Source organism: Lucilia sericata, unplaced genomic scaffold (genome assembly GCF_015586225.1).
Source record: "Lucilia sericata isolate MDLA Ls3-8-SP2 unplaced genomic scaffold, ASM1558622v1 Contig000017F_arrow, whole genome shotgun sequence".
Lineage (NCBI taxonomy): Eukaryota > Metazoa > Arthropoda > Insecta > Diptera > Calliphoridae > Lucilia > Lucilia sericata.
Window position 1 is genome coordinate 262501 of NW_023994056.1, and position 57132 is coordinate 319632.

Genomic DNA, 57132 nt, shown 5'->3' on the forward strand with positions numbered 1-57132 from the left:
AGTGTATACTAAGTTATTTAAAATATAATTTTAATAAAATATTTAATTAAAATTTTAATTTTTCTTTACAGATGTCAAAACCTATAAAAAACAAAGTCGGTATGCAATAAACCAATAAAGGATTCAAAGGACTTAAAGTTTTTGTTCTTACTTATCAACTTATCAACGAATTTTGTACCATCTACATAATCTTGTAACAAACAGAAAAGAAGTTCATTAAAAATTAATAAAAAAAACTTTAACCTCCATTTCGTTTTTTGATATCAATACAATTTCGGGCCTTCATTATATATAATTAAATTTCATTAAATTTATACATATTTAAAATAAGAATTTTTATTATTTTGTAGGATTTTATTTAATTAATTATGTAATAATGTTATGGTTAATATTAAATTTCAAATGTATTAGTATTATATATAAATAATAAATAAAATAAAAATAATCAAATGATTTTATTTAATATTAAAACCAACCGTGAGTTTTCTTCAAAAATAGGCTTTAAAGGTAAGTTTTAAGTCTAGGTTATGTTTTAACAGATTTCTAAGTTACATAAGTTACCAGGAAGGTCACTTATCAGCCAATTTCGCTCTCGAGTTTCTGAGATAAAAGCTAATTTAAAAAAATGTTTATTAAATTATAGGTCTTAGGTCCATTCGGAGTGCATTTGAGGCCACTTTTTAGTATCATTTGGCCATTTCGGCAATTTTGATGAATGTTGGACCTAGTACCAATACTATATCAAAATTTCAAATTTATTTTTTTGTTAGCTATAAACAAGCAATATGTACTATATTTCCGGGATCTTGACGCCAAAATCAACTGAAATTATATACTAAAGACTAGAATCTATGCTGAATCCGAAAATGCATTCAGAATTGAGCTAGGTCCAATATTTGATCAAAGTTTCTGATTAAAAATTAGATCGCAAACTACTGGCCGAATTGGGCTGGAAAGTTGACAATGTAGTAAAATCGCACGCTGAATCCGAATATGGACTCAAAATGGACCTGGGACCAATATTTCATCAAAATTCCCGAAATTTTTTATTTCAAGCAATATGTACTATATTTCCGGGATCTTGAGGCGGAGATCTACTGAAATTTTATACTAAAGACTAGAATCTATGCTGAATCCGAAAATAACTTCAGACTTGAGCTAGGTCCAATATTTCATCAAAATTTCTGATTAAAAATTTGGTAGCAATTACACCCCGAAATTTCAATTTGATCGACAATTTTCTAAATTTTCTGTACATTTTGTGGTACTTGTCTGGGCTCGTGTAAATATTTACTAGCCAAGACAAGAACCGCCTAAAGTTGCAAAAATTGTGATGTGAAATGAAATTTCGGGGGATAATTGGTTCAAATTTTGTGTTCAGAACTTTTGATGAAATATTGGACCTAGCTCAATTCTGAATGCATTTTCGGATTCATCATAGATTTTAGTTTTAATAATAAAATTTCTGTCACTCTCAGTCTCAAGATCCCGGAAATATAGTACATATTGCTTGAAATAGAAAAATTTCGGGAATTTTGATGAAATATTGGTCCCAGGTCCATTTTGAGTCCATTTTCGGATTCAGCGTGCGATTTTACTACATTGTCAACTTTCCAGCCCAATTCGGCCAGTAGTTTGCGAGTTTAAAGCAAACAAAAAAATAAATTTGAAATTTTGATATAGGACCTGATATAGGACCTGGGACCAATATTTCATCAAAATTCCCGAAATTTGTTTATTTCAAGCAATATGTACTATATTTCCGGGATCTTGAGGCGGAGATCTACTGAAATTTTATACTAAAGACTAGAATCTATGCTGAATCCGAAAATAACTTCAGACTTGAGCTAGGTCCAATATTTCATCAAAATTTCTGATTAAAAATTTGGTAGCAATTACACCCCGAAATTTCAATTTGATCGACAATTTTTCTAAATTTTCTGTACATTTTGTGGTTCTTGTCTGGGCTCGTGTAAATATTTACTAGCCAAGACAAGAACCGCCTAAAGTTTGCAAAAATTGTGATGTGAAATGAAATTTCGGGGGATAATTGGTTCAAATTTTGTGTTCAGAACTTTTGATGAAATATTGGACCTAGCTCAATTCTGAATGCATTTTCGGATTCATCATAGATTTTAGTTTTAATAATAAAATTTCTGTCACTCTCAGTCTCAAGATCCCGGAAATATAGTACATATTGCTTGAAATAGAAAAATTTCGGGAATTTTGATGAAATATTGGTCCCAGGTCCATTTTGAGTCCATTTTCGGATTCAGCGTGCGATTTTACTACATTGTCAACTTTCCAGCCCAATTCGGCCAGTGGTTTGCGAGTTTAAAGCAAACAAAAAAATAAATTTGAAATTTTGATATAGTATTGGTCCTAGGTCCAACATTCATCAAAATTGGCGAAATTTTTTTCATTTTGTTTCAAACTCGCAAACTACTGGCCGAATTGGGCTGGAAAGTTGACAATGTAGTAAAATCGCACGCTGAATCCGAATATGGACTCAAAATGGACCTGGGACCAATATTTCATCAAAATTCCCGAAATTTTCTTATTTCAAGCAATATGTACTGTATTTCCGGGATCTTGAGGCGGAGATCTACTGAAATTTTATACTAAAGACTAGAATCTATGCTGAATCCGAAAATAACTTCTGACTTGAGCTAGGTCCAATATTTCATCAAAATTTCTGATTAAAAATTTTGGTAGCAATTACACCCCGAAATTTCAATTTGACCGACTATTTTTCAAAATTTTCTGTACATTTTGTGGTTCTTGTCTGGGCTCGTGTAAATATTTACTAGCCAAGACAAGAACCGCCTAAAGTTGCAAAAATTGTGATGTGAAATGAAATTTCGGGGGATAATTGGTTCAAATTTTGTTTTCAGAACTTTTGATGAAATATTGGACCTAGCTCAATTCTGAATGCATTTTCGGATTCATCATAGATTTTAGTTTTAATAATAAAATTTCTGTCACTCTCAGTCTCAAGATCTCGGAAATATAGTACATATTGCTTGAAATAGAAAAATTTCGGGAATTTTGATGAAATATTGGTCCCAGGTCCATTTTGAGTCCATTTTCGGATTCAGCGTGCGATTTTACTACATTGTCAACTTTCCAGCCCAATTCGGCCAGTAGTTTGCGAGTTTAAAGCAAACAAAAAAATAAATTTGAAATTTTGATATAGTATTGGTCCTAGGTCCAACATTCATCAAAATTGGCGAAATTTTTTTCATTTTGTTTCAAACTCGCAAACTACTGGCCGAATTGGGCTGGAAAGTTGACAATGTAGTAAAATCGCACGCTGAATCCGAATATGGACTCAAAATGGACCTGGGACCAATATTTCATCAAAATTCCCGAAATTTGTTTATTTCAAGCAATATGTACTATATTTCCGGGATCTTGAGGCGGAGATCTACTGAAATTTTATACTATAGACTAGAATCTATGCTGAATCCGAAAATAACTTCAGACTTGAGCTAAGTCCAATATTTCATCAAAATTTCTGATTAAAAATTCGGTAGCAATTACACCCCGACATTTCAATTTGACCGACAATTTTTCTAAATTTTCTGTACATTTTGTGGTTCTTGTCTGGGCTCGTGTAAATATTTACTAGCCAAGACAAGAACCGCCTAAAGTTGCAAAAATTGTGATGTGAAATGAAATTTCGGGGGATAATTGGTTCAAATTTTGTTTTCAGAACTTTTGATGAAATATTGGGCCTAGCTCAATTCTGAATGCATTTTCGGATTCATCATAGATTTTAGTTTTAATAATAAAATTTCTGTCACTCTCAGTCTCAAGATCCCGGAAATATAGTACATATTGTTTGAAATAGAAAAATTTCGGGAATTTTGATGAAATATTGGTCCCAGGTCCATTTTGAGTCCATTTTCGGATTCAGCGTGCGATTTTACTACATTATCAACTTTCCATCCCAATTCGGCCAGTAGTTTGCGAGTTTAAAGCAAACAAAAAAATAAATTTGAAATTTTGATATAGTATTGATCCTAGGTCCAACATTCATCAAAATTGGCGAAATTTTTTTAATTTTGTTTCAAACTCGCAAACTACTGGCCGAATTGGGCTGGAAAGTTGACAATGTAGTAAAATCGCACGCTGAATCCGAATATGGACTCAAAATGGACCTGGGACCAATATTTCATCAAAATTCCCGAAATTTTTTTGTTTCAAGCAATACGTACTGTATTTCCGGGATCTTGAGGCGGAGATCTACTGAAATTTTATACTAAAGACTAGAATCTATGCTGAATCCGAAAATAACTTCAGACTTGAGCTAGGTCCAATATTTCATAAAATTTCTGATTAAAAATTTGGTAGCAATTACACCCCGAAATTTCAATTTGACCGACAATTTTTCAAAATTTTCTGTACATTTTGTGGTTCTTGTCTGGGCTCGTGTAAATATTTACTAGCCAAGACAAGAACCGCCTAAAGTTGCAAAAATTGTGATGTGAAATGAAATTTCGGGGGATAATTGGTTCAAATTTTGTTTTCAGAACTTTTGATGAAATATTGGACCTAGCTCAATTCTGAATGCATTTTCGGATTCATCATAGATTTTAGTTTTTATAATAAAATTTCTGTCACTCTCAGTCTCAAGATCTCGGAAATATAGTACATATTGCTTGAAATAGAAAAATTTCGGGAATTTTGATGAAATATTGGTCCCAGGTCCATTTTGAGTCCATTTTCGGATTCAGCGTGCGATTTTACTACATTGTCAACTTTCCAGCCCAATTCGGCCAGTAGTTTGCGAGTTTAAAGCAAACAAAAAAATAAATTTGAAATTTTGATATAGTATTGGTCCTAGGTCCAACATTCATCAAAATTGGCGAAATTTTTTTAATTTTGTTTCAAACTCGCAAACTACTGGCCGAATTGGGCTGGAAAGTTGACAATGTAGTAAAATCGCACGCTGAATCCGAATATGGACTCAAAATGGACCTGGGACCAATATTTCATAAAAATTCCCGAAATTTTTTTATTTCAAGCAATATGTACTATATTTCCGGGATCTTGAGGCGGAGATCTACTGAAATTTTATACTATAGACTAGAATCTATGCTGAATCCGAAAATAACTTCAGACTTGAGCTAGGTCCAATATTTCATCAAAATTTCTGATTAAAAATTTGGTAACAATTACACCCCGAAATTTCAATTTGACCGACAATTTTTCAAAATTTTCTGTACATTTTGTGGTTCTTGTCTGGGCTCGTGTAAATATTTACTAGCCAAGACAAGAACCGCCTAAAGTTGCAAAAATTGTGATGTGAAATGAAATTTCGGGGGATAATTGGTTCAAATTTAGTTTTCAGAACTTCTGATGAAATATTGGACCTAGCTCAATTCTGAATGCATTTTCGGATTCATCATAAATTTTAGTTTTAATAATAAAATTTCTGTCACTCTCAGTCTAAAGATCCCGGAAATATAGTACATATTGCTTGAAATAGAAAAATTTCGGGAATTTTGATGAAATATTGGTCCCAGGTCCATTTTGAGTCCATTTTCGGATTCAGCGTGCGATTTTACTACATTGTCAACTTTCCAGCCCAATTCGGCCAGTAGTTTGCGAGTTTAAAGCAAACAAAAAAATAAATTTGAAATTTTGATATAGTATTGGTCCTAGGTCCAACATTCATCAAAATTGGCGAAATTTTTTTCATTTTGTTTCAAACTCGCAAACTACTGGCCGAATTGGGCTGGAAAGTTGACAACGTAGTAAAATCGCACGCTGAATCCGAATATGGACTCAAAATGGACCTGGGACCAATATTTCATCAAAATTCCCGAAATTTTCTTATTTCAAGCAATATGTACTGTATTTCCGGGATCTTGAGGCGGAGATCTACTGAAATTTTATACTAAAGACTAGAATCTATGCTGAATCCGAAAATAACTTCTGACTTGAGCTAGGTCCAATATTTCATCAAAATTTCTGATTAAAAATTTGGTAGCAATTACACCCCGAAATTTCAATTTGACCGACTATTTTTCAAAATTTTCTGTACATTTTGTGGTTCTTGTCTGGGCTCGTGTAAATATTTACTAGCCAAAACAAGAACCGCCTAAAGTTGCAAAAATTGTGATGTGAAATGAAATTTCGGGGGATAATTGGTTCAAATTTTGTTTTCAGAACTTTTGATGAAATATTGGACCTAGCTCAATTCTGAATGCATTTTCGGATTCATCATAGATTTTAGTTTTAATAATAAAATTTCTGTCACTCTCAGTCTCAAGATCCCGGAAATATAGTACATATTGCTTGAAATAGAAAAATTTCGGGAATTTTGATGAAATATTGGTCCCAGGTCGTGCGATTTTACTACATTGTCAACTTTCCAGCCCAATTCGGCCAGTAGTTTGCGAGTTTAAAGCAAACAAAAAATAAATTTGAAATTTTGATATAGTATTGGTCCTAGGTCCAACATTCATCAAAATTGGCGAAATTTTTTTCATTTTGTTTCAAACTCGCAAACTACTGGCCGAATTGGGCTGGAAAGTTGACAATGTAGTAAAATCGCACGCTGAATCCGAATATGGACTCAAAATGGACCTGGGACCAATATTTCATAAAAATTCCCGAAATTTTCTTATTTCAAGCAATATGTACTGTATTTCCGGGATCTTAAGGCGGAGATCTACTGAAATTTTATACTAAAGACTAGAATCTATGCTGAATCCGAAAATAACTTCTGACTTGAGCTAGGTCCAATATTTCATCAAAATTTCTGATTAAAAATTTGGTAGCAATTACACCCCGAAATTTCAATTTGACCGACAATTTTTCAAAATTTTCTGTACATTTTGTGGTTCTTGTCTGGGCTCGTGTAAATATTTACTAGCCAAGACAAGAACCGCCTAAAGTTGCAAAAATTGTGATGTGAAATGAAATTTCGGGGGATAATTGGTTCAAATTTTGTTTTCAGAACATTTGATGAAATATTGGACCTAGCTCAATTCTGAATGCATTTTCGGATTCATCATAGATTTTAGTTTTAATAATAAAATTTCTGTCACTCTCAGTCTCAAGATCCCGGAAATATAGTACATATTGCTTGAAATAGAAAAATTTCGGGAATTTTGATGAAATATTGGTCACAGGTCCATTTTGAGTCCATTTTCGGATTCAGCGTGCGATTTTACTACATTGTCAACTTTCCAGCCCAATTCGGCCAGTAGTTTGCGAGTTTAAAGCAAACAAAAAAATAAATTTGAAATTTTGATATAGTATTGGTCCTAGGTCCAACATTCATCAAAATTGGCGAAATTTTTTTCATTTTGTTTCAAACTCGCAAACTACTGGCCGAATTGGGCTGGAAAGTTGACAATGTAGTAAAATCGCACGCTGAATCCGAATATGGACTCAAAATGGACCTGGGACCAATATTTCATCAAAATTCCCGAAATTTTTTTATTTCAAGCAATATGTACTATATTTCCGGGATCTTGAGGCGGAGATCTACTGAAATTTTATACTATAGACTAGAATCTATGCTGAATCCGAAATAACTTCAGACTTGAGCTAGGTCCAATATTTCATCAAAATTTCTGATTAAAAATTCGGTAGCAATTACACCCCGAAATTTCAATTTGACCGACAATTTTTCAAAATTTTCTGTACATTTTGTGGTTCTTGTCTGGGCTCGTGTAAATATTTACTAGCCAAGACAAGAACCGCCTAAAGTTGCAAAAATTGTGATGTGAAATGAAATTTCGGGGGATAATTGGTTCAAATTTTGTTTTCAGAACTTTTGATGAAATATTGGACCTAGCTCAATTCTGAATGCATTTTCGGATTCATCATAGATTTTAGTTTTAATAATAAAATTTCTGTCACTCTCAGTCTCAAGATCCCGGAAATATAGTACATATTGCTTGAAATAGAAAAATTTCGGGAATTTTGATGAAATATTGGTCCCAGGTCCATTTTGAGTCCATTTTCGGATTCAGCGTGCGATTTTACTCCATTGTCAACTTTCCAGCCCAATTCGGCCAGTAGTTTGCGAGTTTAAAGCAAACAAAAAAATAAATTTGAAATTTTGATATAGTATTGGTCCTAGGTCCAACATTCATCAAAATTGGCGAAATTTTTTTAATTTTGTTTCAAACTCGCAAACTACTGGCCGAATTGGGCTGGAAAGTTGACAATGTAGTAAAATCGCACGCTGAATCCGAATATGGACTCAAAATGGACCTGGGACCAATATTTCATCAAAATTCCCGAAATTTTTTTATTTCAAGCAATATGTACTATATTTCCGGGATCTTGAGGCGGAGATCTACTGAAATTTTATACTAAAGACTAGAATCTATGCTGAATCCGAAAATAACTTCAGACTTGAGCTAGGTCCAATATTTCATCAAAATTTCTGATTAAAAATTTGGTAGCAATTACACCCCGAAATTTCAATTTGACCGACAATTTTTCGAAATTTTCTGTACATTTTGTGGTTCTTGTCTGGGCTCGTGTAAATATTTACTAGCCAAGACAAGAACCGCCTAAAGTTGCAAAAATTGTGATGAGAAATGAAATTTCGGGGGATAATTGGTTCAAATTTTGTTTTCAGAACTTTTGATGAAATATTGGACCTAGCTCAATTCTGAATGCATTTTCGGATTCATCATAGATTTTAGTTTTAATAATAAAATTTCTGTCACTCTCAGTCTCAAGATCCCGGAAATATAGTACATATTGCTTGAAATAGAAAAATTTCGGGAATTTTGATGAAATATTGGTCCCAGGTCCATTTTCGGATTCAGCGTGCGATTTTACTACATTGTCAACTTTCCAGCCCAATTCGGCCAGTAGTTTGCGAGTTTAAAGCAAACAAAAAAATAAATTTGAAATTTTGATATAGTATTGGTCCTAGGTCCAACATTCATCAAAATTGGCGAAATTTTTTTCATTTTGTTTCAAACTCGCAAACTACTGGCCGAATTGGGCTGGAAAGTTGACAATGTAGTAAAATCGCACGCTGAATCCGAATATGGACTCAAAATGGACCTGGGACCAATATTTCATCAAAATTCCCGAAATTTTTTTATTTCAAGCAATATGTACTACATTTCCGGGATCTTGAGGCGGAGATCTACTGAAATTTTATACTATAGACTAGAATCTATGCTGAGTCCGAAAATAACTTCAGACTTGAGCTAGGTCCAATATTTCATCAAAATTTCTGATTAAAAATTTGGTAGCAATTACACCCCGAAATTTCAATTTGACCGACAATTTTTCGAAATTTTCTGTACATTTTGTGGTTCTTGTCTGGGCTCGTGTAAATATTTACTAGCCAAGACAAGAACCCGCCTAAAGTTGCAAAAATTGTGATGTGAAATGAAATTTCGGGGGATAATTGGTTCAAATTTTGTTTTCAGAACTTTTGATGAAATATTGGACCTAGCTCAATTCTGAATGCATTTTCGGATTCATCATAGATTTTAGTTTTAATAATAAAATTTCTGTCACTCTCAGTCTCAAGATCCCGGAAATATAGTACATATTGCTTGAAATAGAAAAATTTCGGGAATTTTGATAAAATATTGGTCCCAGGTCCATTTTGAGTCCATTTTCGGATTCAGCGTGCGATTTTACTACATTGTCAACTTTCCAGCCCAATTCGGCCAGTAGTTTGCGAGTTTAAAGCAAACAAAAAAATAAATTTGAAATTTTGATATAGTATTGGTCCTAGGTCCAACATTCATCAAAATTGGCGAAATTTTTTTAATTTTGTTTCAAACTCGCAAACTACTGGCCGAATTGGGCTGGAAAGTTGACAATGTAGTAAAATCGCACGCTGAATCCGAATATGGACTCAAAATGGACCTGGGACCAATATTTCATCAAAATTCCCGTAATTTTTTTATTTCAAGCAATATGTACTATATTTCCGGGATCTTGAGGCGGAGATCTACTGAAATTTTATACTAAAGACTAGAATCTATGCTGAATCCGAAAATAACTTCAGACTTGAGCTAGGTCCAATATTTCATCAAAATTTCTGATTAAAAATTTGGTAGCAATTACACCCCGAAATTTCAATTTGACCGACAATTTTTCGAAATTTTCTGTTCATTTTGTGGTTCTTGTCTGGGCTCGTGTAAATATTTACTAGCCAAGACAAGAACCGCCTAAAGTTGCAAAAATTGTGATGAGAAATGAAATTTCGGGGGATAATTGGTTCAAATTTTGTTTTCAGAACTTTTGATGAAATATTGGACCTAGCTCAATTCTGAATGCATTTTCGGATTCATCATAGATTTTAGTTTTAATAATAAAATTTCTGTCACTCTCAGTCTCAAGATCCCGGAAATATAGTACATATTGCTTGAAATAGAAAAATTTCGGGAATTTTGATGAAATATTGGTCCCAGGTCCATTTTGAGTCCATTTTCGGATTCAGCGTGCGATTTTACTACATTGTCAACTTTCCAGCCCAATTCGGCCAGTAGTTTGCGAGTTTAAAGCAAACAAAAAAATAAATTTGAAATTTTGATATAGTATTGGTCCTAGGTCCAACATTCATCAAAATTGGCGAAATTTTTTTCATTTTGTTTCAAACTCGCAAACTACTGGCCGAATTGGGCTGGAAAGTTGACAATGTAGTAAAATCGCACGCTGAATCCGAATATGGACTCAAAATGGACCTGGGACCAATATTTCATCAAAATTCCCGAAATTTTTTTATTTCAAGCAATATGTACTATATTTCCGGGATCTTGAGGCGGAGATATACTGAAATTTTATACTAAAGACTAGAATCTATGCTGAATCCAAAAATAACTTCAGACTTGAGCTAGGTCCAATATTTCATAAAAATTTCTGATTAAAAATTTGGTAGCAATTACACCCCGAAATTTCAATTTGACCGACAATTTTTCTAAATTTTCTGTACATTTTGTGGTTCTTGTCTGGGCTCGTGTAAATATTTACTAGCCAAGACAAGAACCGCCTAAAGTTGCAAAAATTGTGATGTGAAATGAAATTTCGGGGGTTCAAATTTTGTTTTCAGAACTTTTGATGAAATGTTGGACCTAGCTCAATTCTGAATGCATTTTCGGATTCATCATAGATTTTAGTTTTAATAATAAAATTTCTGTCACTCTCAGTCTCAAGATCCCGGAAATATAGTACATATTGCTTGAAATAGAAAAATTTTGGGAATTTTGATGAAATATTGGTCCCAGGTCCATTTTGAGTCCATTTTCGGATTCAGCGTACGATTTTACTACATTGTCAACTTTCCAGCCCAATTCGGCCAGTAGTTTGCGAGTTTAAAGCAAACAAAAAAATAAATTTGAAATTTTGATATAGTATTGGTCCTAGGTCCAACATTCATCAAAATTGGCGAAATTTTTTTAATTTTGTTTCAAACTCGCAAACTACTGGCCAAATTGGGCTGGAAAGTTGACAAGGTAGTAAAATCGCACGCTGAATCCGAATATGGACTCAACATGGACCTGGGACCAATATTTCATCAAAATTCCCGAAATTTTTTTATTTCAAGCAATATGTACTATATTTCCGGGATCTTGAGGCGGAGATCTACTGAAATTTTATACTATAGACTAGAATCTATGCTGAATCCGAAAATAACTTCAGACTTGAGCTAGGTCCAATATTTCATCAAAATTTCTGATTAAAAATTTGGTAGCAATTACACCCCGAAATTTCAATTTGACCGACAATTTTTCGAAATTTTCTGTACATTTTGTGGTTCTTGTCTGGGCTCGTGTAAATATTTACTAGCCAAGACAAGAACCGCCTAAAGTTGCAAAAATTGTGATGAGAAATGAAATTTCGGGGGATAATTGGTTCAAATTTTGTTTTCAGAACTTTTGATGAAATATTGGACCTAGCTCAATTCTGAATGCATTTTCGGATTCATCATAGATTTTAGTTTTAATAATAAAATTTCTGTCACTCTCAGTCTCAAGATCCCGGAAATATAGTACATATTGCTTGAAATAGAAAAATTTCGGGAATTTTGATGAAATATTGGTCCCAGGTCCATTTTGAGTCCATTTTCGGATTCAGCGTGCGATTTTACTACATTGTCAACTTTCCAGCCCAATTCGGCCAGTAGTTTGCGAGTTTAAAGCAAACAAAAAAATAAATTTGAAATTTTGATATAGTATTGGTCCTAGGTCCAACATTCATCAAAATTGGCGAAATTTTTTTAATTTTGTTTCAAACTCGCAAACTACTGGCCGAATTGGGCTGGAAAGTTGACAATGTAGTAAAATCGCACGCTGAATCCGAATATGGACTCAAAATGGACCTGGGACCAATATTTCATCAAAATTCCCGAAATTTTTTTATTTCAAGCAATATGTACTATATTTCCGGGATCTTGAGGCGGAGATCTACTGAAATTTTATACTATAGACTAGAATCTATGCTGAATCCGAAAATAACTTCAGACTTGAGCTAGGTCCAATATTTCATCAACATTTCTGATTAAAAATTTGGTAGCAATTACACCCCGAAATTTCAATTTGACCGACAATTTTTCGAAATTTTCTGTACATTTTGTGGTTTTTGTCTGGGCTCGTGTAAATATTTACTAGCCAAGACAAGAACCGCCTAAAGTTGCAAAAATTGTGATGTGAAATGAAATTTCGGGGGATAATTGGTTCAAATTTTGTTTTCAGAACTTTTGATGAAATATTGGACCTAGCTCAATTCTGAATGCATTTTCGGATTCATCATAGATTTTAGTTTTAATAATAAAATTTCTGTCACTCTCAGTCTCAAGATCCCGGAAATATAGTACATATTGCTTGAAATAGAAAAATTTCGGGAATTTTGATGAAATATTGGTCCCAGGTCCATTTTGTTTTCAGAACTTTTGATGAAATATTGGACCTAGCTCAATTCTGAATGCATTTTCGGATTCATCATAGATTTTAGTTTTAATAATAAAATTTCTGTCACTCTCAGTCTCAAGATCCCGGAAATATAGTACATATTGCTTGAAATAGAAAAATTTCGGGAATTTTGATGAAATATTGGTCCCAGGTCCATTTTGAGTCCATTTTCGGATTCAGCGTGCGATTTTACTACGTTGTCAACTTTCCAGCCTAATTCGGCCAGTAGTTTGCGAGTTTAAAGCAAACAAAAAAATAAATTTGAAATTTTGATATAGTATTGGTCCTAGGTCCAACATTCATCAAAATTGGCGAAATTTTTTTCATTTTGTTTCAAACTCGCAAACTACTGGCCGAATTGGGCTGGAAAGTTGACAATATAGTAAAATCGCACGCTGAATCCGAATATGGACTCAAAATGGACCTGGGACCAATATTTCATCAAAATTCCCGAAATTTTTTTATTTCAAGCAATATGTACTATATTTCCGGGATCTTGAGGCGGAGATCTACTGAAATTTTATACTATAGACTAGAATCTATGCTGAATCCGAAAATAACTTCAGACTTGAGCTAGGTCCAATATTTCATCAAAATTTCTGATTAAAAATTTGGTAGCAATTACACCCCGAAATTTCAATTTGACCGACAATTTTTCTAAATTTTCTGTACATTTTGTGGTTCTTGTCTGGGCTCGTGTAAATATTTACTAGCCAAGACAAGAACCGCCTAAAGTTGCAAAAATTGTGATGAGAAATGAAATTTCGGGGGATAATTGGTTCAAATTTTGTTTTCAGAACTTTTGATGAAATATTGGACCTAGCTCAATTCTGAATGCATTTTCGGATTCATCATAGATTTTAGTTTTAATAATAAAATTTCTGTCACTCTCAGTCTCAAGATCCCGGAAATATAGTACATATTGCTTGAAATAGAAAAATTTCGGGAATTTTGATGAAATATTGGTCCCAGGTCCATTTTGAGTCCATTTTCGGATTCAGCGTGCGATTTTACTACATTGTCAACTTTCCAGCCCAATTCGGCCAGTAGTTTGCGAGTTTAAAGCAAACAAAAAAATAAATTTGAAATTTTGATATAGTATTGGTCCTAGGTCCAACATTCATCAAAATTGGCGAAATTTTTTTCATTTTGTTTCAAACTCGCAAACTACTGGCCGAATTGGGCTGGAAAGTTGACAATGTAGTAAAATCGCACGCTGAATCCGAATATGGACTCAAAATGGACCTGGGACCAATATTTCATCAAAATTCCCGAAATTTTTTTATTTCAAGCAATATGTACTATATTTCCGGGATCTTGAGGCGGAGATCTACTGAAATTTTATACTATAGACTAGAATCTATGCTGAATCCGAAAATAACTTCAGACTTGAGCTAGGTCCAATATTTCATCAAAATTTCTGATTAAAAATTTGGTAGCAATTACACCCCGAAATTTCAATTTGACCGACAATTTTTCGAAATTTTCTGTACATTTTGTGGTTCTTGTCTGGGCTCGTGTAAATATTTACTAGCCAAGACAAGAACCGCCTAAAGTTGCAAAAATTGTGATGTGAAATGAAATTTCGGGGGATAATTGGTTCAAATTTTGTTTTCAGAACTTTTGATGAAATATTGGACCTAGCTCAATTCTGAATGCATTTTCGGATTCATCATAGATTTTAGTTTTAATAATAAAATTTCTGTCACTCTCAGTCTCAAGATCCCGGAAATATAGTACATATTGCTTGAAATAGAAAAATTTCGGGAATTTTGATGAAATATTGGTCCCAGGTCCATTTTGAGTCCATTTTCGGATTCAGCGTGCGATTTTACTACATTGTCAACTTTCCAGCCCAATTCGGCCAGTAGTTTGCGAGTTTAAAGCAAACAAAAAAATAAATTTGAAATTTTGATATAGTATTGGTCCTAGGTCCAACATTCATCAAAATTGGCGAAATTTTTTTAATTTTGTTTCAAACTCGCAAACTACTGGCCGAATTGGGCTGGAAAGTTGACAATGTAGTAAAATCGCACGCTGAATCCGAATATGGACTCAAAATGGACCTGGGACCAATATTTCATCAAAATTCCCGAAATTTTTTTATTTCAAGCAATATGTACTATATTTCCGGGATCTTGAGGCGGAGATCTACTGAAATTTTATACTAAAGACTAGAATCTATGCTGAATCCGAAAATAACTTCAGACTTGAGCTAGGTCCAATATTTCATAAAAATTTCTGATTAAAAATTTGGTAGCAATTACACCCCGAAATTTCAATTTGACCGACAATTTTTCTAAATTTTCTGTACATTTTGTGGTTCTTGTCTGGGCTCGTGTAAATATTTACTAGCCAAGACAAGAACCGCCTAAAGTTGCAAAAATTGTGATGTGAAATGAAATTTCGGGGGATAATTGGTTCAAATTTTGTTTTCAGAACTTTTGATGAAATATTGGACCTAGCTCAATTCTGAATGCATTTTCGGATTCATCATAGATTTTAGTTTTAATAATAAAATTTCTGTCACTCTCAGTCTCAAGATCCCGGAAATATAGTACATATTGCTTGAAATAGAAAAATTTCGGGAATTTTGATGAAATATTGGTCCCAGGTCCATTTTGAGTCCATTTTCGGATTCAGCGTGCGATTTTACTACATTGTCAACTTTCCAGCCCAATTCGGCCAGTGGTTTGCGAGTTTAAAGCAAACAAAAAAATAAATTTGATATTTTGATATAGTATTGGTCCTAGGTCCAACATTCATCAAAATTGCCGAAATTTTTTTAATTTTGTTTCAAACTCGCAAACTACTGAGATTTAAAAACCTGTTAAAACATAACCTAACCTTAAAACTTACCTCAAAGGACCATTTTTTTAAGAATTAAACTCTTTTGTTTTAATATTTAATAAAATTATTCAATAATTTTTATTTTATTTAATATTAACAATAACATTATTTTATATAGTATTATTATTTCAGATATATGTATAAATTTAATGAAACTAAATATTGATTCTTTATTCCGAGAAAGTTGTGGGTGGGAGTAGCTATATGCGTCCGTCTGATCGTCCGTCCATGTAAACCTTGTAATCAAACTACAGGTCGCAATTTTGAAGATAACTTTATGAACACGTTGGCACATGATCTTCTATTGTACCAGAGACGAAGCCTATTGAAAATCGGTCCATTATTTCAGCTAGCTGCCATACAACTAAACCCCCGAATAGGGCTCTTAAAGCTCGTATCTCGACAAAAAACTGCAAAACCAAGTTCTATACTTGCCTTGATGATCCTGATGATGGCTTAAAAATGTATATCTGAGGCAAAGTACAATTCAACTTAAATGCTTTATTATGAAAACTAAATCACATTTTATTATTATAACTGGTGTAGAGTATTGTATGGTCGGCCTCTCCCGACTATAATTTCTTACTTGTTTTTTGTTTCTTAATTTAGACCAGTAAATTGCATGTTTATGCTCTTAGTTAGTAATGTTTTATATTTTAAAATGCTTTAAGCAAAAGAATACATTAAATATTTATCAAAAAAGATGTTTTAAGTCATGGGTAAAGGTATGTACTGTAAGTAGTTTTTGGGAAATGTTTATAACTAGAAGTAAAGAGTTTTTAAGGGGTATTAGGGAAAAACTAAATACTTTTGCCCTATAAACATAGCAATTTTGATATTTAAGGTTGTTAGTAATATTAAAGGATGAATTTGTAATACATTTGTAACAGTTTATTTTATTTGATAATTAAGTAATATATTTGTTTTTAATAAAAGCTACTAATTTAGATTTAAGTACAAATTTTACTTGTTGCTTTAAATGAAGTTTAAATTTGAGACCACCAAATTAAATTAACCTCAAACTATTTGTGGATAATTATCATAAATTATACAGTCACATATTGTAAAACATAATGGGTTTTCTTTACAATTAACAATTCATCTCCTTGTAACTCCCGATACCCGTTTCCTTTTCGTTGTAGTAATATACATATGGGCAGTTTCATATCAAGGCAACGGATTATTTGTCAATAGTGAGCTTACCACGTTTGTTAACATTTAGACAACGGATGTGTATAAGATTTAGATTTCGACAACGATTTGTTGTGCAATGTTGTCAACATTATATAGTGTTGTCGTACGTATGTATATACTTTGACAACGGATGGTATTGAAAAATAATAAACAGTTTGGTGTCAATTTGTCACCAGGCGTGTATATTTCTTTTTCCCCTCTGTGTATAGGCGAAACTGAAGGGGTTGTGTACTAACCTTGGTGCAAATTTCATCAAAATGAGAAGCCATCGATTCTTGGGTTACTTGACATGACATGACCCATATATAGTGAACCGCCTAAACATAACTGTTAAACTCATGCCAAAAACCGCGAGAAAAGTAATTATCATAAACTTAAACTTAATGTAAATAACAAAAGCGCAAAATAAATATAATATAACATACTCTAAGACAGCATAAAACAAATGCAAACACTAAAGCATACATTTGAGCTACAGTACAAATAAAAAACTAAAAGTCTACTTTAGGGATGGGAAGGGATAAAAAAACTTTTTATTAGGGGAGAGCTGCATGTTGTTTTTTATTATAAAAAACCTAAACTATTTATTGTAAAACCACAACTGTTTATAATTATTTATGTTGCCAAGGTAATAAATCCTTAATTTAAAATATTTTTTTTCTGTTGACAGTTGTTTTGGTTTTATAGAAAAAATTGTAACTATACAATTAGTTAAAATTATAAACATTTTAAGCTGCTTATACTCACCTTTTGTAAGTTGCTTAGAAAAAAATATTTCGATTTAATAATATATGTTTTATAATTTTTTAGATTTATTGTATGAACATTTATGAGATCATAATAATGATATATAAAATACATATTTTATTTATTTATATTTTAAGTTTTTCTTTTTGTTTTTTTTTTTTAATTAAATGTTATTTTATAAATTTTTTTTGCTTTGCGAATTTTTATACAATAAAGGAATTTACAGTTTTACTAAAAACATACTCAAATTAAAAACTAAAGCCTACAAAAAGGCTTGTTTAAACAACTCCTTAAATATGGCTTTAGTTATGATAATTAAGTAATAGTTTTGGAAATTTTAGTTTAAATGTTTTTTTTCTTTTTTTTTTTTTTTTTTTGTTTAATATAATTTTTAAAATTAGCATAATACAAATTATTTAAAAAAATAAGTGAAAGAAAAAAACAAATTTTTATTTTAAAACTAATATGCATAAATTTGCTATTTATATATAAACAATTATTTATTAAAAAAAAAAATTATAAATTAAACTAAATTATTTTAAGCAAATAGAAAAATATTTATCAAATTTAAATTGGCAGCAAATAATGGAAAAATATGTGTATTTTTTTTTTAATTTAAGCTATATACAACTTAAGATAATTATTTAAAATAATATTATGTAAAAAAAAAAATATAAAAAAATGAAAAACATATTGTAAATGACTTTGCTATGTTTGTGAAAAAAAATTTTGATTTATTTTTTTTATATATTTTTAATACTACTATGCAACTGTAATTTTTTTTGTTTGTAATTAAAAGCTTAAAAAACATTTTATTTATAAATATTTTTTATAAATAAAATTTCGTTTTTAAGCGAACAAAATTCATACCGAGATCATTGTGAAAACTACCAAGCAGAAAATATGAACTTTATTTTATGTTTTTAAATTAACAAACTTTTCTCTTAAAAAGTTTTAAATTGTTTGTTTGTTAAATATAAAGTTCATAATTTTCGAAATTTACAATTTTATGTTTATGTTAAAAATAATGGAAATGTTTTTTTTAATAGAAAAGAAAAATATTATTTAAAAAAAAAATGAAATGGTAAATTTAAAGTAGAATAAAGAAATTGTACTATTTGTAAGTGGAAATAAGAGTTTTAGTAAATTTACTAAAAAAAATATTGAAGATGAGAAAATATTATTAAAATATTAATAAAACGAATTTAAACTAAACAGCCTAAAACTAGGCTAAACAGAGAGTTGTTATTGTATGCATGGTCCTTCTAACCAGCAGTTAGTTTGTTTAGTTTAATAACTTTTTAATAATATTTTCTTTTTGTTTTTTTTTTATAAGAAAAGTAAAGTTTAAAAAATTTGTTTATTTTTCTTTTGTATATATTTAAACTCTTAACAACTAAATATTTGAACTATTTACAATTTCAAAAAACTTTGTTTAAAGCTTAATAGTTAAAAAGAAAATAAAAATATTTAAAAAAAACTAAACTTAGTTGAGATACTTTTTTTATGAAATAAGAAAAAAATCTACAAAATTACAACTAAACAAAACTGTCTAATGACAAGAAATTGTGCATAAAACTATAATTAACATTTATTTTATATATTTTATTATATTATAATTAAGAGCTTATTTTTTGAAATTTAAAACTACTAACGCTTGGCGTTTTTTTTTATTAATATTATTTTAAGAATATTTCATTTATTTTTTTTTATATGGTTTTAAAACTAAAAATATTTATTTTTTTCTTTTTAATAAAAAAAAACAAACAAATTTGTTCATGAGATCATTTTGTATTTGGGAATTGTTTATTTTATATATTTTTTTTTTATTTAAAATTATTATTTTATTTTTTTCTTAATTTTTTTTCCAATTTAAGCAAATGTTTTAATAGAATTTAACAAAAAATTTTATTTAAAAAAAAAAAAAAACTAAAACTGTAGCAAAAATTAAAACAAAACTTTGGTTAAGGAGATCTTTTTAAAATTATTTATAAAATTTTCTATATTTTATTAAACAAATGACTTTGAGCTGTTTTAAATGAGATCTATTATTTTACGGCTTAAAACATTTGCTTAAACTTAAAAAAAAAAAACACAAAAAAATGAGACCAATTTGAAAACTTTATTTATGTTTCAAACTTAACTATTTTTTATTTAAATTTATTATTTTAAATTTTATTTTTTTCTCTGCTTCAACAAATAAAAAATAAACAATTGTAACTATAAAAATTAATTAACATAAAATAAAATCATAAAAAATTATTAAAAAAAAAATTAAAAACAAAATCACAAAACTGGCTTTAAAAAAAAAAAATCATAAAAAAATTATTTAATAAAATTAAAACTACTAAGAAAATATGTTTAATTATATTAAAATTTAAAAAAAAAATGTAATTAAAATTACATAAGAAGACATGGGATTTTTTAAAACTTTATAAAAATTTCTCCATAAAGTTTTAATAAGTATTAAAAATATTAAGTATTAAGCTAAAAAAAATTGGTTTTAATAATATAACAAAAAAAATATATAGTATAAGAATTAAAAAAATTTCAGCACCTTAAACCAAAGTAAAAAAATTAAAACAAAAAATTAGGCAGTTATATACAAATTGTTGGAAAATTATTACAAAAAAAAAACCTTCACCTTGTATAAAATTTTAAGGCAATAAAGTGAAATGTAGCAAATGAAATCTCTAAATTGAAATTTATATTTAAAAGTTATTAAAAACCTCATAGTTTTACTATTTTTATGTATAGAAAGGTTAAAGTTTAATTTTTGAAATCTTAAGTGGAAATGAGTATTTAAATTTTTATAAACAAACAACAAAAATTTAAGAAAAAACATGTTTAGTATAGGCGGGCATGGTCGACTATATGATAATCTATACCTTGAGTATATTTTAAAAATTATTTAATTTTCATAAAGAAATGTATTTAAGAAAATTATTGATGAAAAACAAAATTTCTAAAAGAGGCTTTATATGGGAGTTAGGATATGAGCCGATCCTCAACAAAATTGGGAGGAGGTATGTGTTTTTATACCCTACACCACTATAGTGGGGAGAGCATTATGCGTTTGTGCTGGCGTTTGTAACACCCAAAAATATTGGTCCTACACCTTAAATTATGCCAATCGGCTCAGAATCACTTTCTGAGTCGATTTAGCTATGTCCGTCCGTCCGTCTGTGTGTCCATGTAAACCTTGTGCGTAAACCTTGTTTAAAGATAATTGGATGAAATTTGATACACACTCTTCTTTTGACCCAAGGCCGAAGCCCATTGAAAATTGTTAAAATCGGTCCATTATTTCGTATAGCCCCCATACAACCGTACCCCCCTAATAGGGCTTTTCAGCTCATAAATATGTTAAATGTTCTTGTATCACTACAAAAATCGGCAAAAGTTAGTATTAAATAATTCTTAATGATACTGCTGATTATCGTAATGATCGGCCCTCATTTGACCCTATGCCCCATACAAAGTCCCCTTCAGTAAATGACTGGATGGTCAAAATTCACTTATAAACACTAATAACACAATGATATTCTGCATAAATAATAATATAGATACAAATTTCTCTACCAGAATTTATAAGGATAGGACCATAGAGAGAGATAGTAGTAAATTTGTCGTAGTTATGAGTTAAAAACCCCATATCGGAAGGTCAGGTTGTATGGGTGTAAGGTGAAATAATGGAACGATTTCAACCATTTTCAATAGGCAACGTCCTTGTGCCGAAAAACACGTATGGGCCAAATTTTATCAAAATATATTGAAAATTGTAGCTTGTGCAAAAGGTTTACATGGACAGACAGCCGGACAGGCGGACGGACATGTCTTAATCGCGTCAAAAAGTTATTATGAGTCGATCGGTATACCTTAGGGTGGGTGTAGGACTAATATTTTTATTTATTACAATCAGCAGCACAAACCTTCCCACTATAGTGATGTAAGGTATAAAAAATTCATTGAGGTGACCTATGACCTCATATTTTATTAGATTTACTTTTTGAACTCTATAAATAGTCAGGAAGTTGTATATGAATATTTAGTATTTCAATTTATTAAAATTCTAAGGAAAATTTAAATTCAATTTTTGTATTATTTTGCTACCAATTCACAGAGGGAAAAGGAAATATACACGCCTGGTACCAAATTGACACCAAAGAGTTTATAATGTTTCAATAACATCAGTTGTCAAAGTATATACCAATACGTACGACAACACTATGTAATGTTACAACAATTCGTTGTCGAAATCTAAATGTTATACACATCCGTTGTCTAAATGTTAACAAACGTAGTAAGCTTACTATTAGCAACGGATTGTTTGTCAATAGTGAGCTTACCACGTTTGTTAATATTTGGGAAACGGATGTGTATAAAATTCAGATTTCGACAACGAATTGTTGCAATGTTGTCAACATTACATAGTGTTATCGTACGTATGTATATACTTTGACAACGGATGGTATTGAAAAATTATAAACAGTTTGGTGTCAATTTGGTACCAGGCGTGTATATTTCTTTTTCCCTCTGTGTGGAAACAAAAAGATTTCAATTAATGGTGAGGGAAAAAATTATCAAAAATGATAAGGAAAGTTCGAATTTCAAACATTTTCGAAATAGAATCATGTTTTTTTATATGAAAAGTAAAGGCAATTATTTGAAATGAATGAACAAATATTTTTTACAATTTAAAATATTTAAAAAAATTTACAAGATTAAGATAATTTTATAAAGTTCAATAAAATTTGAAACAAGATATGAATTCAATAAAAATAGTAAAGAAAATTATATTTTTTTTAAATAATTTAAAATCATAAAAATTAAATGAAAACTGTACTTTCAATAATTTGTAAATATTTAACAAAAATAATATTCGAACTTCTTTGAAAATGGAAGACGACTAGGATCAAACCAGCTAGTCATAAAACTAGGCTTCCAAAGACTACGAATTTTATCCCTTTTTAAAATCATAAAATTTCCTTTTAACTTAAAATTTAAAAAAAAAAAATATAAAAAAGTGTTATAGTTAAAGTTCATAAAGTTTTTGTCGTTATTGCTATTTAAATACTTGTGGTGAAATTAATGAATGTTACGTTTTTATAATATGTATTTGAAAGTTGGAAAAATACTGTATAAAAAGGCAGTTTTTGTTTAAGTGATATTTCTTTTTTTTTTTTAATTTTAAGCAAATTATAACAAAAATATTTAAGCTCTTGTTTGTTTTTTTTTTTTAATTTTTATAAATTTATCAAAAAATTTGTATATTTATACCAAAAATATGTTTATTCTTAAAATAGTTTTTCATTTTTTTTTTTATTTTTGTTAAAAGTTAAGTTTTAGACCAAAAAAAATCAGTACCTTTATTAATTTGTATTTTGTAGATATTATATACATGTACAATGTACATATTGCATGTATATAAAGAATATATAAAATATTTTTTTAATAAAAAATTATTTTGTTTATATTTATAATATTTTTGTGGTTTGCTGCCAGTCTAAATTGTTTTGTGTTATTTTTTTATTTGAATTTTCTTAAAGAAGTTTTTCTTTTTTTTTTGTTTATGTTTTAAGTAAATAACTAATTTGACTGTAGAAAAACTTCTTCTTGTTGTTGTTTTTATTGTTGCTTACCCCCTTCTTTTTTCGATATTTTTTGTTGTAAAAATCCTTTTTTGTGTTTCCTTTTACCTCTGAGTTGGTTGTAAATGCGCCCACCGTGTGTTTGTTTTTTGTTTCCTTTGTGATCCTTTTTTGTGCGGCTTTGTTTGACTCAAACAATGAACTAGTTATTTTTTGAAAATAAATTCGTTGTTTCGTTTTGTTGCGTTTGTGAAGAAGTTTTTGTTCTGTTTAAAAAAAATTAATAATTCCATATTTATTTTTTTCAATTTATTGAGCCGGCTCATCGGGCTACTAGAAATCCACAACCCATGGCAAAAACGAAGACCGTAACAACTGCAGGCCAGGTAAAGCTTTGTTCCTAGAAAGAAAGGAAAGTATAAAATGGTTTAAAAAAAGGATGCTTTAAAATATATAAAATATATGTCAATATACCAATAGGTGAAAATTTACACTCATTTGAACAAACCCCTGTATGACCAAAATGACCAACTTTGACGTTCTCAGTTCTGGATAGATAGCACTGAAAATGTCTGTCTATCCAAACCACAACAAAACCCTGTATGACCAAAATGACTAACTTTGACCCTCTCTAAGTCCGGCAGTCCTAGATCGATAGCACTGAAAATTTCTGCCTATCCAATAGAAAGACATCGAAAGTTGGGTCACTTGATACGAAATTGCCCTACAAAACTGAGTCGATTTAGCTATGTCCGTCCGTCTGTCTGTCTGTCTGTCTGTCCATGTAAACCTTTTAATCAAACTTCGCAATTTTGAAGATCATGATCTTCTATTGTCCCAGGGACGAAGCTTCCTAAACAATTTTAACAAGTGACAATATTAATTTGCTACTTTTACTAACTTTTCTTGCCAGCTTCCAAAAAAAAAAAAAAAAATAACACATGTGTTACATAAATCATTCAAAACACATAAAAATTATGCAAAAATATTCCAAAAACAAATATCTACAAATATAACAAATATCTACATAAATTCTAATATATAATCTAAAGAAACTATAATAATTGTAACAATTTCTATACATTTGCCAAACATTAATATTTAAATATGAAGTCAAGTGTAACTAAAACAAAATTTTTATTATTATTTTCATCTACATAAAACTAAAACTACATGTCACATATCATAATTTATAGCAAAAAAAAATACAAGTGTTTTTTGTAATATCAAGCGTAAAAACTAAATCTAGTTTATTAAATATAATTATTTAACTATTGTTATAGATTTTTAGCACATTAACCAAAAAAACAATAAGGGAAAAGCCCCTATCTTAATAAAAACTTTTTGTATAGTCCACCACATAAAAATAATTTATAACATTGTCCTCAAAACACTACAAACATCCCCCAATTTGAGGTCATTATTTGTGGTCAATGTTATGAACTCATTGTTCATGTATTTTAAGAGCAGGATGTTTGTTCTTGTTTTTGTTTTATCTCAACAGAAACTTTAATTGTTATAGTATTACCACTAAACTGGGTCACCACCTTGCCTGCCACAAGGGCTACAAAATTACAACAATTTATCTGTGGTTTCTATGACGGGGTTGTAGTAGTGATTAAATGTTGCCAGAGATGTTAAAAATAATGTTAACGCTTGGTGCGTGTTTACTATACTCTGGGGTATAATATCGCTCAGATATTTATATACATTTCATACTTTAGTCTATTTAGAGATTATATTTCAATGTTATTTATTTGTTTTACTATAATTATAGTTATTATTGTTTATTAAAAATAATCAAAGAGACTTTAATAACTAAAATAATGAGTTCAATAATGTTAGAAATTTGGCACCAAAAGGTGACTTTTTAAGTGTTAAGAAAGAGTATAAAAAGTACCCATAATATGTATATATGTATGTATTTGCTTTCAATTATTATTTTAAAACAAATTTAAAAATAGCACTTAAAGGACAAATCTTGTCTCATTTAATAATATCCATTATTCCCCTTTTTATACTCCAGCTTAAAAACAATTAACTTGTCATTTTAAGCAGTTTACATTTTGTCGTTGTCTCGTTTAAAGTTTTAAAATTAATTTAATTACAATTCCATTTTTAATTAATTTAATCGCGCCATTTACAAAAAAAAAAAGAAAAAAATAATAAAAATAATTTTCATACAAAATTGCGTTGTAAATTAATTGTTTAATGTGAATAAAACCTAAACAAAAAAAAAAACACACTCTCAACTATTGCAACAACTATTGTAACAACCTTTAAAACAACAGTGTCTTGGTTTCTTCTGCTTTATGTTTCTAGAATAGTTAATCCTTTGTTCTCCAAAAGCTCAACTCGTTCCACAGCACGAGTTAAAGATACAAAATAAATAAAATAACAACAACAGCAAAATTAAACTCATATAATAAAATATTGAAGTATAAAGCTAAAAAAAAATAAAAAAAAAAAACAAATTTACTTTTTACTATAGAGCTGTAAGAGTGACACATGTGTAAAAGTTAACGTAGAACAACTAAAAAAATAAGGCTTGTAAAAAAATTTAAAAAAAATAGTAAAAAAATATATAAAAAAAAAAAATTTTCAAAATTATATTTGCTAAGGAAAAAATTTAACGAAGCGTATGTTGTATATAAAGTACATGACAGGGCGCGGTTTTTATAGTTAAACTAAGCAGACTACTTTACACTACAACTTTATAATCTTTCGACTGTAACCATAAACTAGACGAGTTAAAGTAAACAACGACTTCTAAAAACTTTACTCTTATTTAAACTCAAAACTGTAAAGATAATTTCAATTCAATTAAAAAAAGTTTTGAAAGAAAAAAGGAATAAGTTTAATTTATACAACTTTCAAAAAAAATAGCTTACGAAATCTTTTAAGCTTAAAATTTAAATAGCTTTTTATCAAAAAGCTTAAAAAACATTTTATCAAAATGTTTTAAAACAAATTCTATCAAAAAGCTTTAAATATTAAAATGTTTTAAAACAAATTTTATCAAAAAGCTGTAAATAGCTTTTTATCAAAAAGCTTTAAATAGCTTTTTATCAAATAGCTATAAATAGCTTTTTATCAAAAAGCTTCAAATAACTTTTTATCAAAAAGCCTTAAATAGCTTTTTATCAAAAAGCTTTAAATAGCTTTTTATCAAAAAGCTTTAAATAGCATTTTATCAGAAAGCTTTAAATAGCTTTTTATCAAAAAGCTTCAAATATCTTTTTATCAAAAAGCTTTAAATAGTTTTTTATCAAAAAGCTTTAAATAGCTTTTTATCAAAAAGCTTTAAATAGCTTTTTATCAAAAAGCTTTAAATAGCTTTTTATCAAAAAGCTTTAAATAGTTTTTTATCAAAAAGCTTTATCAAAAAGTTTTAAATAGCTTTTTATCAAAAAGCTTTAAATAGCTTTTTATCAAAAAGCTTTTACCATGTATTAATTTAAGTTTAAAAACAAACTTTAAAACTTAGACTAAATATAAAGCATTTTCGCTATCAAAGAGCTTTCATTGAAAAAAGCTCTGTTAATGAAAGCTTTTTAAATATTATAGTTTAGTAGTTTAAACATAGATTAATTGTTAGTCTAAATAATGGCAAATGCATATAATAACAATATACCCCCCATCTTTTTTGATGGTGGGTATAAAAATTTGTAATAGATTCAATAGCAAATACTTATTCTATACGGTTACAAATTTGTTAAAGAACTAAATAAACCGTTTGTTTAAAATGTAGAGCAAAACAGGGCAAAACTAAGAAAGGAGTATTTTACTAGTTTTTTTTGTTTCTATATAATACAAGTATAGAACCGTATGTATGGCAATTTTTAATTTTATTATACTTCTAGCACTGCGCAATTAATTTTTATCGCAAATTTGCATTTTTATTTATAGTTTTAGGTTGTAGTCAGTTTTATTTTATGTGCGAATGTATGTATGTAAGTACTAACTACAAGTATTTAAGACCATCCATCGTTTCATAAATAAAAAAAAATATATCTACATACAAATAAATTTTAAAATGAATTTGTTTTTTTTTTTTTTTTGTTTTTGTTCGATTTGTGACTTTTGAACGCATTGTAAGATGAGTTGTATTTAAGTGTCGTTAGGTTGGATTTTATGACTTTGACTTGATTGTTGTTGGTTGTTGCAGTTGTTTCGTTGGATTGTTTGTTTTAGTGTTGTAGGTTGTTAACCATAGTTTGCACTGGCAATTTGTCACTTGCTTGAAGCGTGTTATTGCTCTACACATTGATGGCAATGATTTGTTTTCTCCTAATTCTGTCTGTCTGTCTGTCTTTTTTTATTTCAATTTCAAATCGAACAGCACGTTTGTGCTGAACATTTTGTTCAATTGCTGTTTAATTTTTTTTTTTGTTTTTTTGTAAACTTAACAGATGTTGCTTCAAGTAAATGAAAAATATAATGAAAAAATTTCCTTGTAAGTTTTTTTGTTTGTATTTTTTTTTTTGCTGCTGTTTAATTTGTTCATTATTTTTATAGTCTCATGTGTGTTTGAGTAAATGTGTAACATTTATAATGATTCTGACGTTGTTTTATGGGCATGAAATATGAGTTAATGACCTTTTCATCAAGTCTATTAATGTATTTGTCAGATTTACTATACAATAATAGAGGGTATAGTAAGTCACATATTGTTTTTGTGTTTAGAGAAAGTTTGTTATTCCTTATAAGGAAAAATTATAGTTGTTAACATGTAAACTTACCTTCTTTTCTGGTTTAGTTTTTGGCACATCCTTTTTCTTTTTACGTGGCGGTATACGACCATTAAATTCCTGCAGCCTTTCTCGGCCAGCGGTAAAATTATCATAACGATCTTCGAACTCATCCCAACTGGTCTCATGTTCACTTTGATATTCTCGCTCATCTTCACCCGTTGAGGTTAAACGTGATCTGTAATTAAATTGTTTAACATATGACAATTATTAATTATGAACAAAAAAACCAACAACAGAAAAAAAAACATTAATAAAATAATATTTATGATTAAGAAATATGGCACAAATACATAAATACTAAATTAAGTACTACTTTTTTTTTTTGTAGTTGTTGTTGATGATGGGAAGACTAGGAAGCTTATCTTAATTTTATATTACAATAACAAGGCCCTATTGTTGTTGTTGTTGCAGTTGTTGATGAAGTCGATGATGTTTTTGTTGCTGGTAATTAAAAGTCTGTTTTTATAGACAAGTCATGGGAGAATTAGTATTTTGAACATTAAACAACAAAAAAACTTCTAGTTTAAAAGTTTAAATGAAATTACAGATCAATGGACTTTGAAACCAAATAAGGCTGTTAATAAATGTCTAGTCATGTCATATCTGTTATTTAGGGCCTCATTAAGTTTGAACATGTTAAAGCTATTAGTAATTAGTAGAAAAGAAAGACCTACCTTCTGGCTGAATCTGACAGCGAACGATGTAAACTTCTATGGGCCATACCACCCGCTCCGCTTGTTGACGTACCCGTTGAGGTGGTTGCCGTGGCAGTATTGGGTGTGGGAGGCGGTGTATATTGATAATAATTTGGTCCACTATGCTGATAGGCAAAGTGTGGATGATGGCCATAGAGTTGATGCTGGTTGTGATGATGACTGTTTGGTACTGGTGGAGCTGACTGAGGTGCTTGTGTAGTTTGAGTTTGTGCATTGCCACTGGAAGCGGCTGGCGCTGATTGATGAAAGAAATTCACTTCATCGCCGGGAGCAAAACTAACGCTTGTGCGTGGTATTCTGGGGGTACTGCGACTGCGTGGAAAGAATACTTCTCCTCCTGTATAGGAAGGACTATGTATCGAACACGAAGGGCTGGGTGGTGTTGGGTATTGAAAAACGGGAGCACCTACAATTAAGAGAAATGAAAGTTTGTTAAAATTTTAAGATAAAAGTAAAAGTTTGCATATTTTTTTTAGAAAATCAATTTCTTAAAACTTGTTTGTACATAAAGCTTTCCATATTTTCTCGTAACTTATAAAGTTTAAACCATTTTACTCTTTACCTATAAAATGCTTCTAGTTTTTTTGCATTTTATAAATATATAAATATTTCAAAAGCTTTCAGTATAGCAACTTAAAAAGAACTTTTATGTTTACTTAATATAAAAAGCTTTTATCAGGTTCCCAACAAACAAAGCTATCATATAACTTTTTAATCATTATAGCTTTGAAAGATTCATAAAGCTTTAAGATATCTTAACTTTTATAAGCTATTCAGAGCGTTTAACTTGAAAAGCTCATTTAATATGTATTATACTTTAAACATAACGCTATAAGTTATAAGAACTTTTTAATCATTATAGCTTTGAAAGATTCACAAAGCTTTAAGATTTCTTAATTTTTATGAGCTATTCAGAGCGTTTAACTTCGAAAGCTCATTAAATATGATACTTTGAACATAAAGCTATGAGATATAAGAACTTTTTAATCATTATATCATTGAAAAATTCATAAAGCTTACAGATTTTGTGTAATTAATGAGCTTTTCAGAGAGTTTAACTTGGAAGGCTCATTAAATATTATACTTTGAACTAAAAGCTTTAACATTTTACAGTTAGATATCTAAATAAGTCTTTATGTAAACAAACTTAAGAAACCAATCTGCCTTAAAGCTTTTGTAATAAACTTAAAAGTTTATTTTGATTTGTTTAAACAGCTTTCAAAATATATTTTCTATAACACATAGGGATCTTTTATGTAATTTTCTTGATTTTGTAAGCAATTTAATTTTTTAAAGCTTTTTAAATCAAGCAGCTTTTAAAGTTTATTTTGATTTGATGGCATTTTAGTTTATTTTACTTTTTTTCTCTGTCATAAATATAATTTTAATGTTTTAGTTTGTTTTGTTTTTTTTTTCTCGCTCTCTCCTTTCTTTAACGACTTACAGTTGTTTTTATGACTTTTAACCATTTTGCGCGAAAATCTATAAAAATTTAAGTCTGTCTGTGGCATCATAAAAAAATCTACCTTTATATGACAAACACCATTTAAATCAGTCATAAAACATGCAGGTTTTGTCATAAACAATTTTGCATAATATTTATAATGCTCACAAAATACAACTGCTTCAACTTCCCACAAGTTTTATGGGGGCAAAATGAAGAAGAAAAATATTGAAAAAATTGTTTCGTTAGAAAATTTTAAAACAAACTTGGCTGCTGATGACAAATGTTAAAATTTTATCTTTGTTAAAAATAAGTCTAGACTATAATTTATATGCAAGACAATTAAATGTTTTCATTTTTCAAATTAGTTAGATTTATGTAAAAATATATATATATATTTGTAAAAAAGTGTTAATGATAACAAATAAATTACTTGTTAAAAAATATATTTAAATTAAATTTAATTGTTAGTTTGGTATGGTATAGTATTAGCATAAATAAAGTTGTCTTGTAAGTGTAGTGTAGTAAATTATGTAAATTTTTTAATTGTTTTATGTTTATTTGGTTAAGGTTTTTTTGCTGACGTTGTCAAGTAAATATAAATTATATACACCTTTTTGGCATGGATCATTTAATACGAACAAGATTCGCACTAATGCATATTTTACTTTAACTCAAGTGAGATGTGCATAATTTATTAAAAATTCTGAAAGAAAATCACTCAAGCATTTGTAAAATCTACAACTTTAGCAGTTGTATTGCATTGGCTTAATGATCGTATTCATTTAGCTGCAGTATTTAATAATCAGGTGCAGTATGTGCATCAGATTTTCAGGGTCAAGTGGTTGTTGGTTGGTTGGATCAGTTGGCCACTATTAGTATAAACGCAATAAATACTTTAAACGTATGGACTTTTCAACAATTGTCTGTACCACTTAATATGTACTCATAAATACAATTGTCAGAATTAACTCAAAAGAAGACGAGTGACAAAATAATATAAAAAATAAATATATTTATATTTTTTATTGAACAGGTTTTCTTTTTGTGGCTTTTGTCATTTATACAACATTTGCATGTTGTTGTTGTTATAAAAATAACTATAAGATAAAATAAAATACAAATTAATATTATACAATGAAATTTTTATTGAATACACAACTACTACATAAGCTGTGTACCACAAGCAAGTCTGTCGTGTCGTATGTGTGTGAGTTTGTATGTAGGCGTTTGACAGGCGCCATAATTATATGCAATTTATATAAAGAATATAATTGCTTTATTAAATATGTAAAGTGTATGTCAACAATCACAGAGATTTTTATTATTATTTAGAGTATTAAAATTGATTACTACAATTGTATAATAAAAAATTTATAATTTTATTTTCTGAATTTTTAATGAATTTATAATACTAGATTAATTGAAACATTAATCTGGCTATAAGTAAATAAAATTATATGCAAATTTTGTAAGTATTTTAATTAAATTATTTTTTTTCGATTTTGAAAAAAAAAAAGAATTGTTTAGTGTAAAAAATTTGGATAAATTATGATCCTACATGAAATTTTTGCTCCTTTATGCCTTGAATGGTAAAAAAAGTTATAAATCTTTTTAAATAAGAAACATCAATTTGAAATGGAGTTTGCTTATTTAAAATAAACTCAATTATGGTTCATAAATACATACTTATCATAGTCTGATAAGTTTTCAAAACGTTTGAAAGAAATCGTATCGAACAATTGGTCCTTTGAACCGCAAATTCAATTGTGAAATGTAGTTCGCAAGAGAGAGATTATGGATCATAAATACTTATCATTGTCCGATAACAATTTGCAAAACGTTTTAAAGATATCAATTGATCCTTCGAACCGTTCATTCTATTTTGAAATGTAGTTTGTAAGAGAATGAGAGAGAGAGAGAGAGAGCTGCTTTGCAGACTATCACAGGGTCCTTCAAACTGTTAATTCAATAGTGCAATATAGTTTGCAATAGAAAGATTATGGATCATAGATACTTATCACTGTCCGATAACAATTTTCAAAACGTTTTAAATAAATCATATCAAACAATTGGTCCTTCGAACCACTAAATCAATAGTACAATGTAGTTTACAAGAGAGAGATTATAGATCGTAAATACTTATCATTCTCCGATAACAAAACGTTTTAAAGATATCAATTGACCTTCGAACCGTTAATTCAATAGTACAATGTAGTTTGCAAAAGAGAAAGATTATGGACCATAAATACTTATCATTGTACGGTAAGAATTTTCAAAACGTTTTAAAGATATCACATCGAACAATTGGTCCTTCGAACCGTTTATTCAATTGAGAAATGTAGCTTGCAATAGAGAGAGGGAGCTGCTTTGCAGACTATCCCAGGGAACCGGTTCCAAAAGCAACGGAACGCTCGACCATACCTGTTAAACTCCATTTAGTTCTGAACTTGTCCCATCCCACTACTGTTTGTTTCGATTGATGCAGAATAACCCTCTGGAATGCTTCACTTAAGGACAAGTTATTACAAAATGGCTTCATTTGTGCTTGTTCTTAAAAGGAGAGCAATAATTTAGGCGCAGAATAAATTTATATTGTTAAAATGTTTCAAAATAAAAGCGAAAATCTAAAAATTTATAAAAAAAAAATAATAACAAACAATTGGTCCTTCGAACAGTAAAAGAATCAGGTGACTTTTTTGTCGGAATGATTAATATTAAGAAGAATTGAAAACCATTAAAACATTAATTACAATAATTGTATAAACAATAAAAAATCTAAAACCCCTCCACAGGGAATACAAGCTACCAAAAGTAGATTACAAGATCACAAGCAATTACTTTCAAAAAATTTCCATCACGTTTGTTTTCAAACTAATAGAATGTGTGCATAACTTTTGCATTTACACATCAAACAAACAAAACAAAAACTTAATTGTTAAACAAGGTTTCCAAGAATAATAAACAAAAAAAAAATTTTTAGTAATTTAAAATAAATAATAAGAACTTTAACAAATTTCACAAGCAAACATTTTGTTAAAACATGTAACCAAAATCAATTTTATCACACAAGAATTGATTGATTATTGTCAGCTGCAACAAATGACAGTAAAAATTATTGGTTTAGAATTGTTAAATAAAAAAAAAAGCAAATTCTAGAAAAAAATCCAACTTTAAAACGTACAGTCAGTCAGTCACATACTGGCGAAAAAAAACAGCAATAAAATTTATAAAGAATAACAAATCGACTATGAGTGGTTTGAAATTAAGTAAACGGGCGCTATAAATTACTACTCGTGTTCTATAGATTATAGAAAATTTTGCTAGACTTTATGTCTCAGTTTAAGTTGTTTTTATATTTTGTAGGTAAATGTTTATAATTGGAAAAAAAAATAATAATAATCTATTGTGGTTTGTTTTTTGTTAGATTACAATTTTTTCATAATTTCTATTATTTACTTATTTTTAATAATTTTTTATTTTGTTTTGCAGCAAAATTTATAAAAAATCACGTGTATCATGTCTTACATGTAGTTTTTTTCCACTACAACGAAAAAAAATTTGCTAAATTGTCATAAACATTTTAACACCATATTTTTTATTTTTTCTTATTTTTTGTAATTAATTTATCATTATTCTAAGTTGTATGTTTTGTAAAAGGAAAACACACGTTTGTTTATAATTTTTTTTTTTGCAACTAATAGTTTTCATTTTTAAAGCATGTGTCTGTGATGTTCTAACATGTGTGTTTTTTTTTGTATACGAGTATATAATTTTTAATGAATAATTTAAATTTTATGCAAATTAACTTTTTTTTGTATTTAATAACAATGATTCTATAAAGTTTTTCTTAAATGCCTGCTTAGCACAAAAAAAAAGACTTAACTTTATTTCAAGACTAGTTTTTTTTTGCAGCCATTGCTAATGACGCTTCAATTGTTTATAAACAAATGCAGAATGTAGAAAAAAATGTATAAATAAAATATATTTATTTAATAAGAAAAATATATACATATAAACTTAACGATGCTGCTGGTTTTTCAAGGTTAAATTTGTTTTGAAGTAAAGCGCGCGCTTTTTTTAATCTAATACAACTCGTTGCATTTACAAGTTAACCCTAAAAGGGACAGAGAGAACAAAAAGGTACCTAGAAATTAATACACTTGAAGATTTTAATAACACTACGAAAAGTTGAAAATGTTGGTTTATTTATAATGGTTAAACAATTGTAGATGAAATAATTGGTCCTTCGAGCCATAAATAGATAAGTTTTCAAACTGAGAGAAAAAAAGCGCTTAAAAGCTAAAGCGTTTATACCCAAAAAAGATGGGGGCGTATATTGTTTTTGTCATTCCGTCGAAATATTCGCCTAAGACCCATAAAAGTATATATATTATGGGTGGTCCTTATTAGATTCTGAGACGATCTAGCTAGTGCGTCCGTCCGTCCGTCTGTCTGTTTAAATCACGATAGGGACCACACGGGAGGAGTTAACAAGCTTTGTTTGGTATTGAAAATAGACAAAATCAGTCCAAGTTTTCGCATAGCCCCCAAGAAGTGGCCTCCGGAAAACAGTTTTAAGAGTCATAACTGGTTTAAAATACCAATATAACGATGAAATTCTACAATAATAAGTTTTATGTGAACATATATCTGAGGAAATTTTATGAGGATCGGTGCATAATTGACCCTATCTCCCATATAAGGTCCCCTTTAGAAATGCGATTACAGAGATGAAATTCGATATAAACAAGTTTTGTATGAGTTAAAATCTCTCTACTAACTTTTGTGTGAGGATCGGTCTATTATTGACCCTACCCCCCATATAAGGTCCCGTTCAGAAATTTACTTTGACACTTATTACTGGCTCAGAAATGAGACTACAGCGATGAAATTCGGCATAAATAAGTTTTGTATGAGCCAAAATCTTTGTACTAGCTTCTGTGAGGATCGCTCCACAATTGAACCTACTCCCCATATTAGATCCCTTTCAGAAAATTACTTTTATATGGAAAAATCTCTTTAAATAAATGGTCCTACGAGCTGTAACTTTTCAAACTTAAACCTCAAATCAAAAACATTATTTCAAATACATAATCCTCATGACCAAATGTTAATCAATTGACCCCCAAGTGTTATTATAAAAAATTTGTTACTGCTACCTCAAAGGGTTAAAACTAGCACTAGCACGTGAATTATCGTAGTAAAACATAGTTATTTTAAATTATAAATACAAAAAAAAAAAAACTGCATTTGGTCTTAATGTACAGCTGCACAAAAATCTTTAACATTGTCAGACTTTAAAAATACATATTCATGCAACAACTACAACAAATTGCCAAGAAAAATACTTAGGAACAACAGCAACAACAACAAAGAGAAAAAAAGATGAAATGAATACTCGTCGTAAAACATCAACAAGCGTCATCAAACTTGTTTCAAATGTAATTTCAGTAATGTTGGTTAATGCATCTTAGAGCAGCAATAGCAACAATTGTCTTTTTTTTTTTAAATATGATGTAGTTGTTGTGGTCGCTGGCAATATAGTTAAACCACTCCTTTAGTAAATCGTGTTTTACGCTTCAACAGCTAATGCCTGCTGCTTATTTAATTTAACAAAATGTTTAGAAAAAAAAAACATTATTTTGTAGTTAGTTTTGTTCTTGTTTGTTAGCTAACTCCCCTTTAGCTCCTACCCCCCTATACAAAAAAACCATTATAGTTTTGTTAAATACTTATAGCCTAAGGTCTTTAGTTAAAGAATATTATTGTAAATTTTTTTGTGGCAAATTAAAATTTATAATCATTAACAAAATGTTTTGTTAAAAGATCTTGTTTTTTTTGCTGCAGCAGACTGTCATATGTTTAAAAGTTTGCTGTAAGTAGTGGCCTGTAAAAATAAACAATAACAAAAGCTTTAAGCACTAGTTGAGATCAAGGATTGTGGGTCAAAGTAAAATAATTTACGTTTTATAATAATTACACAATTAGTAAATGGTTAAATCCAAAACAGCAGCAGTAGCTTTAAGGGTCAGTTTGTGTTTAAACAGCAATAAATTGAAAGGTTAAATTTTTCTTTAATAAATACCAAAAAGATGAATGTTTTTTTTCCTATAAACATCATAACCATATTTGTGTTATGACACAACAAAAATTTACTTTAAAAAAAAACACAAAACCGTTATTTTTTAAAATTTATAACAAATAAAATTACATTTCATTAATTGCCTTATATGGGCAGAAACGATTTTTTTGCTAAAAAAACAAAATCTTATGAAATTCATTTGGTGACAAATAAAATTAACAAAAATCGTTGTTTTCTGTTAATTCATTGCCAAACTGTGGGTGGGCCTCTTAACAACAACTGCAACATGATAAAAATCAATCATCTCAAATTCATTCACATCTAGACTTACATCAAAAAAAATATGCTTTATTTGGTCTTTAACAAGTTCAACAACTTTTTAAAGCCATAAGCGGATAAATGTTGTTGATTACGGGAAAAAAATTGTATATTGTTGCATGCTTGCACCAATTTTGTTGATTTTTGCCATAAATTTTAAGAAGATTTAACCAAAATATTCAGGAATTGAAAATTAAACAAAAACATAATGAAACTGTAAAATTATACAGAGATTTAAAGCTATTAATTAAGTTTACTGTATTGACAAAGGATTTAAATTGTTAGAAAGCTTTAATTAAAAAAATATTAACGTGGTCAAAAATTTATAAAACAAAATTTTTTGTAAACTTTTCTAAAATGATTTACACAAAAAACTTTATGGAATGTTTTATTTTAATAAGATTTGAAGTGATAGAAGAACATTTGACATATTTATGAGCTCAAAAGCCTTACTTGGGGGGTACGGTTGTATGGGGGCTATACAAAATAATAAACCGATTTTTAACATTTTCAATAGGCTTCGTCCTTGGGTTAAAAGAAGATTATGTGCCAAATTTCAAGCAATTATCTTGAATATTGCGACCTGTATAGCGCGTACAAGGTTCACATGGACATACAGACAGACCGATAGGCATAGACTGACGGACAGAGAGACAGACAGACAGACAGACAGACAGACAGACAGACAGACAGACAGACAGACAGACAGACAGACAGACAGACAGACAGACAGACAGACAGACATACATACATACAAACAGACAGACAGAAAGATAGGCGGACAGATAGGCGGACGGACAGGAGGACATAGTTACCAGTGCAAATACCAGCACAAACGCATAATACCCTCCCCACTATAGTGATGTAGGGTATAAAAATATTTGCTACTCAAAGCAAATATTCTAATGAGACTAGTTTAGTAGCAGTTTCTTTCTTATAGGAAAATATATACTTGAAGAAAATACTAGTTATTTCCTTAAAATTCTATTAATGTGAACGTTGTATTGTAATAACAACTAAGTGCTGCCTATTTTAAGGAGCAACTAAAACAAGAAATTCTAATTAGAAACTAATTCGAGTTAGAAAATTTCTTAATAAATTCCTATTATTTTAAGCAAACATATGTTTAAGATTCAGTTAAAATTTGCTTGAAATTATTAACAGAAATTTCCTAAAATTTTATTTAAAAACAATTTTAAATTGAGCACATCATTCCATATTTTCCTCATTATGATGTCTAAAGTAGTATTTAATTAAATATAAGTTTTAAGCAATAAGAAAGAAAACATTACCCCCAAAACCATATTAGTGTGAATAGAGTATAAATAAGGTTATACAATGCTGCCTACTTTAAGGAGTTGAGTCGTGCTTACTCAAACAAAATAGAACATATTAATTGGAAAAATAAAATTCTTCTTATTTTGGTTATAAGGAAATGCTTATTGTTTTATTAGTTTTATGTTTCAACAACAATGAGAAAATTTTTATGTGAAACAAAAAATATTTCCTTATAAAAACAATTTCAAACGAAAAATCCTTTTAAGTGATTTTAGGAAAAACTACATTTGTCTATAACATCCGCATGTGTTTTTTTCGGGGTTTAACTGTTTTTTTTTTTTGCTTTAATTTAAAACACCTAATAAAGTATTAATTACAAAATATTTGACCATAAATTGTTTAAGTTAATTAATTACTTATAACAAAAATTTTTTTTCCTACAAAGCGGCTTAGTAATTACATTTTAAAACAAATAATTTGTGTTAATTAAGATTTTTAACAAAACTATAGTTTTTTGAAATTAATTCGATTAGAAAAATCTATTGTTTAGTAGAACTTTTTATAAATTTTCTTTGTACACTTTGTCATGTTAAACTTGTCATGTTTAATGTCTATGTTTTGTTTGATGTGAGTTTTTTTCTTAAAACCAATTTTGGCAAAAACCACATTTTAATCTCATTTAGATTCAACAATCATTTGTCAACTGTCTAAAATACTTTTGATGGACATCTCATTGATTGTTAGGAGAAAAAAAAACTTATTTTTTTGATTGTTACAAACATATTTTAAAAAAAGGTGTTGATTTTGAAGTAATTGTTGTAAAAATACAATATTTCCTATTAGTTAGTAGAGTAAGTTTATAAATAACAAAAAAAAAAACTGATAATGAATTTTTCCATAACCCTGACATTTAAATAACAAACATTATAAGCAGTTTTTTTGTAATTTTTCTTATCAATAGTTAGAATTTTTTCTGAATGAAATTGCAAGTGTTGTTGTTTTTTTTTTTTTGCCAATAGAGGCTGGTGTTCTTTATTAATATATATGGCATTTAAAAAATACTTTATTTAGCTCAACTAATTACACAACAACAACAACAATTAACATTTTGCGATAATTAACTGTCAGATGTGTGTGGTAATGCTTGCTTTGCTCGCTTGAGGAAAATTAAATGCACACACATTTATTTGTAATGAACAACTTATGCCGGCTTGGCAATGAATTGCTGCAACACTCATGGTGGCATAAATAAAAAATATATAAAACTATACATATTTATAATTAAATAGTAATACAAAAAGATTCTACAAACTACACATATATAAAATCTCAATATTTATAACAATAGAAATAGTTAAACGATTTAGTAATGCCAAAGCATTAGCTGGAAATTAAAGCATTTTATGTTGAAATTTTAATTAATTTAAACCTTTTTATTTGTGAATTTTCCGAAGCTTAGGCAATACTAATGATTTTTAAATACATAATTAAAATTTTTTATTATAAATTGGCATCTTCCCTTTTTTTTACTTAGAAAATTTAATTTTAACTTTATCCTTTGTTTTACAATTTATATGATTTTCTTTAAATAAATATGACACATAATTTCCGTTTAAAATTTTTTCAAGTGTAGCCCGTTTGCTTTTTGTCTATTTCTCTATCAGTTTCTATTTTACGTTTTTCATATTTTCAACAAAACGTGCAGTTTTCTTTGAGAATCATGTATACTTTTTTAATTATTTTAATTGCGTTGATTTTTATTATTATTATTTTTTTGCTATTGTTTCTTTTTTTTAAGTTTATAAAGCCAAAAGTGTAAAGATGTAGATGATGATTAATAATTGGTTGTAAAACGTTTTTTTTTTAGCTTTGTTATTGTTGTAGTAATTTAATATTATCAAGTAGCATTGGCAGATTTATCGCTTTATTATTTAATTTAGATAATTTTAGTAGTGCTAAACAAATATGATAATGATGACTGTTAAAATCAATAGTATAAATATAAAGTGAGTAATGCTAAAATAAATGAATGGAAATAGTAATAAATTTTAACAGACATTTAGGGATTTTCTTTGAAAGGTTTAATACAGTAACCCAAAATATAAGTAAATTGCTTAATAGCGCCTTAAATTAAGCAATACTTTAAAATTTCTGTATTAATCCGTAAAGTATGCACCATTTCTAAAAGTTACTTTTTATAACCTACACGACTCTAGTGGGGAGGGTTTTATGCGTTTGTACTGATGTTTGTAACACCTAAAAATATTGGTCCTACAACCACCTTAAAGTAAATAAATTGGCTTAGGATCACTTTCCGAGTTATGTCCGTCCGTCCGCCTGTCCATCCGTCCGCCTGTGTGTCCATGTTAACCTTGTGCGCACTTTTTAAGATAATTTGATGAAATTTGCCAAATTCACTTCCTTTGGCCCAAGGACAAAGCCTATTGCAAGTGCTTATATTAGGTCCATTTTTTCGTATAGCCCCCATACAACCGTACCCCCCGAAGAGGGCTTTTTAACTCATAAATATGTTAAATGTTCTTGTATCACTTCAAAACTCTCCAAAATTCGGTTTTATATGAGTTTAAATGATACTGTGGATTTTCGTTATGATCGGTCTTCATTTGATCCTATCCCCCATACAAAATGCTCTTCAGAAAATGACTCGATGGTCAAAATTCACTTATAAACACAAATAACACGATAATATTCTGCATAAATAACTAGTGTAGACATATATTCCTCTACCAACATTTATAAGGATAGTACCATATTAACCCCCTGTTCCCATATAACCTCTCTTTTAAAAAATCCCTTTTTTTGTCAACAAATTGTTAAAATATTAAAAAAATAATCAAAATTTGTAACATATTCACTGGTGTAGGGTATCATATGGTTGGCCATGCCTGACTAAAAATTGTTATTTGTTTAAAAAGTACCTTTTTGAAAACATAGTTTAACCTAAATGCTTAACATCCCAAAAATATTAATCAAAAAGTATCTTTTTTCTAAGAGTACTATTTTGAAAAAAGTAACATGTTCAAAAATGTACTTTTTGGTCAAAAAGTACCATTAAGAGAAAAAAACTTTTATCACTTATAATACTTTTATATTAAATAATTTATTTCTCCCCCAAAATATCGAAATCTTCCTATTCATAGGCAACACTTTAATATTTCTAGCTTAACCCCTAAAGTAGGCAATAGTTTTCCTATATTAAACAATACAATGCTGCAGACTTCTTGGTGTTTTTCGAATACCTTAACATTAAGGAAATCATATTTAAAACTAGAGCTAAAATCTAGAAAGAAAAAAACACATTTTCTTAAAAAAGGAGTCTGAGAGCATAATATTTATTGTTAAAGCAACTTCCTTATTTTTTTTTTTTTTTTTTGAGTTTTTGTCTACAGACCACTTCACTTCCTAGAGAAAACTTGTGTGAACTAATAAAGACAAAACTTAAGCACGTAGCAAAAGAAACAATACCACCAACAACAACAACAACAACAAAGCAAAAAAATCTTTAAAAACAACAAACAAGGATCAAAGACTATTTGTTTTAAACGTTTAATCATACTTTACAAAATAAGTCAGTTAAATAAAACTGACAAGGAAATTTTCGTACAAAAAAAAAAAATAAACTTATTATGGTTGACTAGTTAGCCAAAGTAACAACAAACGGCTTAATTATGATGGCAATGAGATTTATAAAGTCAACCAAAAAAAATTTTAATAATTTTGCAGCAAAAGGAAAACAAACAAAAAATGACAAACAAAGTCAATGGCATTGAATAATAAGTGAAGTAATTTTTATAAAAATAAAACGGAAAAACAGCAGTCAAAACACGTGAGTGTGTTTAATATTATATGTACGTATGAAAAGGGGCCTAAAACAAAATAACAAACATAAAAACAGACGAGCCCTCTTATTAAAGCAGCTGTTTTTGTTTCTAGGCGGCCATATTTGCCGCCATTTTTTATTTTTGCAAATTTTCCTTTTAAAGGATTCTCTCCGATTTAATATTATGCTTAAGGAATACTGAAATGGGAACGCGCCCTGTTTTAGGCTACATTATTTAAACAACGAAGTTGCTGAGCAAAACAAAACGTTTAAAAATATAAACATTACGAAAAGGAATAACAACAAAAGGCAAAATAAAGCAAAGTATAACAAAATATATAATGTGCAGATTTGCTGTGCAGAAAACAGCTGATTTGTGTAGCCAATATGAAAAGGAAAATTTAAGATAAAAGTAATAAAAAATAAATAAAATGAATTGAAAAAAAAGAAGTAGAAAGGTAAGTAACAAATAAATATGTATATAGAAAATAAGAAAAACAAAAACCAAATATTATATATAACAGAATTTTAAACGAAAAAAAAGTAGGAAAAAAACTGTAAATAAACCATTACCAAACCAGCCAGCAAAGTCAAGAGCATTGCCTTTAGTAAGTTTTCTATGTATAAGTGGAAATTTAACATGAAAATGTGTGTAAATTTTGCAAATGTATGAGTAAGAGCTGATTGTAACGCCTGACAACAACAAATAGGCGTTTAAATTTTAACACATTAAAGTTGAGGCTACAGCAACAACAAAAATAGGCTTTTTTTAACGTTAAACGTTAACATGGTTAGGTATTTATACCGGAAAAGGATGTAAACAGCAGCAGCAACAACAATAAGAAAAAAAAGGGTTTCAAACTCTTGCTCTTTGTAACAAACTCACATGACAAAATATTACAAAAGAAAAAGGAACAAGACAAAAAATGGCAAATACAAGAGAGAAAGAAAGTGTTTAAAGGAATTATTATGATGATGATAATGTCCTCTTCTATGTTGTTGTTGTTGTTGTTAAGTTCTAATGAGTGTGATTTAAAAGAAGAAAAAAAACTAGATGATGGATGGGCTGACAATGGTTTAATGTTAAAAAAATGTTTTAAAGAAATCTTGTTTTTGTATGTAAAAGTTTCGAGTAAAAATTGTACATTTACTCTTGCTATAACGGTGTTTACAGGGTATGTCTATGTAAAAGTATGTAGTTGTTTATGTTTTTTTTTTGCTTGTGGTAAGAGTTAGTGAGTAGAAATTATGATGATGATGATGAAGTTTATTGCATGTCAGTGTTGTTGATTTTAAAAAGATGACTCATCATTTTGAAACTTCTACTGATTTATAGAAAATGTTTAAAGTTTTTATAGAATGAATATTAAAGTAAAACTATTTTAATTTAAAACAAGTAAGAAGTTATATTCGGACATGGCCGACCATATGCTATACTACAACAGTGATTATGTTAAAAATTTTTGATTATTTTATTTAATAATAAAGTATAAAATTTAATTTTTACCTTAATACAGTAAAATTTTAATAATTTGTTGCCAAAAAAGGGATTTTCTAAATGAGGGGTTATATGGTCCTATATCCTTATAACTTTTGGTAGAGGGATTTATGTGCACATTAGTTATTTAAGCAGAATATCATCATGATATTAGTGTTTATAAGTGAATTTTGACCATTAAGTCATTTTTTGAAGGGAACTTTGTATGGGGGATAGGTTCAAATGAGGCCCGATCATTACGAAGCAGTATCATTAAGACTTATCTAAAACTAAGTTTTGCCGATTTTTGAAGTTATACAAGAACATTTAACATATTTATGAGCTCCAAAGCCCTATTCGGGGGGTATGGTTGTATGGGGGCTTTACGTAATAATGGGCAGATTTTAAGCATTTCCAATAGGCTTCATCCTTGGTCCAAAGGAAGAGTATGTGTCAAATTTCATCAAATTATCTGGAAAATTGCGACCTGTAGAGTGCACACAAGGTTTACATGGACACACAGACGGACGGACAGCTAAATCAACTCAAAAAGTGATTCTGATCCGATTGGTATACTGGCTCAAAGGAAGAGTATGTGTTAAATTTCATGCAATTACCTTGAAAATTGCGACCTGTAGAGCGCGCACAAGGTTTACATGGACACACAGACGGACGGACATAGCTAAATCGACTCTGAAAGTGATTCTAAGCCGATTGGTATAATTTAAGGTGGTTGTAGGACCAATATTTATGAGTGTTACAAACATCAGCAGTACAAAGATTTTAGATAAAATTTTAAAAAATATATAATAATTTTTAACGTTTAAAGTATAAAAAAACTTTTTGAGATATTTTTCAGAAATTTTCAACAAAATTAAAAAAATATATAAAAAATGTCAAAATTGGCTTTAAAAATATGTATGTATGGCTTAAATTTAATATTTATACCAAATCATGCTAAAATATGCAAATATATGCTTCAACAAATCGTTGTCAAAATATGACTTATTTTGTGGTGCCAGGAATAAATAATTGCTTATAATCCATATACAAGATTAAAGTTACTTAAAAAATTTATAAATTTTAGTTAACCTTTTTTGCATCTAAGGTAGTATACGTATTTTGAAAATGTAAATTAAAATGTTCTTGGGTACTGCTTAAAAATCTCCAATACCAGTAGCTCCCAAATTGTTTGTTTTTTCCTACTTTTTTTTGCATTAAAACAGCATCAAACAAGTCATGCTTATTGGCATAAATTAACCAATGGAGGTGACCAGCAAAAATAAAACCACAAACATTACTAGCCAAACAGTAATGGTCAAAGAGTTACAAGAGAAATAAAACAACAACAACAACATAAAACTAGTTTAAGCCAAAGGATACTAAATAAAAAACATACTAAAACATAAAAAATAAACCTGATTTTCGAGCTTGTATATAAAATAAAAGAAAAAACATAAACTAACAAGATTTTTTCAGATTTTTTTTTATGGTTTAAGCCAAAACGTGAACAACTGGAAACAAGTTAACACACTAACAAAAAAAATCATATTTTAAAACACTTCTACATGTAATAGCACGCGAGCTTTATAAAAAAAAATCTTAAAGTTTTTTTATTAAAAAAGCAGCAGTAACAGGCAAAACAAATCATGTTGTTTTATACAATAAATAAGTGGGCGTGTAAGGCCTATTAAAATGCAATAAGATACATATTATAAACAACATAAAATTTAATATGAAACCAAAAACAACAACAAAAAAATAAAAAAACAATTTAGAAAAGAAAAATAAAACCATAAAATGTATTTAAACATGAGCACGCGACAAACACACTTTTTGTTTAAATTGTAACAACTTAACTGATACCGATTAAGGTTTCCACTGAGAACATACATATAGACAACATAGTACAAACATTTATATGCTGGTTTTACAGTTTATTTGTGGTATTAACTTGATTTTGTGTATTTTTGTTAAAAAAATTTTTGTGGCCGAATTAGACAAACCCATTTAACTGAGTTTTAAATTAAACTGGAAGAAAAAAAACTGACCTTAGATCTTGCCAAATTGCCAGAGTTTTATGATTAATTTACTATTACAAATAGACTTTATAAATTAAATATTTTGTAATTAAAAAATTTTTAGTTACTATTTTCGTAACATTTTTCAATAAAATTCGTATTTCTTTTTATACCCTACACCTCTATAGTGGAGAGGGTATTATGCGTTTGTGCTGATATTAGTAACACCCAAATATATTGGTCCTACATCACCTTTAAAGTATACCAATCGGTTCAGGATCACTTTCGATTTAGCTATGTCCATCCGTCTGTCTGTCTGTCTGTCCGTCCTTCCCTCCGTCTGTGAGTCCATGTAAACGTTGTGCGCACTCTACAGGTCGCAATATTCAAGATAATTAGATGAAATTTGACACATGGTTAAAATCGATTCATTATTTCGTATAGCTCCCATACAACCGTAACCCCCGAATAGGGCTTCTGAGCTCCTAAATATATTAAATGTTCTTGTATCACTCCTAAAATCGGCAAAATTTTGATCTATATAGTCTTAATGATATTGCTGATTATCGTAATGATCGGGTCTCATTTGACCCTATCCCCCATAGTCCCCAAGTCCGCTTCAGAAAATGACTTGATGGTCAAAATTGACTTAAAACGATGATATTCTGCATAAATAACTAATATAGGCGTAAATCCATCTACAAAAATTTAAAAGAATAGGACCATGTTAACCCCCTGCCTCCATATAACCCCTTTTTTAGAAAATCACTTTTTTGTCAGCAAATATAATAACAAATAAAACAATAATTAAATGTATTATTTATTATTAAACTGCAGAGAAAAAAAGAGACACCTTTACTTTTATGACTCATTTAAAAGTTAACGACTAAATACACAAACAGTTATAAACAATTTGACACTAAATTGGAAAAAAAAACTACTATTCTTTTTATTTTTAAAAAATTCAACAATAATAATGAAAATTGAAAACAAAAAAAATTGTGCTTAGTTTAGCATTTACAGTTTATGACCATCCTTATCGTTTTGTAGGTAATTTAAGACAATAAATGCTGATGAAAACTTATATAAAAAAGATTTTTTAATTGTAGTATATTTTTTTTCAAAAAGTGCTTTGTAGTGGTAATTTGATATCAATTTAATACTTATAGTACGTGTATTTTTATGTAAAAATTTTATAGCTTTTACAATTACTAACGGCTTAATATTGTTAAGCTGAGTGGAATAATACAATAAAAAAAATTGAAAAAAAAAACTTAAAACCAGGTGTGAATTATGGCTTAAATGTGTTGTTGTTTTTTGTGTGAAATTGTCAAAAAAAGAGTTTTGAAAATTATTTTATGTGACAATAAAAAAAAATTAATTAATTGACAATTTTTGGGGAGAAGTTTTAATATGTTTGACTTTTGATTTTTGCCAAGTAATTGTTGGAATATACAGTGTCTCTCATAAGTATTCGAATTTAGGTAAACTATGAAAAGAAACCAAATTTAATAATATATTTTGTGTGGAAAATAAATAAATAAATTTGTTATATTGTCTAGATAGTCCTTAGTTTTGATATCACGCCCCTTAAAACTTGAAAACTTTACATTTACTTAAATTAGTTGTGCTTTTTTTAAAAAAAGTCCATGAAACTACTTCACAAAAGTATGCGAATTTTCCTGTATTTCATATTTGATCATATTATACGATACACAAATTTTAGAATCGCATGGTTTTATGCTTAATATTGTTTTAAGGGGTTACTATCAACCGCATGGATATATTTTTGACCCATTTGGTCCACAATTTTGGGGGATTTGTACCCTCTTTTCATGTAATATCATTAAAATGGTGATTTTTGGCTATATTTGTAATGTTTTCACCCTTTTTCCAGAGATAAAACCAAAATTTAATGTTGGAATTTAATAGAACCCATAGGGTATCCAAAAATAATATTTTTTGTTATAAGGATCTGTACTTAAACGTTCCAAGATGTATTTTTGGTATCGTTTTTCAGTTTCTAATTGAATTATCTGGATCATAAGTCCCTTTTCGTACCTCTAGGGACGATATTTTTCGACAAAGTTGTCTAGTGTATATTCATGTACATATTGGCACTAATGTATTTTAAATTTTCAATATATTAAAGCGGTATACATCCCCAAAACATGTCTTAACAAAACGTCATCCTATATAGTAAAATTCAGTTTTTACTACTCGTAACTTTCACGCTTATGTTGCCCGTTACAATAACACTGTAAGTCCTAAATTTTGGTTTTAATTTGATCATAGTAAATAATATTTAAACACATATCAACATTTTTCATGTGATCATAATGATATCGTGCCATGCAGCATGGAGGCCATTGGTATATAAAAATAATGATTTTACTATTTTGAATGGTGCTTCTTCGAGGCATGTTTTGGAGTTGTACACTTCCACAACACTTTGAAAACTTAAAATGTATAAAAGCTGATATCTAAAAGAATATATACCAGAAAACTTTCCTCGAAAATAGTTGATCCTAGTATTATAAAAATGGACTTAAGTTCCAATATATTGAATTAGAGACAGAAGAATGATCCGAATAATTTATCTTGGAACGTTTAAATACAGATTCTTGTAACAAAAAATATTATTTTTAGATACCCCAAGGGGTCTTTTAAGTCCCAATATCAAATTTTTGTTTTATCTCTGGAAAAAAAGAGAAAAATTACAATTATGGCCAAAAATCGCCATTTTAATGATATTACATGAAAAGAGGGTACAAATTCCCCAAAATTGTGGACCAAATGGGCCAAAAATATATCCTTTCCGTGGATAGTAACCCCTTAAAACAATATTACGCATAAAAACCATTCGATTCTAAAATTTGTGTTGCGTATAATATGATCAAATATGAAATACAGGAAAAATTCGTATACTTTTGTGAGGCAATTTCATGGACTTTTTTTTAAAAAGCACAATTAATTTAAGTCAATGCAAATTTTTCAAATTTTAAAAAGCGTGATATCAAACATAAGGACTATCTAGACAATATAACAAATTAATTTATTTATTTTGCACACAAAATATATTATTAAATTTGGTTTCTTTTTATTGTTTACCCAAATTCGAATAATTATGAGAGACACTGTAGGTCTTTAAATGTTAAAGAAATTTCAGATCAAATCGAATTTTATATGGTGAAATTTATATTTTATAAAAATAATATTTTTCATATTTAAAACATGTTTAAAAAGTAAGTTTTAAGATTTAAACGTTTATTTTTCACGGTCTTATTCATAAACTTTTATAAAAGGTTTATAAATCAAATTTTCACACAAAATTTGTTCTATAAACCTTTGATAAATGTTTATGAATAAGGCAGTAAATGTTTAAATTCCTGTTATTTTTTACAAAAAACAATTTTTTTAAATTTTGACAAAAATCAAATATTTAAAATTTTTTTTTGTAAATTTTAAAAAATTTTTAATTTTTTTAAAAATATTTGTACTAAACATATTTTAAATTTTAAAAAAATTCATTTTCTAATTATCAAATTAAAATTTGACAAAAACCAATTTTTAAATATTTTAAAAATATTTTATAAAATTTTTTAGAAATACATTTTATTAAGTAAAAAATTAAAAATATTTTATAAAATTTTTAAATTATTTAAAAATATATATAGTAAACAAATTTTAAATTTTAAAAAATACATTTTCTAATTATCAAATTAAAAGTTGACTAATCAATTTTTAAATTTTTTAAAAATATTTTATAAAATTTTTAAATTTTTTAAATTATATATTTTGTAAACAAATTTAAAATTTAAGAAAATCCATTTTCAGTTATCAAATTAAAATTTTTTAAAAATTATTTTTTAATTTTTTTTTAACAAAATTTATTTGTTTTTTTTTTTTTTTTTTTTTTGAAAAACCATTTTTGTTAAAATTTTGTTTTCCAAAAAAATTTAAATTTTGACAAAAATCAAACAAATTGAAATTTTTTAAAAATTTTAATTTCAAAAAATTATTTTCTTTTTAATTTTTTGAAATAATTTTTTAAATATTTTAATATTTTTTCAAATTAATAATTTTTGAAAAACTAATTTTAAAAATTTCGAAAAACTTTTAAAATTTTAAAAATAAATACTGAAAAATATATTTTTCAAATTTTGAAATCAATTTGGTTTTGTAATTTTTGTAGACTTGAAAATTAAATTTAAAATTTTGAATTGGATAATTTCAATTTTTAGCAAATTAATTAAAAAATTTGTTATTTAATTTTAAATTCCACAAATTAAATTAAAACTAAAAAAAAAATTTTTGAAAAATAAAACTTTAAAACAATTTCCAATGAAAATCCTTTGAATATTTTATAAACTAGAACTTCCATAACTTTAAAATTTATCATTTGAAGTATTTTACATGTTAGAAAACAAATATCATACAATAATATAAACAAACGGACAAGATACTGCAAGCAGTTGCATGCATTTCTGCGCAGTTTGCTGCATGATTTATGAATTTCACAACGATAGGAATTTAGTGCAGTTTCAAACAAACCTGTTTCAGGCAATATTTTAATTACTAAATTCTTTAAAATCGTAATAAATTAAAAAGGTATCCGAAATTTTTGTGAAAAAATATCTTTAAAAATAACTATGAAAAATTATTAAATAATAAAAAACTAAATAATTAAAAAATTTCGTCAAAAAAGGTTTGGCGACCTCTATTACCCATTATTCCTTAAAATTATATAAAATAATTGAAATTTATTTTACCTTTAAAAAAAATCTATAAAGCAAATAATTGGGAATCCCTGGCCAAAATTCAAATACTCCCATTTGAACCCCCCAATAATTTTGACATTAAATTTCCATAATCCACATTTACTCACCTGAATTATAACGTATCAATTCATAAATTGCCATAATAACTTCTCCAGGCAGTAAAGGACTCTGCATAGGGGTTTGTGTGGCCGAAGAGGTGGTATTGGGGGAGGATTGCAAAGAGCTAGCTGCACTGCTAGCGCCATCGGATGAAGTGGTGCCGCCGGATGATACGGTATCATCGGCACCACCCTCTGGCAAATAAAAGGGCACAGCCATTGTTATGACAAATTCGTAAATTTATAAGAATAATGATGAAAAACTTATTGTTTATTATTGTTGGTAATGAAATTTAAAAAAGAAACAACAATTGAACTGTTTGTTTGTTTATCTTTTGTTTACAGGGGAAAACACTTTAATCTGTTTGGTTTCTTTAGTTTGTTTTATAATATTAGTTTAATAAACCTTTTTTCGTTTTTTTTAACACTTTTTGTTTTTTCTTTTAGAAAATTTTAAAGTTTAATTTTTAAAATTTTTTATAATTGTTTTTTAGCACTAATATACATTTTCACAAAAAGTCGTGTTTAGTATGGGTTTTTTGTTAGCACTCTTGCAGTTTAGTTTTTTATTTTACTTTTTGCATAAACTTAATTTATACAAATGTCAAAAATTATTTTTTTTTTTTCAAAATAAAAAAATCTTTAAGAACTGTTATTTTTGTTGGTTGTAAGAAAACTTAACTAAAAGCACTTAAAACGTCGTCGAACGTATAGATAAATTACAACAACACACGTCTTACTCGCTTCGTAGTTCGAAATCAACTGCTGGCACACAAGATAGGTGCCTCACACCATAGCCGTTGTTGGAGCACAACTGAAAACACAGTCAGTCATGCACTCACTGTAGAAAAATTATTAAAAAAACAAAACCAACAACACACAATCGTCATACAGAACAGGCTACAGAATGAGAATGGAAACTGTGAAGAAGAAATAATATGAATAATATAAAAAAATAATAAAAAACAACCAAAAGCGGAGGAAAAAAAGTCGCGCGTATAGGCATGCATTAGCAATGCAACAACAAAGTCATGCACGCAACAAACATATAAACAAACAACATTGTGCATTGCACATCTAAACAACAACATACACACACGTACACACGCCGAAAACACACAAACATAAATACTCGTTGCTTGCATTAACCAACAAGAACAAGAAAATACATAAACAAACACACACATAGATACACACTCACTGGATATTAAAGTAAATTGAGAAAAAAATATATAAGGAATCAGTAATAAACTACATCAGGAACAGCAACAACAAAATATAAGAAAAATTACTCTCCTCCATTAGTAGGGCCCTCTATTAAAGCCTTTATTAACAATAACAATGACAATCTAAGAATACCCAGATTTTGTTGTTTTTATTCTTTTTTTGTTGGAGAGCAATCAACTTGAATACTCTTGTTTGTTTGTACACACAGAGGCCTATAAGAAAATCATTAATACTCGTTCTTTTTTTTTTTTTTTCTTCTTCTCCAGCTTTTTCTTTTCCATTTATTTTGCTCCCATCAAAAAGACAACAAAGAGCAGCACTACTCACTCGGCTACTCTAATAGAAACAATAAAAAAAATCAACAAAAGAAAACAAATCTATAAGATACAAAAAAAGACTTGTTATATACGAGGTTCGTCTGAGAAGGTTTTAAAATAGAATCATAAAACTACAAAATCTTTAAAATTTTCCATAAATTTTCTTTTTATAGAACATTTTCGATAATTTTTTTATAGAAAATTTTCGATAAATTTTTTATAGAAAATTTTCGATAAATTTTTTTATAGAAAATTTTCCATAAATTTTCTTTTTATAGAAAATTTTCGATAAATTTTCTTTAAATAGAAAATTTTCGATTAATTTTCTTTAAATATAAAATTTTCGATAAATTTTCTTTAATGCAAATTTTTATGCAAATTTTCTTTTTATAGAAAATTTTATGCAAATTTTCTTTTTTTTTCTTTTCTTTCTATAGAGAATTTTCGATAAATTTTCTTTCTATCGAGAATTTTCGATAAATTTTCTTTCTATAGAGAATTTTCGATAAATTTTCTTTCTATAGAGAATTTTCGATAAATTTTTTTTCTATAGAGAATTTTCGATAATTTTTCTTTCTATAGAAAATTTTCGATAAATTTTCTTTCTATAGAAAATTTTTGTTAAATTTTCTTTTTATAGAAAATTTTACGAACATTTCCTTTTTATAAACAAATTTTCGATAAATTTTCTTTTTATACAAATTTTCGTTGAATTTTCTTTTCATAGAAAATTTTCGTTGAATTTTCTTTTCATAGAAAATTTTCCTTGAATTTTCTTTTTATAGAAATTTTTCGTTGAATTTTCTTTTTATAGAAATTTTTCGTTGAATATTCTTTTTATAGAAATTTTTCGTTGAATTTTCTTTTTATAGAAAATATTCATTGAATTATCTTTTTATAGAAAATTTTCATTGTATTTTCATTTATGGAAAATTTTCGTTGAATTTTCTTTTTAAAAAAAATTTTCGTTGTATTTTCCTTTTATGGAAAATTTTCGTTGAATTTTCTTGTTAAAGAAAATTTTCGTTGAATTTTTTTTTAGAAAATTTTTTATAGAAAATTTTCGATAAATTTTCTTTTTATAGAAAATTTGTATAGAAAATTTTCGATAAATTTTCTTTGTATAGAAAATTTGCGATACATTTTTTTTTGGATAGAAAATTTGCTATAAATTTTCTTTGTACAGAAAATTTTCGATAAATTTTGTTTTTATAGAAAATTTTCTTTAAATTTTCTTTTTATGGAAAATTATCTGTTTTATAGAAAATGTTCTTTTTATTGCAAATTTTCGATAAATTTTCTTTTTATAGAAATTGTTCTTTCTATTTATTGCCATAATGCTATTAGACAACTTTTCGTTTAGCCCTCCTATTTTAAATTTGTATTTTATTCTTGTGTATCTTGTCTTCTTATACAAATCTACTAGGAGCATTTCAAATCAGCCATAAGCGAGCCTCTATATTATATTCTTGTACTCTTTGCCTTCTACTGCAGTTTTTTGTTTTTGTTTTTACCGATTTTTTTTTTGTACTTCATCATTATTTGTGCTCAAATCTACTAACAATCCAACGGATACGTAATGTGGCGAGCAGCAGCAGGTATAAACTTTATATAGTTAACGAATGCTTAAGCAAAACAAAACACAAGATTGCAGGTTTTTTCGCTTGTTTTGTTTTGATATTAAATTTTTACCATGATGAGGTTCATAATATTGTTGGTGTTGTCGTCGTCGTAGTCGTTGGGTTAGGCAGTCAGTTTGCCAGTCAGCTAACGAGCGAATATGTTTATCATAACATAAATTTAGAGAAGAATATAAACAAAAAACCAGAAAAAATAAAATGCTCAACTGTTTTGGTAGTGGTGTTTTGTATAGAATATACAAATGAAAAGAGAAGCAAAAGTTTTTGAAAATTATAGATTTTAAGAGAGAGTTTTTATAATGTTTAAAAAATGGAAAGAATATTTATTTAGTATGATTAAAATGCTTTTTTAAATAGTAGTAGTTTTAGTAGTAGCTGTCAGAAAAAAGTAGTAGATTTATTGATAAAAATTAAATTTATGACTTATAAATAAATAATTGTGGAAATTTCCGTAATATGCGATCAGTGAAGATTCTGTATATTAATTTCAGAAAACTAAAGTATATTTTACGGCAAATAGGACAAATTTTTAATTTGATCATGACTAAGTCTAAATGTTTTTTTTTGTTTTACAGATCGATTGTCGATATGCTGGAAATGACCCTAAACTTACAAATGTTATGCAGACCCTTAAAATGTTAATATTTCGGTAAGATATTTTACTAAAAACCGACATAACAAATTGGTCAAATTTTTGACATCAAAAACCTTTATAAGTGGACTCAATAAGAAATCTGTTGGGCTTGATAGATACACTAACATATGAAATAAAACAAGTAGGAAAGTATAGTAGGGCGTGGCAGACTATATGATACCCTACACCATGAGTGTATTTGAAAACTTATTTATTTTTCATAAAGAAACTTTTATGTTGAAAAACAAAATTTCTAAAAGAGATTTTATATGGGAGTTAGGGTCAATATGGGCCAATCCTCAACAAATTGATAGGAGGGATGTATTTTTGTATAAAGTTAATAATGCTGAATTTAATCGCGATACTAATGGTTATAAGTCGATTTTTTGAACGTTTAATATATTTTTAAAGGGCGGTTTGTATGGGGGCTAGGGTCAGACGATGGCCGATCATTATAAAAATCTGCATGGTCGCTTATGCCTTTATAAAACTTAGTTGTGTAAATGTTTGGAGAGATAGTAATATATTTGACTTAGTTATGAGTTAAAAATCCCAAATCGGAAGGACAGGTTGTATGGCGGCTAGGTGAAATAATGGACCGATTCCAACCATTTCAATAGGCATTGTCCTTGTGCCGAAAAACTCGTATGGTCCAAATTTTTTCAGAATATGTTGAAAATTGAACATGAACAGCGAGCCAGAAAGACGGGCGGACATGTCTTAATCAACTCAGAAACTGATTCTGATTCTATCGGTATACTATAAGGTGGTTGTACGACCAATATTTTGGTGCGTTACAAACATCAGCACAAACGCATAATACTCTCCCCTAAAATTTTGAAATATTGTAGACTAAAGAACTAAATCTGTAGATGGAACCGGCAGAGTGTGACAGATTGTCTGATAACTTAAAGGTACGTTTTAAAACTAATCGTCTTTAACTCTCCTGATAGTTCATACTTTTATCCATCAGTTGGAGTTTTTTTAAGTAGAAATATGGTTGTATATATAAATGTATTTGTATATTAGAAGTTATTGAAATTTTTCTTCATTTTATTTATGCAATTAAGTAAAATTTTCAGAAAAATTTGTTTAGATAATTTTTTGCAATATTTTGCTGTTTATTGTGAAAAAGGAGTAATTAAACTCTAATAACATCAAACAAAATCACTTCACAAATCCATATTTATCAAATGATTTTGAAGTATTTTTTTTTTGCAAAACAAAAAATTTCCTGGGAAAAAGTCAAGGAAATTTTTATATAAAATCATTAGAAAAGTCAAAGGGGCCCTGCAGTGTTAAAGTCACGATATAGTCATTATACCTATGATTTAGGGTTACATAATGGACATACTACACCTAAGAATAAATTACATCTTATAGTACAACACTAAAAGAGTTAAAGTGATTTCTTTCTAGATTATTAAAAAAGCATCTGATTACCCACTAGATTACTTAGGGTGACTTAGGTGACATTCTATTAATATTGAAAAAGTACAAATGCATCAAATGAAGTTTAAATTCAGCGGCCAAATTATCGCCTATGTGATGGAGTAAAGTTGATCATAGTATTTCTAATTTTGAGAAGATGACATTCGATATCGAATACGGAATCTAGTACATTTTAGCTTAATTTCGATAACCAAATGTGTTTTCGTTACAAAAACTTTCACGATTACTTATGGCATTTGAGTGAAATACTATCTAAAGGGCCCAAATTTGTTCCTTTTATATCGACTGGGCATTTTAACACATACTTGCAACAAACAAATAAGAGTATGTGTAAATTAACCACAACAATAATAACAAAAAAACAACAAAACAACATTTGCACAACCCAACAACATCCCTCTTTTGGTTATTTGCTGTTGATGATAAAGTTGCAGATGAGTTTATGTTTTGTTCTTGTTGTTGTTGTGTTGCGCCAAAGCATTTGTAAATGTTTATTTAAAATTGTGTAATGCTCTATTAACTGTTGACCTCAAAGTTGCCGGCATTTAGCTGGGGATCACACACATACTACTACTACTACTTACCCACAGCAATATAAGAATGGTCAAGTAGTATTGAAAGCAGAAAGTTAACAAGAAGATATTCAGAAATGAAAGGAAAAGACAAAATTTACCGCCTAAATGCAAAGTTTTCATACTGAGTAAATGAGAAATGAACAGAAATTAAAATATAAGAAATGTAGTAATTTAAAATATTAACCCAATTATACAAATTACTTTATATAGCCTACTAGTGGCCCTTTCTAGTGCTAAATAGTACCATTTAAAGCTATTAAAAAAGGAGTATTCGGGGGGTAATACACATATTTAATTTACTGCCTTTACTTGCTGCTGCCGTACTTTACTAAATATGATACATTTTAGTATTTTTCGTTATTTGATATTGTTTTAAAAAAGGCGTTCTTCGTTTTATAAGATTGCTTTTTTTGTTTTCTTTAGTTGCACCCAGAGAAAAAATGTGATAGCACATGATTGCCGCAATTATTGTTTAAGTTATTTACAAGAAATTAAACAGTTATATGATTAATGTAATCATATTAATAATTGTCACAAATATATTACTATGAAATTCGTCATTAATATTGCTACTGCAAACAAATATGATCACAACAAATAAATATATGTTTGTCACAACCATTTTATCTTCCTATCTGTCAGTAATATACATATGTATTTCATAATTTCTCTCTGTGTGTTAACATCAAAAATAAACTCCCTTTTATAAGAGGCCTATAGTACCAGCATGATGATGAGCATGATTGTTATAGATGATGATGATGAGTTGTTATGGTTTATCTTAAAAGTTGTGGCTCCATATGTTGTGGTGTTTATAACAACACAGTTGGCAACACTTTGTTGTAACATTGATTTTTATTTAGAAAAAAAAAAAAAAAAACATTTCTTTTTTTTATATTTTTCAAACATAATATTGTGTAGAATCCCCCTATTTTGTTGTATTTTTGTTGCAGGAATAAAAAATAGCAAAACAAAAGAACTTCTCCCACTTGTATTGTGTTGGTATTAAACAGCAAAAAAAAAACGTTGTTTTCATTTCATTTTTTGCCGGTTGCTTTATATTTTTTTTGTATAAATGTTGGCTTTAGTATATAGTAGAGGAGTTTTATAACTATGGAGGAGCCTATGTTGCAGATGACGACGACCATGATGCTGTTGTTGCTGTGCTGTGGCAACAA

The 57132-nt window shown here is 28.5% G+C and overlaps 2 protein-coding genes across 3 annotated transcripts in view; one reads left to right on the top strand and one right to left on the bottom strand.

Moving 5' to 3' along the window:
• Window positions 1-340, top strand: part of LOC119606221 — a 261582-nt gene extending 261242 nt beyond the window's left edge. For both annotated transcript variants that reach the window (XR_005231629.1, XM_037959657.1), the window contains one exon: window positions 72-340. The gene's annotated coding sequence lies outside the window, so the exon portion shown is untranslated. The remainder of the gene's footprint in view (window positions 1-71) is intronic.
• Window positions 341-23038: 22698 nt separating this feature from the next.
• LOC119606348 (cell death protein hid) lies at window positions 23039-50925 on the bottom strand. The gene is made up of 4 exons (XM_037959804.1): window positions 50119-50925; window positions 28725-29172; window positions 28039-28225; window positions 23039-23696 (listed from the first exon to the last, which is right to left on the bottom strand). Exons 1-4 carry the CDS (start codon window positions 50327-50329, stop codon window positions 23619-23621), a joined length of 924 nt encoding a protein of 307 aa, XP_037815732.1. The 5' UTR covers window positions 50330-50925; the 3' UTR covers window positions 23039-23618.
• Between the last annotated feature and the right edge of the window lie 6207 nt (window positions 50926-57132).

What these genes read in the sequence shown, in the direction of transcription:
- LOC119606348 (XM_037959804.1), bottom strand. Translation starts at nt 50,329, where the DNA reads ATGGCTGTGCCCTTTTATTTGCCAGAGGGTGGTGCCGATGATACCGTA. An exon ending in CTGTCAGATTCAGCCAGAAG is followed by an intron (nt 28,226 to 28,724) that starts GTAGGTCTTTCT and finishes ATTTAATTACAG; the next exon opens with ATCACGTTTAACCTCAACGG. An exon ending in AAACTAAACCAGAAAAGAAG is followed by an intron (nt 23,697 to 28,038) that starts GTAAGTTTACAT and finishes CTTTCTTTCTAG; the next exon opens with GAACAAAGCTTTACCTGGCC.